The sequence below is a fragment of the Pseudonaja textilis genome, chromosome 4 (assembly GCF_049901715.1).
Source record: "Pseudonaja textilis isolate UNSWEBS1 chromosome 4, rPseTex1.2, whole genome shotgun sequence".
NCBI lineage: Eukaryota > Metazoa > Chordata > Lepidosauria > Squamata > Elapidae > Pseudonaja > Pseudonaja textilis.
Window position 1 is genome coordinate 21,023,136 of NC_141993.1, and position 72,089 is coordinate 21,095,224.

A 72,089-nucleotide genomic window follows, 5' to 3' on the forward strand; every position below is an offset into this window, starting at 1 on the left:
TCTCTTTTCCTATAAATATGAAGATATATCTAGATAGTCTGTCAGATTTGTATGTATGGGAAGTGCTATTTAAAAAAATGGTCCCATGTTTTATACCGCTCTCGTCTTCCATGACATATAGTATTGAGCTGTGTGATACTTAATTGACATAGGTATTTCTGGACTCCTTGTTGGTTCATTGGAACCAACAATGTGAATTTAGAATGAACAAATACATATTATAATAACTGCTGTGGTGCTTAGAATGTATTTTTTGATGCATATTTTTTTTAAAAAAAGCTATTTTTGGAGAATGAGGTCATCTCCAACTTGCAACCACAACTGAGCCCATTTATTTTTGTTTCTAAGTGAGACATTTGTTAACTAAGCTTAGTCCCATTTTATGACCTTTATTGCCACAGTGGTTAAATGACTCACTGCAGTTCTTAAGCTAGTAACATGGTTGTTAAGTGAACCTGTCTTCCTCATTGACTCTGCTTGTCAGAAGGTTGCAAAAGTGAAGACATGACTGCAGGAACATCATAAATATGAACAAGCAACCAAGTATCCGAATATTGGTTACATGCAGGGGTGGGATTCAAATTTCGTAACAACTGGTTCTGTGGGTGTGGCCTAATTTGTGGGTATGGCTTGGTGGTCATGTGACTGGGTGGGTGTGGCTTGTTGACTGGGCATGGGTTGGTGGTCATGTGACTGGGTGGGCATGGCTTGTATGTAAATATTATAAATATTTATGTAAATATTGATTTTTTTTATAAAAAAAGAGCAACTTTTACCCAAATGCAGGCAAAGCAGGCAGGCAGATTGAGTTGCTCACAGAATCACAGATTCACTATCACTATCTGTCTCCAATTGGCTACCTGAGTCTGCACTGGAAAGTAGAAGCTTCTGTCCTAAGAAAGGTTCGGCTCTGCTTTTAGATTGGCTAGAAAGCAAGATATCCAAGGATTTCTTGCTTTCTAGCTAATCTAAATCTCCCGGCAGAGCAGAACAGCTGATGGTCAGAAAAAAAGGAAAAAATAGCAACTTACCAAACCAATTTACCAAACTTGGTACACAGATGATTTACCCTCTGGAAATAAATACTGTGGGGGTAAGACACCCCCTAACACTTCTCGAGGTGTTTGTGTGCCTTAAAATGACTTCTACTATACAGTACAGTGGACCTGCCATGGTAATGGCTTCACGGTACTCCAGGACTCCCCAAGGGGGCTCCCTCTCAGCCCTCTAAGGAAACATCAGGCAATTGGCTAAGTGCAATAAAAAAAACACCAATGTAGGAACGAACTCCCAAGGAGAGGAACAGAAGACTTGCAATACTACGTGAGAGACAGTACAACAGCGTGAGTCCTCACTACACAATTTTCCTGTCTGATACAGGATTGGGATAAATAAATACCTGGACAACTCTGGGTTATCGGCTAGTTTCTGGTTAAAAAAGAGTGAAATTATAAAGTGACTTAAAATGAGAGAGGGAGGGGGGACGGGGGGAGGGAGAGAGAGAGATTCCTTTGCTTCATGATGGTTTATTTACAAAATGGACATGAACCTAAGGATCCTTAGTATTATAGTCAATCCAAATAGAAGTAGAAAAATACTTCTGTTAATTGCAAAAGAATTCTACCATATGGAGTCAATTAAATAAAGGAATGCAGTAAAAAGAAACTCTAAATCCAAAGTGCCAACTAACCATACTATATCTATTAGAGCCACACTCCACCTTGACATGAAACTCAAATGAAGAGTTAAGGATTATGGCAATCTGTTATCACTTTTAAAGCACTTGACATGGAAGGAACAAGTCTAATTTGCTGCTTCCCTGACTTAAAATATGTATCTTAGGTCTACTTCTGATATGTAATTCAGAGTCTTTGCTGCATACCCAAGGGAATGTCCTTTAACACCTTAGTAAAAAGAAAAGAATTAAGAATATTGGATTTAGTGATTGATATGACCAACCTCAAACCTTTGTTTTTGAGAATATCTTGAAGAGGGCAATGGGAGAAAGTCTCAAAGTATTTGCCTTCCTATTAGTATATTCTAAATCTGGAAACTATCTGGAAGGAAAGAAATATATTAAACATTTATTTTTTATTTTGTTCAATCATGTCCAATTCTCAGAAACTCCCAGGACAAGTCTGCTCAATTTGTCTGTACAATGAAGTGGTGTCAACGTCCTGATTGAGGAACCCAAGCAAAGCAAGCACAACTGAGATGATCCAATCTCTTAACACAAAACTTTATTGAGTACATCACATCGGCAAAGATGAGGGCAAAACCAGATCTAACTATTTCCCACGCAAACTCACATTGTTACAGTTCAGGTCTTCCATTCCCCCCTATTAGACCAGGTCACATTGTCCAATGGAGACTTCTGGTACTGCTGTGAGAAAGGTTTTTGACTCTGGTAAACACCCGCTGAAATCTCCTTGATTCTCATGGCTGGCATCTTAATTTTTGGAGTTCTGTCTCCCCCTTCCCTTCCCCCCATAGTTTGTTGGCAAGCTGAAAAGCGATAATAGTTGCAACAGCAAAAGCGCCCTTTGAAGCTCCACAAGTTATTTGCCAATAGCCTCCTTCCTAGGGCCATCCATTCTAGTTCCACTTTAGGCACAAAGTCAGCTGGGTAATAGAGCCCCAAGTTTAGAGCCCCAAGTTTACCCAGCTGACTTTGTGCCTAAAGTGGAACTAGAATGGATGGTCTTCCAGTTTTTACCTTGATGCCTTAACCCAAGGGTCTTCAAACTTGGCAAGTTTAAGACTTGTGGACTTCAAGTCTTCAATTCTGGACTCCCAGAATTCCTGAGCTAACATGACTGGAGGAGGAACTCTGGGAGTTGAAGTCCACAAGTCTTAAAGCTGTCAAGTTTGAAGACCTCTGCCTTAACCACTATACCAAACTGGCACTCTTTAAAAAATATACTACTACTACTACTACTACTACTACTACTACTACTACTACTACTACTAATAATAATAATAATAATAATAATAATAATAATAATAATAATAAGACAACTTATTACAATAATAATAAGAAGACAACTGAAATGTAAATCAACTTCAGCTTTTTCAACCTTTTACTGTTGACTATCCTATTATAAATAAAGTACTACAATCTAATTGATTAAGGGAGTAACATCTTTTGTGGTGAACCCTGAATTGTTAGTACCCCACCACTCCACTAACCTCAAGAGGGATCACTATATTGAGCTTTGGGTCCACAGCAATTTAATCTACTGGAAGTGCATGTTCAATCTCTTGCAGCGGTCTGTTCCCTTGACATTTTAAACCTTCTGCCTACTTTATTTGTAATCCCTGAGACTGCAAAGCAGAGGTTTTTTTGATAATGTGGCCTTACATTCTTCAGTTAGCAACACTCACACAGGAACAAAGAAGGCAGTAGTTGAATTTTAAATTGTTTGCACCTGGTCTCCAACTGCCTTCAGTTTATTGGTCATGCAAATTGAGAAAAACAGTCTAAATCTCTTGTGTACTGCAGACATTTGAACCTGAATGGTGGTTTAAGGGAGTAAAATGTCCAACAAGCTCAGGAATAATTTGAGGGGCAAAAAATCTTTAGGAGTGTTTTGTGGGGAAAAAAAGAAAAGAAATAGGGAATATTTTTTTCAGAGAAGGATATTTACAGCAACTTAAGGCAAAACAACATTTTTGAAGGCCCCACCTGTGAAAGTGGCCTGGAGCAGAACCTAAAGTGAATAATGATATTTTTTAATCTACATTTGTGTATGTATACGCACATGCACACACACATACATTTTTATACATGAATATTTGCACTGGACCATCGATATATCTATATAGAAAGACTATTATATATAAAAATATATGTTTCCTCTATGTGCACAGTTAGACTCCCTTCTGTGTATATATCTCTACATCAAGATGACAACCAATCTAAAGCTGCATTTTATTTGCTCAGCAGTTAAAGAAAAATCTTTTTTATTTTTCAACTGCTTTTACTTCTGCTCCAATGAGGAAGTGGGAGGAGGGAGAAGTGCACAGTTGGATGAGGTGGGGGGGTTTTTTAAGCTTTTTTTTTTTAGAAATTATTCAGCAGTCTAACTATCTGTGTCTTAGCTCCTGTTGTCACTGGAAAGAAATTTCAGTAAGTTCTTTTATTCCTCTTTCAAATGAAGAAAATCCAGAGAAGGAACAAGGAATGTTAAAGAAAATATTCAAGATAAAATTGGAAGAAGGCCAGAGGGGGTTTTCAGCAGGTTCTGAACAGTTCTGGAGAACCGGTAGGGGAAATTTTGAGTAATTCAGAAAACCAGCAAATACCACCTCTGACTGGCCCCACCCCCATCTATTCTCTGCCTCCCAAGTCCCAGCTGATCAGCTGGGTCTTCTTTTGTTGCCCAGCATAGGAGAACAGAGCTGGAAAGCAGGTTAGTGGGGGGGGGGGGAATGGTATTTTATAGTAACCTTCCCCCAGGAGTAGGAAGGGAATGGAGATTTTACAGTATCCTTCCACTGCCACACCCACCAAGTCATGCCATGCCCACCAAGCCTTGCCCACAGAACGGTAGTAAAAAAAATTGAATCCTACCACTAAAGAAGGCAGAAATGGGAATGCTAGAGAGAGAAACATCAGAAAAGCAGAGAAATAGAGAAAGGACACATGGTAGTGTGGTTATGCAAATGACAAAAGAAGGCTCCAAGGAGTGAAGAGTATATTTAATCCTTGCAATGGTTGTTTGGTAGATTGTTGCCATTGCTATGGGCAGGATCTTTGATAAGAGAATGTAGAAGAAATTGATCTGGATTATGAGAAATCCATTTTTCTTTTTGGCCTTTAGGCTATCTTAACCTTGGTTACTCAAGTTTTTCAAAATGGCATTCAGATATTCTTAAATCTACTAGATTTCTTTACAAAGCTCTTTTCATTGATTCACAGACTTTCATTTAGAGATCTAGACTTGCCCATGTGCTCAGAAATTTTGGAGAAATATTAAAAATTGGATTTTAAATACAACAAAACAAAATTTAAAACTTGAACCCTAAACCTTTCTGCTAAGTATGATAGATTCAAACATAGAGAAAAAATATCAATATTTAATTTTGCATATCATAACTGCGGCTAGAATAACCTACGCACAAAACTGGAAACAGTCTTCCATTCCTTCAGAGTATATGGTAATTAAAAAAATACATGAATGCGCTGAGATGGATAGCTTAACCAACCTGTTAAAAAATAAACAAGATAGTGACTATTATGAAATATGGAACATTTGGCATGAGTGGTTAAAGAAAAGGTAATATTTGATATTTGGATAAGTTATGGAAATGACAGAAGACATGCATTTAATCACAAACTATATAGAGAAATTAAAACATTAAAAGAATGAAGGAGTTATAGTAACAAGGCAGATCACGTGAATGATAAAGAAAAAAAAATTGCTCAATATATGCTGTAAAATATATATATATATATATATATATATATATATATATATATATATATATATTTGTTTTCTGAGGTTCTCATGGGTATTATATATATATATATATAATATATATATTATATATATATATATCGCCTAGACACTTTGAATCTTACGCGGGAGAAACCCGAACAACCAAAGATCCATATATATATATATATATATATATATATATATATATATATATATATTTGTCTGTTTTAAATGTATGTCAAATAAATGTTTTTCCTAGAAAAAAAAGATCTAGAACATGGATGTCAAACTTTTGGCGTCGCGTTTCCATCACATGACATATCATAACTTTTTTCCCTTCATGGAGCTGGGATGGGCGTGGCCTGCACATGTCACATCCAACCCACAGGCTGCCAGCTTGACACCCTGAACTAGAAGAATCAATAGTCAATTTAATTTAGAATAATTCAAATCAAATCATATAGAGTAGTGGTTCCCAAAGTGGGCGGTACCGCCTCCTGGGGGGGAATGCCTTGGGGGGGTGCTAAGAGGCAAGGGGGCCGGCAGGGGGGTGCTAAGAGGCAAGAGGGGGCGTCGAACATGGCCGCAGTGGCACATAACATGCCACCGCTTCCGCATTGGAGGAAGCGCATCAGAGCCGGCGCTTCCAATGCAGCAGCACATTGGGAAAAGCCACCACCACTGCTTTCCCAAAGCTGTTGCATTCTGTCTGACTGTCCGTCCGTCTGTCCATCCATCAATCCATCCATCCATCCAAAAGATCTGTCTATTTGCCTGCCTGCCTGCCTCTCTCTCTCTCTCTCTCATTCTCTCTCTCTCTTTCTCTCTCTCTCTCTCTCCATCCATTCATCCATGTTTGAAGTGCCAGCCCTGCAGGCACATTGGGAAAGTAGAGAAAAGCCAGTCTGAGAAGGAGGGAGGGAGGGAGGGAGAGAGAGAGAGAGAGAAAGAGAGAGAGAGAGATGATGCATCAGATTGAATGAGGCCTAATTTAGACTGAGGCCCTTTTCTACATTGAAAACTTTTTGGCTTCTTTTTGGCTTCTATTAAAGGTTTTGTCATGGTCAAGACTTCTCACATTTTGTTGAGGATTTAAACAGGATCCATTGGACCAGATCTCCACCCTAAAAATTACTTTTCCCCAATGTATTACAGTGCCTTCTAAAGAAGGCAAAACCTTTCTAACCCTGCTGGAGCAGGTGATTGGACTAGAACAGATATCTCATTATCTTTCTCCTCCCTCCCTCTCTCCCTCCTTCTTTATTTCTTTTTCTTTCTGTCCCTTCCTTCCACCACCACCCCTTCTTTGTCTGTCCCTTTCTCTTTCATTCCCTTTTCTCTTTCTTTTCTTCTTCTCTTTCTCTCTCTCTTTTTCTCTCTCTCTCTTTCCCTCTCTCAGGCTCACCCCTTTAGAACTCCCTCTCCCTTGTTCTACCTCTTCCCTTCTCTGCCCAGCTGGACTTTGCCCTTCCCCAGTTTCCTCCGCAGCCAAGGGAGCCACACCCCCACTCCCTGTCAGCTATTCGTCTTCCTCCTTGGATTCAGACTCTGACAGGGGCATGACATCCAGAAAAGTAGATAAAAATCTGATTTTCATGACCTCCTAGAAACTATTTTCTCTTCTTTTGAAAATGGAAATATGTTCTACTGCTCTAAAATTCAAATCAAGGATAAGCAATCTATGATATTTTAATCTGCAAGTAACACAATGGTTTGCCATTGATTCCTTCTACTAGGGTTGATATGAGTTGGTCTTCTACTCACATCTCTAAAGTATACTTTTCCATTATATTACATATGATCAAAATATAAAACCAATCTTAGAGACAAAAATAAAATTTAATTAAATTTCTCTGGTTGGGTTGTTCACTGAATATTATTTCTCACTAAAGGCTTTACATTCTAAAATATAATACAATGAATTAGTATCTTTCATTGTGTTTCATTAAGGAACTGAATTGTACTAAGCCATAACTATTATACAAAACCAGATTCTTAAAGTTGATTTGGTTTTTGATTATTTTTCTTATGAGCTATCTTTATAGTAGCCATAAATTTAAAGAACTGGCACTTTCTGCAATACTACAAGGAAATATGTCTTTCTGGAGAAATCTTTTAAAGAGGATACTGATCAATGGGGAGAGCAATGATAACAAGGGAAATAAATGATGAGATTTCTGATGTTGGCACCAAAATAAACTAAGGATGCTATTTTCAGTTTATAAAAAAATGTGTATTGTCTATTTAGCTAGATAGAACATGCATAGGTTAATAACCTGCTCAAAATTTGCTCAGATGAAAATCTGCAAAAGTACAGTATATGCATATAATTCTAATGTAATAGTTTTAACACAATAAATATAGTGTTAAGGCAATACCTTGTGTTCTTCCTGCAGAATTGGGAATAATGTTGAACCACTTTGAAGCATCTGTGTCATAGGTGTCTAATAAAGACCACGGCTGACTGGGAAAATAGAGAAACAGGTGATTAGGGTTTAATTTTAAACCTTTTTATTTCTAAAACCATGAATCTGATTTCCAAGCTAAAGGCTGTAATCCTACAGCCACATATCTGGAAGGGCTTACTTCTGAGAACATGAGTATAGGATTGCATAATAAATATACTTGTCTATATTTGTCAATGACTTTACTGGGTTTGCTTTTCATAAGAATTAACATGTTGAATATTAGGTCTCAGCCTGTTTTTCTTCATGCAATTCTCTATAGCTATTAACAAATTCCATTCATTTTTAGCTATGTTTGAGTGGCAAGATCAGACAGCGATTTATTATGGGAAACCACGGTTATGATTATTTAGCTTTTACAAACTACATGCACATCATAATGTTAAGTCTACATTGAGCAATATAAATAAGAGAATCAATTCAGCTTCTTCTATGTTGTTTTGAATACATTCACCATTGTTCATTTACCAAGTATTTTAAACTGACTTTTCACATTCTGGATTTGCTGTATTATCTGTTTGTGTTTTATTTGTTTGTTTGAAATCCTGGATCAAAATAAGAAGCTTACTTATAAAATCTAAGTTGCTCACTTATTAAACATAGTCAGCCTGAGACCTGCACTCTTTGAAATTGTTTATCCTACAATGACTATGGATAAATAGATTGGGGTAAGTCTTCTCTGTTTTCCTTTTCATTTTGTAGATATTGATTTCCAGTCTATCGCATTTGGGGGCCAATTTTGAAATCCCACATAGAAACAAACAAATCTATTTGGAGAAAGTGGGATTATCATGAATGTAACTTCTTTTTTTAACAACTCAATAGCAACATCCACCTTTGCTCTTTCTACAATCTTGGCCAATGCATGCACATACATGAGGTCAAAAGAGCTGCTGCCAAATTTTTTTGTATAGGTAGTCTTCAATGTACAACCAGAGTTGACCCCCAAATTTTTGTTGTTAAGCGAGGCAGTTGGTAAGTGAATGTTGCCCCATTTTATGACCTTTCTTGCTACAGTTATCACTGTAATCACTGCAATAGTTAAGTTAATAACACGGTTGTTAAGTGAATCTGGCTTCCTCATTGACTTTGCTCATCAGAAGATGGCTGTCAACTCATAAAACATTTTGTATACATGTTGTATAGTTGACAAGAGAAAGAAGGGGGGGGTGTTTAAAGAGCAGGCAGCAGTATGGAATCAAAAGTACATTCCATTCATATTTTCTTCAAACACTGATTAGATGACTGAAGCTTCTGCCACACAAGAATCTAATTGGAGAGTATGATTGATGACTCTTGGCTATGGACATTTTTCATTGGATGATACACCCAGAGGGATGGGGGGAAAAGTAGGATCAAGGGTGACAGTGAATTACATATCTCAGAGTTGGCTACGCCCAGATAAATGTTGGACATAGAATGTTACCTTCAAACAAATCTTTTTTAGTTTTGGGAGTGTGGCTCAAGGCTCATTATTTAATTGGAGTAATTGACAGAATCCTGACAATGGCAATAGATGATCACTTGACTCCAGGACACAGCAACCACCAGAAATATGAGTCAGTTGTCAAATGTCTGAATTTTTATCATGTGACCATGGTGATGCTGCAACAGATGTGTGAAAAATGGTCATAACTCACTTTTTTCAGTGCTGTTGCAATTTCAAATAGTCACTAAGTGAGCTGTTGTAAGTCAAGGATTGTAGCTCAATACTTCTACAATTTTACAAAGCAGGTCTATTTACACCACCCGCTAGCCAATCTGTCTACCAACAGCCCCTCCAACATTAAATCCATATCCTTGAAACTGACTGCCAGTGCAAAAGTACAGTGCTAACAGATGGATCACAAATCAAACAGTTATCTGTTATTCTGTGTGTCTTATTAGTATGACATCAAGCTCAAAATAGACTTGCAGGTTCACACTTAAAATTGATTCACCAAATTGTTAGGTTACAGTCAATTTAATAATTACAAATGCTCATCAGGGTTCTGAACCCCATAAATATCAATAAGAAAACAATCACATATTTCATTTGCCAGGTAAGGGGAAAGTGAAATTTCACTGTATGAATTAGTGCAGAATATTTTTCACAGGGTGCTGATCTAAAGTAAATAACTGCTAAATGATTCCCTGCCAAAGTCCTACCCATGTGGTCTGTGAATGGAGAAAAAGAATAGGCTGCACAAAAGAGATGCCAGCTCTGCCTAATCTGTGGCATTTGCTGTCTTCTGAATGGTCACCTCAGTATCTAGCATGTTCCCTTCAGGAAGATTTATAAATGAAATAGACTTCCTACCTGATTAGCATCGTTATACCCATGGAGTATAATTAACTTCACCTGACTGTGCTGTTCAGTGCACGCTTGCTAAAAATACATGGGACACCATAAAAAGCACAGAGAAGTAATTCTGAGATGAGCAAAAATGGCTGCAATTTTGATGATCGATTTATCTCAAATGAGCTGTATAGGCTTTCCAATCCTCAAACATAACCTGGATTAGAGAAGTCCTAGAAGTTAAAAAAAAAATTAAGGGTTTAGTCCAGTGGTGGGATTCAAATAATTTAACAACTGGTTCTCCCAGGTCAGGTTGGCTGTTATGGGACGCATGGCCCATCCGATTCGCCAGCTCAATTGCACATGCAGGATGACCCTCCCGTGATGGCCAACCTGACCCTGGGCAAATTGGTTGTTAAATTACCCCACACTATCAAAGTGGACCCTGGGTGTTACACTGCCCTGCAATAGAGAAATAGGCAACAAAGCAGCCTGCACAAGGGAAGGAGGAGCAGGAAGAAGAAAGAGGGAAAGTGACTTTCTCCTTCTCTCGTGCCAGCCACTCCGTTGTCCGTTTCTCCATTTTGATAATGGGAGGTAGCTAATTTAACAACTGGTTTGCCCAAACCGGTGAAAGCCAGCTGAAGGTTTAGTCCTTAGTAATATGCGGGATTGAAGGAGTGTATAGGTTTCAATCACACATGATTGCTAAATTAAGCGTTTTCTGACTTTAGCACAATAAATGAAACCCTAACCTAAATAAACCATCTGCTATAGTTTGCTATGATAAAAATGTCACAAAGTTTCATGCTAGCTGTCTGAAGTCACTGACTGCAACTACCAGGTTTTTATTTTAGTTGGTTTTAATATATTGTGCAAGTACAGTTGTAGAATATGACATTTGCTAGGCCATCCCTGCATCCAGATTCTTATTTTTGAAAATTCCGCAAGCTTCCAATTTTTACCATTTGTGCTGCAGTGACATTTCCCTTTCTTGTTGTGTTTCTTTTATACTACCTACTGCACTTGTGAGACCAATATATCTGAAAAAGCTGCATTAAGATGATGAAGCAGACTTCAGGAAGGATAGAGCCAATATAGATATTATTCCTCCTAAGATTTAATTATAACATAATTCTTTAAAGACCTGGAAATGTATATCCATGACAACAATAATGCTGCATAAGAGTGGGGGCAGAATAAGCTGCCTCCCTATAATTTAGAACCTAAAGCGGAGAATAGAGTACCATTTAAAAAGATACTTCACTTCTTTTACATAGTCCAGTGAGGAGTTCTGTATTATTTTTACTAACTCATATAAAAGTTGGCAAAAGAACCATTGGATGGGGAATTTCTTGGCAACTTTTATGTACAGCCATAAGCTTTATTTGGCAATGTGGTGATTGTCGTGTAACTATGCTCTTAAAACACAAAAGGGTATTTGGGAGTGGAAAGGGAAGTCACAGTTAGGATTAGGAACTGTGCCTCTATATTTTTCTATAGATCAAGGAACGATGTTTACAGGACCCCACATGTTTCAGGTGGACAACTTCAGCATCCTTCAAAACCGGCTCTACTAGGACTGGTTTCGCAAAATCTGAAGGGCCACAGACTCTCTTAAAACCATTTTCCCCCACATTCTTGGTTCCCTTTTGGCAATTTTAGTTAGACAAATCCTCCCCTGCCTCATAGGCTATTTAAAGCTTGGGGTGCAATTGGCAATAGAGCCAGTCAGCAGTCATCACAGAGCCATATAGCTGAATCTGCTGGGTTTTCCCCAATTTCCCTTCTCAGAAAACAGGTTGATCCCTGCTACTTACAAATACCATTCCTGCTACAGCATGTAATGTTGCCAGATTCTGCACAAAATCTATCAGGTGCTGGTCTATGCTAAAAAGTAGTCCTAATCTGTCATACTAGAGTTCTCTGCAATTTAATAGATATTATTTCTTCTTCTTCTTCTTCTTCTTCTTCTTCTTCTTCTTCTTCTTCTTCTTCTTCTTCTTCTTCTTCTTCTTCTTCTTCTTCTTCTTCTTCTTCTTCTTCTTCTTCTTCTTCTTCTTCTTCTTCTTCTTCTTCTTCTTCTCCTTCTCCTTCTCCTTCTCCTTCTCCTTCTCCTTCTCCTTCTCCTTCTCCTTCTCCTTCTCTTCCTCCTCCTCCTCCTCTTCTTCCTCTTCCTCTTCCTCTTCCTCTCCTCTTCCTTTTCTTTCTCCCCCTCCCCCCCCCCCATTGGTCTTCACAACTTATTAGGACATTTAATGATCATCACATTAGTGCATTGGTTTTTCTTTCTTTGACAGAAATATGTGAATGTCCTTGGCAGTGAAAATATGAAAAATATTGGCAACCTGCCTTAGTCTCTATCTATAGCACAGAGTTGACTCGTACATGTACTTAATGTTGAATCTGTGCCCACATATTGAGCATAAATAAATGGCTATGTTGACTCTATAACATCAGCTTGTAATATGCTGGAGTAATGCCCTCCAGTCTCTGCAGTTCATTTAACATCATTTATCAAAGTTGTTACACGTTGTTGTTGTTTAGTATTTTTATTCATAAAGGACAATGACACGTTCTAAGTTTTTTTTCTTAACAAGAATATTCTTGCTGTTCACTATGTGAGATCACCTTAACTTTAGTCTTGAAATGTGTACTGTAGTATGAGAGTCCATTTCATTTTACTACTACTTCCATTAACATCTACTTTAGGACAGCATAAATCTTTGTACACCTTTCACCTATGTCATCTTGAATATAATCTGATCAAAAGCCAGATCTAATGTCATAATAAAAATTAAGGTCATAGCATTCCTTCTGAAAGCAAATTATCATTGATTGTACTGAACTGTTTTTTTACAGTTTTAAGGCAATAACTGACCTTTCTTCTTTTTGCCTTAACTTCAGAGTTTGTTGTCTTTTGTTCCCCCACTTGTTAGAAAACAGGTGGGTTGTTTAAGAAAGTTTTTGTTTGTTTCTTTCTCGGTTTATTATGAACATGGTTTCAGTGATAGCCTTACTTTTAAGATTTTAATCTAGTTTTCCCCTCAAAATTTCATATAACAGAACTTCTTCTTCTTCTTCTTTTTCTTCAGCGTTTGTCTCGCGCTCGGGCGAGGTCCGCTAATGTCCGCTGTTCATATAACAGAACTCTTGTTATAAAAGTTAGAAGGCTTGTGAGTTTGCATTTTTAATCACAAACTATTGGAGTTCTCCATTTGCAATGTATGCAATTCCTCCTTTTAAAGAAGCTGGGTTCATGGAAACTACATGTCTGTCATCATAGTGCTGTGAAGAATTCTATAACAATTTCAATCAGAAGTCCTAAAAAAATAGCAATAGCGATAGTACTCAGACTTCTATACTGCTTCGCAGTGCTTTACAGCCCTTTCTAAGCAGTTTACAGAGTCAGCATATTGCCCCCAACAATTTGGGTGCTCATCTTACTGACAGAAGAATGGATGGATGAGTCAACCTTGAGCCTGGTGAGAATTGAACTGCTGAACTGCAGGCAGCCGATAGTCAGCAGAAGTAGCCTGGAGTACATTCTAACCATTGCACCACCACAAAAAAGATCAAAAGAGGGAAACCAACAGGGCCCAAGCTGATACTATAAGTGTTTTGAGGACCAATTTCTACAACCACTTAACAGCATCATAAATTCTATTTTGTAGAAGTATGCTTTGTCAGAACCTTGGAAAGTGGCTAATATTGCTTTGTTACCAAAGGAAGGACAGGTTTTAACTTCAACTAAGAATTATAAACTGATTTTATTGTTGAATAATGACTTTAAAACATTTACATCAATCCTGACTTATGGGTTAAAGAAAATTTTACAGAACTTTATTAAGTATTATCAAAGGATAATATGAGAATTCTATTGGATATAATAGAGTATATATCATAACATAAAGCACTGATTTTTCTGGGTTCAGACAAAACTTTTGACAACTTGAATGGGTCCGTTAACATTTGAAGTCCTTGAAGATATACACTATGGGGAGAATTTTATGCAGAATATCAAATTGATCTATACATTTGCTTTTCATTTTAATTTTGCAAGTATTGAAATATTAGGATGAAAAATAATGGGTCTGAACTTTTTTTAAAGAAGAAGCTTAGAAATTGATATTTTTTTTGCCAATGACTGAGTTTAGATCTCATACTGAAACAGTCTCAGAATGATATTGAACACTTAATGAAGAAATTGGAGGACTTTGGTGCATTAGCTGATTTTAAAATAAATAAACAAAAAACAAACATGTTGGTTAAAAACATGAGCAAATAAGACCAAGAAAATTTGATGAAAAGGATTTAAAATGAAGAATAAAATTAACATTGGCTAACATGACTAAAAGAACAATTATATTACAGTATGCAGTGATATTTAAAAGACTTATTGAAGTGAGACAAATTACAATGTTGGATAGAATTTCAATAATTAAGATGAATGTTTTACTGATGATGCTATTTTTATTTCAAAGAAATAAATTGTAGCAAGGAACTAAAGAAAGAGATGGGCTAAGACAAAACAAAAACTAACTCCACCACCCCACCCTGATGACAGCAGGTCACACTACCCATTTGATGGGTTCCATCCCTCTCTGGGTTCCCCAGGCCTGCTGGCAAAACTCTTCAGTATTCCAGTGGAATTGTATTAATGAGGGGGCCATTCTAATCTCTGGGGGAATGATGTTCCAGAGAGATGGAGCCACCATAAAGAAGGCCCTTCTTCTAGGTCCCACCAGGTGTATCTCCCTCAGGGGTGGGACCCACATCATTCCCTGCCTCCTCTCTCTAATGAGTCAGGTAGATGTCACTGGCAAGAGATGTTTCCTCAGATAACTCAGACCCAAGCCATGAAGGGCTTTAAAGGTGACAACCAGCACCTTGAATTGCACCCAGAAGCAAATTAGCAGCCAGTGCAGCTCCTGCAGGAGAGGTGATACATGTGCACACTGGGGTCTGCATAAAACCATGCAGGCAGCTGCATTTTGCACCAACTGGAGCTTCCGGATGTTCTTCAAGGGTAGTCCCATGTAGAGCGCGTTGCAATAATCAAAACGGGAAGTGACCAGGACATGAGTGACTGTGAGTAGGGACCGCTGATCCAGGAAAGGGCATAACTGGTGCACAACCCGCAGTTGTGCAAAGGCCCTCCTGGCCACAACCGCCACCTGCTCTTCGAACAGGAGTCGTGAGTCCAGGAGAACCCCCAGATTACACACAGTCTGTTTGGGGTAGTACCACCCCATCCAAGACTAAAGGTGACAATTCTCCCTGAACCAACGAACCCCAGACCCAGAGCCACTCAGTCTTGCATGGGTTTAGTTTCAAACCGTTGCTCCCCATCCAGCCCCTAATAGCCTCCAGGCATTGCGAGAGGGAGGACACAGCAACACTTAACTCACCACGGCCTGAGACATACAGCTGAGTATCGTCAGCATATTGGTGATTCCTCAGTCCATGGTGATCGATGTTCTTACCCAGTGGTTTCATATAAATGTTGAACAGGAGCAGAGAGAGTACTGAACCCTGCGAAACCTCGTAAAGCAGTGGGTGAGGGTTGGATCTCTCCCCTCCTATCAGCACTGACTGAGAGCAGCCACAGATGAAGGAAGTGAAGCAAGACAGCACAAGGCCTCCCACTCCCATCCCCTGAAGCCGTCCCATGGTCAATGGTATCAAAAGCTGCTGAGAGGTCAAGTAGAGCAAGGATGGATGCACTACCCCCATCCCGCTCCCACCAGAGATCATCCAAAAGTGCAACCAATGCTGTTTCTGCCACAAATCCAGGCCTGAATCCTGACTAGTAGGGGTTGAGATAATCTGTTTCATCCAGAAACCTCTGGACCTGCTGCACAACCACCTTCTCAACAACCTTCCCCAAAAAGGGAAGATTGGAGACAGGTTGGAAATTATCCAACAGGTTAGACTCCAGTGATGGCTTCTTAAGAAGAGGGAGGACCACAGCCTCCTTAAAATGCTAGGGCACTGTCCCCTCATGTAGAGAAGCATTAATCACTGCCAGAGTCCACCCGCCTGTCACCTCCTGGGAATCTTTCACAAGTCAGGAGGGACATGGGTCTAAAATACAGGTGCTCACGCACATACTCCCTAGGATCCTGTCCACTTCCTCAGGAGCAACAGGGTCAAACTGTACCCAGATAACAGGGCAAGAACCTGCCTCAGAAGCTTCCACTGGATCAGCAACCATGCCAGCATCTAACTGGGAATGAAGTCGGGTGATTTTGTCTTCCAGAAAATCCACAAATTCCTCAGTGCGCTCCTTCAGGTGGACCTCAAGCTCCTCCTCGTCTGCTCCTCTCCTAAGAGGAGATGGCCCACCTTAAAGAGGGTCGCTGGGTGATTATTTGCAGATGCAATTACTGTAGAGAAGTATTTACACTTCACCTCATGAATCACCACAAGGTAGGTCTTAGTAGCAGCTCTTCCCCGTGTTCAATCGAGTTCATCTCCTGTTTTCCCCGAGCAGTGCTCTAGATGTCTCCTCATGCATTTCATCCCTCTCAGTTCCTCTGTATACCATGGGGCACAGAGAGGTCTATGGGTGAGGAGAGGTCACAAGGGTACAATCCTATCCAGAGCCTCAATCACCTTTCTATTCCAAACAGTGACTTAAAGCTTGGCTGGACTGCATAATAGATCTGTAGTTATAACCCGCAGTTCCCTCTGGAACCTATCTGGGTCCATTAGTTGATGGGGACAGATCAATCTAATAAGTCCTGCCTCCCTGCGGGGAGATGCAGATTTTGAGAAACTCATTGCCACCAGACTGATCTGACCATGACAAGGGGACCAAGGAGAAGTCTACCAATTCCGGGTAACATAGACACTGCTCTGACAAGAACACAAAATCGGAAGTGTGACCACTATTATTAGTCGGGCTCTGGATAATCTGGGACAGGCCTATGGAATTCATGGTTTCTATAAAATCTCGGGCTACCTCCGACCCCAGAGAAGACAGGTTGAAATCCCCCAGAACTATAAGCCTGGGGAATTCCACTGCCAGTCCTGCGGTGAGGTTCAGGAGCCCAGGAAGGGAAGCTGCCATGCAGCAGGGTGGCTGGTATAGCAGCAGCAATCCCACCTGATTCCTTGAGCCCAATCTAAGAAAAAAGGTCTCACAGCCAGGGACTTGTTGAACAGTGCCTCTGGAGGCTACTAGAGATTCTCTGATGACAATAGCCACACCTCCTCCCCAGGCCTGAGGTCTAGACTGGTGCTATGCTGGATAACCCATTGGCACATTTCTGCAAGAGGAATGCCTCCCTCTGGGTTCAGCCAAGTTTCAGTTATCCAAGCCAGATCAGCCTTCCCTTTGAGGATCAAATCGGCAATAAGGCTAGCCTTATTGCAAGCTGATCTCACATTTAAAAGCAGTAGTCTAAAACCAAGGCCACCACAGATCTGCTGACCAGGAAAATGAGGTGAGTGCAATGGGGCAGAACATGAGATAGGTACAAAACACTGAGGTCATGTTCCCCATGCCTGCCCTCTCTCGTCTCCCATATCTCCTTTTACTCAACACCACTGAAATAGGACGCCTTCCTCTGCCTTCCCTGAGAACCATTCTATCCCCCACCCCCAACCTTCTTCAACAATTACTGCTATTGAGCTAGGTTTCACCTAATCTGTACCTGTGCATTTGGCTTTTCTTGCCTAAGTGTAAAACCTTAGTTTTATCTACATTAAATTTAATTTGTTAGGGATCAAGTTTGTCAAGATCCATCTGGATCTTGAGCTTGTCTTCTGGGGTGTTGCCTATTCCTGCCAGTATTGTGTCATCTGCAAATGTGATGAGTTCCCCTTCTATTCCCTCATCTAAATTGTATATGAAAATGTTGAAGACTGTTGGGCCTAAGTCGGAAGCTTGTGGTACTCCATTGCTTACTTCCCTCCATCTAAATGTAATTCCATTAAAGAGTACATGTTGAGTGTGGCTTGTTAGCCAATAACAAATCCATCTGGTGGTGATGCTGTCTATCCCACATTGTTCTAGCTTATCAAGAAGTAGGTTGTGGTCTATTTTGTCAAATGCCCTACTAAAATCCAAGTATACCATGTCCACAGCATTTCATAATTTAGTCACTTTGTCAAATGATTTGGAGCACAGTTTGGGTTTAGGATGCAATAGATACACAACAATTTCCCTCATTCTGTTTGTTCCTGCCATTCAACATCATTTTCCATTTTAAATTTCCTAATTATGGCAGTTGGTAATATAATACAGGTTTTATAAGTACAAGTTCACCTCCAGATAAAAATATCCCAGACTTTAGAGAAAGAAAAAAAAACTTTAAAAATCTTGAACTTTTGAAGGCCAAATATAAACCTATTTTCAGAACATTTATGCTCCAGTTAATATCTTTCTCTTTCCTTCAAAGTTCAAACATTCAAATATAACTACCTCAGAGAAGAGTTGAATTGATAAATATATTTCCTAGAATTAATTAGTATTTAGCTACATTTAAAACATGTAAAATTGAATAACCCTTTGTTCATAAAAATATCTCCTACAACAGTGCCTATCTTCCATCTTCTCAATGTGTGTCATTATGCATTTTGTCTTCCCCAGAGGGCATAAAGCATTCTTGAAAGTCTATTGTTTATATGGGGATATAAAATTTCATAACACATCTTTAATCACATACAGTGTCAGCGGAAAGAAAATATCACACAAAGCCTTTTTTTAAAAAAAAATCTATAGTATCATTATCTATTTTAATAGGACTTTTGTTGCAATTCTTGGAATTTATGTATACTTCAGAGCTCATTTTGTCTACAGGGAGATGCCATTTTCTCAGACAGCAAATGCAACATACTATGGATGAGAACTTATAAGATGCAGTACATATATAGTTCAGTTATAGTTATAGTTATATATAGTTATACAGTTTTTTATATATAGATATATAGTTATATGCATATATATACATACACATATAGTTATAGTTAGTTATAGAGAATATATATATATATATATATATATATATATATATTCTTAAATTTTCGCGGGTACTTACATGTATGGCATTCGGCTTTGCTCGGGTTATTTTCCCACGTCATAGTAGCTGTGCTTTTAAAGTTGTAGCGATGTTTCAGCAGAATCTCATCTGCCATGTGTGTCTATGTGTGTTTATGTGTCATAAACACATACACTGTATGTGTGTTTATGTGTAACCATGGAAATGGAAACAAACAAACAACTACCATTCCTAGATGTACTAATCTACAAAAAAACAGATGGCACACCATATACCAGAAGAAAACACACCAACCACTTCCCCAACACCCAATTCCACGACCAGCACAGATAAACTCCATGGCCAAAACATTAATTCCCGGAACCAAACGCCTGGCAGACAAGACACATAAAGACTGAACTATGCACCCTGACTAAAGTACTGAAAGCCAACAGCTTCCACAAAAGCAAAATCACAGGCCTGATCCACAAAAACACACTGAGACATAATGGAGACCTAAAAGATGAACAAACCTATGGAACAGCTGTCCTGCCCTACCTAAGAGGTACCACAGACAAAATCAGTAAGATACTACACAGGCATCACATCAAGACTGCTTTCAAAACAGACAGAAATATATATATATATATATTGAAGTTCTCGCGGGTATTTGTGTGTGTGTGTGTGTGTGTGTGTGTGTATAAAAGGAGGAAGCAGCTGCAATCTCACATTACTCTGAGAAGCACAGAGCCGGAGACAGAAGCCTGAAGATGATGAATGAGACTTCATCGAAACGTTGCCTAGATACTTTGAATCTTACGCGGAGAAAACCCGAACAACCAAAGATCCACATACAAATACCCATGAGAACCTCAGAAAACAAATATATATATATATATATATATATATATATATATATATATATATATATATATATATATATATATATATATATATATATATATAATTTCTGTCTGTTTTGAAAGCAGTCTTGATATATATATATGGCATTTGGCTTTGCTTGGGTATTTTCCCACTTCATAGTAGTGCTTTTAAAGTTGTAGCGCTACAACTTTAAAAGCACAACTACTATGACGTGGGAAAATACCCGAGCAAAGCCGAATGCCATAAATGTAAGTACCCGCGAAAACTTAAGAAAACATATGTACATATATGTGTGTGTGTGTGTGTGTGATTCAGCTTTGTTCGGGTATTTTCCCAAGTCATTGTAGTTGTGCTTTTGTTCGGGTATTTTCCCAAGTCATTGTAGTTGTGCTTTTAAAGTTGTAGCAACGTTTCAGCAAAATCTCATCTGCCATCATGAGATTCTGCCGAAACGTTGCTACAACTTTAAAAGCACAAGTACAATGACGTGGGAAAATACCCGAACAAAGCTGAATGCCATACCTGTAAGTACCCGTGAAAACTTAAGAAAATATATATTCTTAAGTTTAAGAAAACCCGAATAACCAAAGATACACACACACACGTGTGTGTGTGTATCTTTGGTTATTCAGGTTTTCTCCCACATAAAATTGGAAGTATCTAGGCGATATTTCGATGGAAGTCTCATTCATCATCTTCAGGCTTGTGTCTTTGTGCTTCTCAGAGTAATGTGAGCTTGCAGCTGCTTCTTCCTTTTAACTGCTAGTGGGGGTGTGACTTGATCGGGTGGGGGCTGAAGCTGAAGACACAAGCCTGAAGATGATGAATGAGACTTCATCGAAATGTCGCCTAGATACTTCCAATTTTACGTGGGAGAAAACCTGAATAACCAAAGACAGACAGACAGACAGACAGGCACACAGACACACACACATATATATATAAACTATTTTCCTTGTTATGTGCTCCAAAATTCATCTGAGAGATTACAGTTTTGGCTGTTTCCCTGCTCATGTTATGAAAAAAGCAATATATCAAGAAAATTATACCTGAACTTTGACCCAGACTCTACAAGTATTCTTGCAGGGAGAAGGTGTTTGTTTGGTTTTTTTTACTGGAGAATGTCTGAGACTTGTGGTATAGCCCAGGAAAATGAAAACCATGAAATCTTGGCCTTTCCTTTTGTACCTTGTAGCAGATCATCCTGCATTTGGCTGGCAGAGAACATACCTGAAATATGATTACTAGGAGAAGCAATTCTTTTCAAGATCACTGTATCTTTCTTGCTGATAACAGAAAAGTAGTAATCTATAACATGTTTTTTTTCCCCAGAGCTGTGTTAGTAATGCTGGTTCCTGATAGTGATATTAATATCATGAGGCAGCATATGAAGTAATGCAGGAGTGGGCTTCAAAAATTTCAGCAACCAGTTCTCTGCCTGATTGCTGGGTGGGCATGGCCATGGTGGGTGTGGCCTAGTGGCCTCCTGCACCACTGTGTGGGGGGGACATTTTTGCCCTCCCTGTGTTTTGGAAGCTTTTCCTTGAGCCTCCAGGAGGGCAAAAATGGCCTCTCCCGGGCTCCAGAGGCCTTGTGGAGGCTGGAAATGGGGCCATTTCTGGTCTTTTGGAGCTTCCGGGAGGACCATTTTTTCCCCCTCCCCAAGCCTCCACACAGGCCCTGTACTTATCTGGCATCCAAAATGGGCTGTGTTAAGTTTGAGCAATGAGAGGCTGAACCAGAGCATGAGTGCAACAGTACTTTATTTTACAAATAAAGGGCTGACCGTGCTTGCCAAGCCTGGAACTGGCTCGCAGCAATCAGCAACCAGTTGGACCCCGCAGCCTGCTTTTATAGCTGGCTGCTGGGGAGAACCAACCAATGGGAATGGGGGAATATCGCCCACACAAAGTGAGTGGACCTGAGTGAGAACTCCTTGAGTCCTCAGGACATAACACCCCTTCCCCCCAGATGCGAACACGCATAGTCCTTGAGGTAGACGGGGGTTTGTGTTGGCGCCCGGAGCGGCGCAACTCGGGAACATTGTCTGTCTGTTCGGTATCAGTCTGTGACGGTTGAGCTGGCATAGTGTCGCCAACACTCTCTCTGGACTGGGCATCCTCGGAAACCACCGGGTTGGTTACTGGGGTCGAGCTCTCGTGGGTTGGATCAGGTTGGTCAACTCTCTGGGCGCTGTTGTCCAAGTTTGGGCTGACCGGAACGACCGCTGGCGCAGACTGGTCGCTGGGTGCGGTGTGGCTGGGCGGCGGATGAGACGGTTCCCCTTCGACTGGAGACTCTGGATTCTTGTTTGCGAGGTTGCTGAGGCGCCTTCTGAGTTGGTCTATGTGTCTCCTCCAGACGCGACCATCCTCCAGCCTGACTCTATACGATCTCGGCCCGGTGATGGCGATGACCTCGCCCGGAATCCAAAGTGGGTCCCCAGCGAAATTCCTTGCGAATATCGGCTCCTGTAACATAAAATGTCTAACCCCGAAGTGGAAGCGAGGGAGAGTCAGGGCAGTATTGTGGGTGCAGTCTATCTAATACAGTCCTCAGGCGCCGGCCCATCAGAAGTTCCGCTGGGGACTTATTGGTGACTGCACAGTGGGTTGAGTGCTGGCTCATCAGGAACCGTGAGAGTTTGTGGTGCCAGTCATCTCTGCCAAACCTAGCGAGGGCCTCTTTGGTGGTCCTGACGGCTCTTTCAGCCAACCCATTACTCGCAGGGTGAAATGGGGCTGTGAAAATGTGGCGAATGCCTAGGTTGGCTGCAAAACGGCTGAATTCTACTGATGCGAACTGTGGGCCATTATCGGAGACCAAGGAGTCGGGTAGTCCATGTGTAACGAACAGGCGCGTTAACACGTTGGTGATTGCTAGTGTGGTGGTCGTGGATAGCTGTGCCACGTCTATCCATTTGGAGTAAGCGTCCACGACCACTAGGAACATCTTTCCATGCACGGGCCGGCCAGATCGATATGGATTCTAGACCAGGGGCGCTGGCGCTCTCCCATCTGGTAGGGGTGGCGATGGGGGGAGCAGGACGGGATTCCTGGCAAATGCTGCAGGAACTTACCCAATTGACAATGTCCTCGTTTAGACCCGCCACCACACGTAGCTGCGTGCTAATGCCTTCATTCTCACAATGCCGGGTGTCCCTCGTGCAACGCTCCAGGACTCGGGTACGCAGCGAGGTCGGAATGACCACTCGAGTGCCCCACAGTAGACAACCCTGCAAACTGGACAGCTCCTGCATGCGAGTCTTAAAGGGTGCGAATTTGTTATCAATGTTGCCTCCCGGCCACCCCCTCCTCACCCAGTCGAGCACCTGGGCGAGCGTTTGGTCTGCCTTGGTTTTGGCGGCGATGTCAAGGGCGGTGATGGGCAGGTCCAACTGGGTGATTTCGAAAATGGCATTGACAGGAGCTGGGTCTTCAGCCGGAGCGGGTAAGGGCAGCGACTGAGCGCGTCAGCGTGGGATAGAGTTTTGCCCGGGCGGTGGATAAGTTTGTATGAGTAGGCCGCTAGGAAAAGTGTCCACCTTGTCATCCTAGGGGAGAGGACTTGAGGTGTCTGTTTGTCGCCGGCCAGTAGGCCCAGGAGGGGCTTATGGTCGGTGACCAGTTCAAGAAGTGGCCAAAAGGAATTCGTGAAACTTTTTCACGGCTGCAACAGCTGCTAGGGCTTCCTTGTCTATTTGGCTGTAATTTCGCTCCATGGCCGAGAGCGTCCTGGAGAAAAAGGCGATGGGGGCCTCGGCGCCATTGGCGAGTCGGTGACTAAGGACCGCCCCAATTCCAAAAGGGGATGCGTCTGCTGCCAGTACTAAAGGAAGGTTGGGGTCGAATGGATGAGCACTGCCTCTGACGTAAGTAGTGATTTGACGGCGTTAAACGCCTGGTCTTCTTTGTGCCCCCAGTGCCACGGTGACTTTTTGTCTAGTAATCTGTGTAGGGGTTCGGCTACTGAGGCTTTATGGGGCAAGAAGGATGCATAAAAGTTTAGGAGCCCCAAGAAAGCTTGTAGCTCCGTTTTGGAGGTCGGTGTGGGAGCTTCGTGGATCGCCCTAACCTTGGACTCCAGGGGGTGAATGCCAGAGGCGTCAATTTTATAACCCAGAAAGTCCACCTGTCTAGTGGCAATGGCGCATTTTTCTTTTTTTTTAACTTGAGGCCATGCTGTCTGAACCTCTCTAATACTACTCGCACTCTCTGGAAGAGTTGGGGTCTGTCCCTGGCCGAGACCAAGATGTCGTCAAGTAGGGTACTACACCAGGGAGGCCCTGTAAAATCCGGCTCCATGAGGGACTGAAAAATACCCGGGCAACACTTACGCCAAATTGGAGACGCTTGCATCGGAAGGCACCCTGTGAGTGACGATGGTCTGAAGTTCCGCTGTTTGGTTATCAACAGGGAACTGTTGATATGCTTGAGACATGTCCAATTTAGCAAAAATACTGCCCGGTTCGAATGTGTGCAATAAGTGCTGAATGACGGGCACAGGGTAGGCGCTAACTTGTAAATATTTATTGATTGTTGTCTTGTAGTCCGAGCAAATTCTCAGGCTACCATCTTTTTGAGGGTGTGACAATGGGCGTCTCCCACTTGGCGAAATCTGTTGGCTCAATGACCCCTTGTTTTAGTAGTTTATCCAATTCAGCGTCTAGTTTTGGTCGAATAGCAAATGGAACTCTACGTGGTTTTAATCTGATTGGGACTGCCTGGGGGTCAACGGTGAACAAGATGGGGGTTCCATTATAACACCCCAGCTCCTCGCTGAACACATCTGCGTAGTCAGCGAATAAGGAGTCAGTGTCTGAGGTTGAGACAGCATGGACTCCTGTTAACCCTAGGCCGAGGTGGGGAAACCAATCGAGCCCCAATAAGGTGGGTAGATTGCCGTTAACTACCACTAGAGGTAGGTGGCCTTTAAAAACTCTAAAACTGACAAAGAACTTGCCTCTGCCGATCACGGGAATGGCCTTCCCCTGGTAGTCCTTCAGACCGAACTGGCATCTCTGAAGCCGGGTAGTAGATAGGCTGGGGTGGAGTCTCTTGAGGGTGTTCCACGAGATTATTGAGAGCGCTGACCCTGTGTCAACCTCCATGTGGCACGGTTTACCTTCTAGGGAAACGGAGAGAGAAATTTTACTAACAGTGTGACAAGTACGCCTGGCAAGGCGGTGCGTGCGACAGTTTAATACTTGCCTCTGTGGTCCCGAGTGCGAGGACGGAGGTCTGTGTGCAGCGCTTTGGGGGCTTGGCAGACTCTCGCAATGTGCCCCCTCTTATGGCAGTTGTTGCAAACGGCTCCTTTAAACTTGCAGGTGGCCCTTTGATGTGATCCCCACAGGCTAGGCACAGTGTGATGTGCTTGGGTGGACCGGTGTATTCTTGTTTGGCCCCTACCTGCGACCGTCTGTCATTGGTGAGGCGATGGACATCGTTCTCATCGTTGTGGGCTTCCTCCGCTTCCACCTCTTCGGAATGGACTGGGAACAATGCTAGCTTGGCACTTGGGCCCTGAATTTCGGTGGCTGAGTTCGTTGCTAGCTCGGCTGCTAGGGCCTCCTCTACCGCTTGCGCAAGGTTGAGGTCTTTTTTAGCTAGCAGTCGCCTCTGTAGGTTGAGATCCTTGACCCCACAAACTAATTGATCGAGGAGCATGTCCTCCAGGTATGTTCCAAACCCGCAGTGCAGGGCTGCTGTTCTGAGGGCGGCCATATATTGATTGATGGTCTCCTTACTTGATTGCTTCCTCATACGGAACGTGAACCTCCTGGCGATTTGTGAAGGCCTGGGAGCGTAGTGGTTAGTGAGGATCTCAAGCAACTCGGACCACGGAACGTTTTTCAATTCTCTCGGCGCTACGAGTGCTGCGGCGGTATCGTAAACGGTGGTTCCGCAGTAGATTAGGAAATAGGATTTTTTCCGATGCTCTCCCGCATCCGCCAGGCCGACCGCATCGATGTAATGATTGAAACAGTTCTTATACGATTCCCACTTCTCTTCGTCTGGTTTAAACGCTGGGAATACTGGGTTGGAACTCATGGTGCTGGAACGGCTGGGCTACCTGCGGAAAAATCTCTCTGGGACTACGAGCGCCGTGAGTTACTAGTGATATCAGCTCTGGAGAGGTTTTTGCTACCCTCTCTTTCTCTCTCTGGGTTACCACGTTGGCTGCTAGCCGTTGGAGGTGTCTTGATTCGCGCCAAAAAGTGGGCGTTAGTGACTCTCTACAGCGCTGTGCTGTGGTTCCTACTGGCTCGAAATTCAAATGACACCCGTTTGAATTTCGCGCCAAATGCAGAGCGGCTGCGGCTCGCAGCGCTTCACTTTCCCCGTAGCGGGGCTAACAAGCGGCTACAGACGCTTCTAACTTTTTGACTCAGACCGCTTTCTCTGGCTGCGGATCTGCGTTTGCTCTTTTTGATCGCTCGTTTTGTTAGCTGACCGCTCTCTCTGGCTGCGGATCAGCGTTTCCCTTATCGCCAGCCGATCGCTCTCTCTGGGCTGCGGATCGGTGGCTAGTGACTCAGCGGTTGCAAGGTGCATCTGGTAGCCATCCCATCCTCGTCGCCAGTGTTAAGTTTGAGCAATGAGAGGCTGAACCAGAGCATGAGTGCAACAGTACTTTATTTTACAAATAAAGGGCTGACCGTGCTTGCCAAGCCTGGAACTGGCTCGCAGCAATCAGCAACCAGTTGGACCCCGCAGCCTGCTTTTATAGCTGGCTGCTGGGGAGAACCAACCAATGGGAATGGGGGAATATCGCCCACACAAAGTGAGTGGACCTGAGTGAGAACTCCTTGAGTCCTCAGGACATAACAGGCTGCATGGAGACTCCTGGGTGGGGAGGGATAGGGTGGGAGTGGTGGGACAGGGCGGGATTGGTGGGGTGGATGGGGACAGCCAGGGGTGGGATTTATGGGTTCGCTGAACTCTGTAGACTCTTAGCTAAAGGATCGCCCAAACCCGTGCGAACCCTGAAGCCCACCCCTGAAGTAATGTATGGACTTTTATCAAATATCTTGGAACAGTTACATCCTGATATTTATTTATTTTTATCTTATTTATTTATTTTTGTCAATTGCTTACAAGATAATAGGTATAAGTAAAATCATAGTTATGAATACATGGATACAAATAAGAAAAATAAAAAAATAAAAGAAACAATAGGACAGGCACGATAGGTACATTGATGCACTTATGCACACCCCCTACAGACCTCTTAGGAAAGGGGTGAGGTCAATAGTAGACAGTCTTAGGTTAAAGTTTTTGGGGTTTGGGGAAGAAACCACAATCAGGTAGAGTATTCCAGACATTGACCACTCTGTTGCTGAAGTCGTATTTCCTGCAATCAAGTTTGGTGTGGTTAACTTTGAGTTTGTATCTATTGTGTGCTCTTGTATTGTTATGGTTGAAGCTGAAGTACTCATTGACAGGTAGGACATTGCAATGTATTATTTTATATAATATATTTAGATCGGACCTGAGGCGACGTAGTTGTAGGTTTTCTCGGTCTAGAATTTCGAGTCTGGTGACATAAGGTATTCTGCAACGAGTAGACAAGTGGAGAACTCTTCATGTGATATATATGGTGCATCATGACATCATGAAACACATCTCATTAGTTTGACATCACTCTAACTTGCTTGTGTAATAAGACCATGGCTGGTTGGTTCCCCATAGCCATTAAGAGTGGTGAAACTGTAATCTGCATCTGGAAAAATCAGAAGAAGACAGCTACTATGTCTTTCAAGATTTTTTTGATAAATGGGGGTGGGAGATCTTGACTTTATTCTTGCCACCTCATGATTATACAAGATTCTTATCTTAGCTGTTGCATGATGATATTTTGCAAACTGTATTATCCAACTGAAGTTATTTATTGTATGGAAAATATACCAAATTAATCTCTTATACCTACAACTGTTTGTCCAATTTCCCTGCATAATTATCCCTGACAAATCTCTTTTCTTTGCATAAATCTTCAGTGACTTATCTGTTTGAGACTTGATATACATACACCTAATATTATTGTGATTATCTTGTGATTAAAATCAGTAAGAAAACTGTTCTAATCAGTTGAAGTTGGTTCAGATTCCTTGTGGATGAGAGTTAGATATGCTCTTTTCTGTATCTTTAGGATTACTTTTGTTACTTGGGTTTCATTCATGCAGTGTGCAGCAGCAGCCAGAAAAAACTAATACCATCCCTGATTGTATAAACACAGACATAGAATCAAAATCATGTGATGTATTAGTAAAACCTTTATAAAACCTTAGTAAGACCACACCTGGAATACTGCATCCAGTTTTGGTCACCACATAACAAAAAAGATGTTGAGATTTTGGAAAAAGTACAGAGAAGAGCAAACAATATGATTAAGAGCCTGGAGACAAAAGTATATGAAGAACAGTTGCAGGAATTGGGTATGGCCAGTCTAGAGAAAAAAATGACGAGGATCAAAATAACTGGAATAGCAATATTCCAGTATTTGAGAGGCTTCCACAAAGCACCAGAAGGCAAGACTAGAAAAAAATGATGGACATTAATTAAAGAGAGAAGCAACCTGGAATTAAGGAGAAACTTCCTAATAGTGACAACAATTAACCAGCTTGCCTTCAGAAGTTTTAGGTGCTTCATCAATGGATATTTTTAATAAAAAATATGGTAGGTGGACAGCCACCTACTGTTTCTGAAATGGCATAGGGTTTCCTGCTTGAGCAGAGGGTTTGACTAGAAGATCTCCAAGATCCCTTCCATCTCTATTCTGATTCCTCATAATGCTCAAGAATTGCTCCACCAATTCTTCATTTTGTGGAATTGTGCCATCAGCACATCTGGATCTAGTCCATGCCTTTGAATGCATGAATGTTTTAATGTTTTCCTGCTAAGCATTTTGTGTTATTTTTTTTTTCATTTGTTACAATTCCTTGTGATTATCTTTACATGTTTTTGTAAGCTGCTCAGAATGGTTAAGAAAGTGGGTGGCATGTAAATTTTCTTGGAATGCGCTCCTTCCTTATTGCATTCCATCATATGATTTCCCCCTTTGGAGACATGTTGCAACACAATTTCTTAGCTTCATAGTGGTTGGCCATGGAGTCTTCAGGGCTCCATTTTATCTCCTAGACTTTTTAACATCTACATAACATTTTTGAGAAAAGGCATCTGGGGATGTGGTTATTGAGCACTTATTGAGGTGCGTTAGTAAGCAGATGACACCCACCTTTACCTGTTCTTTTCATCTAATACGGGTGAGGTGGTTGGCATTACGAAGCAGTGCTAAGGCAGATTAATGGACAGTAAACAGGCTTTAGTATAGTTGGTGGGCATCACTCCAGTATGAGTGATGCTGGAGGAATCCACACCTGCTCTAAAGGAGCAGTGTCAACTTGTGAAGCTTTCCTGATCTGCTCTCAAGTTGCCATAGGCAGGGAGATGGGAAATCACGCCTCACAGCTACACCAAGGAATTCATATCTCAGTCAAAACAAAACACAGCCTAGTGAGCAGAAGCCAAGACCATTTCCACGGAGACCCACAACAGCTGGAGGGAATGACTTCTATGACCTGCAAAATTTCATCATTGGGAAATGTGACTGGTGATACACACTTTTGAGGGCGGGAGATACAAGGTCAGAGGCAAGTCGTGAAATGGGTGAAGTCAGAGCTGGCTTCACCTAGGTAGTGCCGACATGGTGCTCCTAATAAACAACTGGATTTTTCTTGCTAAATGGCTTGAGACTTAGGGCGTTGGCCAGAACCCTGTCAAGCAGTTTCACAGCTTGGTTGTCAAGCCTGAATTTAGTTTGGTGGTGGAATTTTATGAATTCAGCTTGACACGCTTGAGAACTGGAAGGGAGGGAGAACTGTGGTGGATGGAGCAAAACCATATAGCTGGGTGATGAGTCAGCTGATTCCAATGGCTGCTTGGCCAAAGGAAGGAGGAGTGCAGGAAACTATTCCATATCCTGGTTAGACAATGTGACATATCGTTTTGGAAAAATGAGTAAATTCTAATTATAGTGACATGGAAAGCCAGAAAACTTTCAGTACTGGCTTTCCACCAGTTAATGCCAAGATGGTGTAATTAAATAAAATTGTTCTTTGAGGAATCACAATGCCTCTGAGTTTGTTTTATAATGATTGCATTACTTGGAACCTGATGGTGGTTCTCCTAGAACCATCACTATCACTAGAAACCCAGATAGCTTCAGTGGCCCATAGTCCGTGTTCTCAGCATGATTGAAAACTATGACATTGTGACATGCCCCTGTTCGAATCTGACTCTGAGGGAGAGGAGAAACAGGGACAGGGAGTGGGAGTGTGACTCCGGAAGTTGTGGAGGAAACTGGGGAAGGACATAGGCTGGCCAGGCATTCAGAGGAAGACCCAGGCCCATCCCCTCTTCATCTTAGGGCATGCAGGGAGGAGAGGATAAGAGAGAAACATGAATGGCATGGTCTACAGGGGAGGAAATGGCCTTGATCCCCTTCATAGACTGTAGCTGTGAGGACTGTTTAAAAGGACAAACTGCACATGGGCCCGTGCTGGAAACAAAGCATGGAAATTTCTAGTTTGTCAGTTCTTATCTGAGGTCTGGCTCCTTCCCAGTGTGTGTATTTTGATATCAGTGGATATCTTCAAGCCCTTATCCTGCCTTGTCTCATTAATTGCTTCAGTGTGGTTTGTGTTGTTTTATTCTATTTATAATTTAAATGTATTTTGAGTTTGAATGGAAGTTCTTCCTTTTCGCAATTGTTTGTGGAGGAGTTTTTTCTCCAGTCAATGATAATTGGACTTTTGAAGGCACGTTGAAGGAATTAAAGGGACTTCACCTGTTTTTGTGACTTTGTTGCTTTTGCATCCCACTCTGGGTCATCACACATTGCCTGGATAGAGATAGCCTACAATTATCCACACACTGATACTTTCTCTTTTGGATTATTGCAATGCACTGTACCATGAGCCTGATTGTAAAATATTGAAGAAACTATCAAAAATGGCCTGAAAACTATAGTTGAAAATAAAGCAGCTAGAAGTTGAAAACAGAGCAAGTAGATTGGTCATCATGCCTGTTTATGTATCTACCCAGCCCTTAAGATCTACCCTGACGTTCTCTTTCAGATTCCCACATTGGAGGAGATAACAATAAGCATTTTTCTCCCTATGGTAGCATGTTTCAATCCTCTTTCTCTTTGGTAAGAGAGAGAGAAAAAATTTCACCCAACTCTGATTAAAACCAACCAAACAAAAAGTTTTCCATTTCTGGTTTTCTCCTGTCAACCTAGAGAAGGATATTTTTTCTATTTTTCAAGGTTTGCTCAGGAACTGGGCAGAGTCCGATTAAATTACTTTCAGAGTAATCTGGATTTAATTTGGTCGGTTCTGAAACTGGTAGTTTCTTAATGGCCACAATTGATATGTGTAGTTCTAAGACTAAACAAGCTATAATTTGAAGATGGGGTCAGTTTGAACAGGGCAAGGACTATTTTCTTCTGAGATTTTTTCTCTATTCCCAATTCTGTTTGCTTGTCCAAATATACTACAGTACGTCCTTCCATTAAATTAAGGGTTTTGCTGAACACAACAGAAATAACCTTTCGCTCCTGCAGTGGGACTCACTATATCATTCTGTTTTCCAAATCCACTCTGTTGCCCAAATATGGTACATTCAGAACAGATGTAAGACTACCTGGGATGGAGATTAAGAATCAATTGTTGTGGTGAAATGGCACATATCCATTGAATAACACAACTATATTCAGCTCTTTGCCTTTTTCCAATATTTATTACAGCGAGAACATAACAGAGCCTGAATAAGCATAACAATGCACAAAGTTTGCAATAGTCCTTTCTCTCTGTGTCTCATTTGGACAACTCTAGTAATAATATTACATCTAATAATGCATTGTTCTGAGGACTAAATGCCAAACATCCAAACTACTTTTTAAGTGACCTTCCCAAATTTTCAACAGATAATTTTTATTAAGGAAAAGTCACTGGATTTGGCACTTCCATTTATCTATTCAGTCATTCCATATATTTATTTACAACAGAGAATAAAAATGGAAATGCATTGTGAAACTTTCAGAGAAGAAGACATTTGTATTCAGTGTGCTTAATGTGATTTCATGTAATGACCTTCACAAAGAAAAGGAGGCTGACAGAAGCCAGTAGACACAGAAAGTCAGTGTTACAGAAACACTTTGATCAGTGGGATAAATTACTTCCAATGTTTTACCCTTACACTAACCAGAACAATAATAGGAGTGTATTAAGAATAGCTTCTTCCATTTTCAAATGATCCTGCCTTCTCTGGTGGACCTCCTTGATGGATCTAAAACAAATACCCTGATGACTGTCACATAGCAGGAAAGAAGTTTCAGAATAGGATCAGATCTCCAGATTTCAGTAGAAATTTGGATAAATAGGCTCTGAGTCGATAAAGTTTGCAACTAAATATTTGATCTTCTAAGGACCATGCAGTCATCTAGCGATACCAATGGATGAAGCATGCCCAAAATGTATCATCCTATTTATACTTCACACACACACACACACACACAGAGAGAGAGAGAGAGAGAGAGAAGAAGGCCAGATTTTGGTTTTGGGGAACTTTTAAGGTCAAAAATCTTGTAGGAGACAGATTGCTTCTATTCCTACCCTTATTCCTACTCTCCAATCTGAAGAATTACCCACCTTTCCACCCTATGACAAACAAACAAGCAAATCCTCTTTTGCCAACAGATCATTTTTGGTACTGAAATTTAGCTTTACAGTTTTGGAAGCTGAGACCCACAAGCAAGGTTCTGATGGCCAGATGTAGGAAAAGGTTTGCTCACAAAGGACAGAAACTGTCACTGTTTGACAGTGAGATGATGGGCCACTGTGCATCTCTTCAAGTAGCTTCCTTTCTTCAGGTGTAGAAGAAGATGGTGTGGATACAATCAATGTTGGATTGAGGTTTGTCTATTAGTAGGTTGGCTTAAGTGTAAACAGAAGAGGAACTCCAATTATTATTAAATTGAAGTAGCAATGAATAAATCTATGATGAGGATGGCCCTCACCATAGGATAAACTCCTACCTTACTAAAACTTAATCATTGTTCCCTTTCATGTTGGCAAAGGAACAAATATTTTTCTTTCTGACAATGGCTGTGATGTAGTATAATTCCAAAATATTCCAGAAAATTAAAATGTCAACTTCCTTTTTGCTATGCATAGTGACCCAAAATGGGACCAGAGCATAGGTATAAGAAGGCCAGGTACTACAACTGATAAAATGGTATCTATAGGAGGTAATTATCTGTAAATGTCTGTAGTTACCATCATTTTATAATGCCTCTTGCCTAGAATCTCACGTACTATGGTAGATGCAAAGCCTTGCTTCGGTTCTAGTCTCCATGTGAGATAATTAGGTGGGGAAAAATATGTGCTTTCTAAAAGTCAACTATACAGAAGACTAAGATATAGTTTATGGGATATGTTCAAATTCTTACAAGATTAAGAAACACAGAATATCCTTCTGAATGCCAGCAGAGACAGCATATCAGCTCAAAATAGCAACAGCTTGTTTCACAGTTGATGTTTCTGGAGTTATTTCTCTTCAGATGCTTACAGGTCTTTTAGGAATTCTTCTCCACTTGTCTTCAATAAAGCATGTCAACCTGTGTGCCATTCTGCTAACTAGTAAGCTGTCATCCCATCAGGAAAAGGGATTCATAACCCATAACTTTTGGTGCCGGTTACAAAACACTATTAGCATATTTAAGTGTTACCAAGTCACAGTGTTCAAATTTGAGTTTAGTATTATGAATTATCACATTTGATCTTTTAAGTTCAACTTTTTGTTTCTTTAGTAGCCAGTCAAAAATTATAAACAGAAACATATCTTCGGAGTAAAAAAAAAAAAAAGTTCTTGTTTGCATAATAGTATTAAATGTTTTTTTTAAAAAAACTAAAAACTGATATAATGTGAGAAAAAGGAAATCAAAGGGATATATAAAAGTGCAAGAAAAGAGAAAAGGAAAGAAAGAGAAAAAATACAAAGAAGTAGCTTTTGAACTTTACCACAATTTTAAGTATAATTATAAATTTATCTCTTACTATGCAGTTATAACAAAACTCTTTTCTTTCTATTCTATTCTGTTTAATCATTAAAACCATAAATTGTAAATTCATTTTTTCTCTTTTAAGCAAAAAGTCTATAAATCCTTTCCAATCACCAACAAGTCAATTTAGCCATCTCATCTAGTTGTAACATCTTCACCAAGCATTCCTCCATTATGAGTAACGTTGCTTCAATTATCATGTATAAAAACAAAATTCCATGACTATTTTTCCATCAGTCCCAAAATAAAAAACTTGGCTTTCATTTGTATATTAATCTTTAAAAATCATTCCAATCAGTGTGTGTATTTAAATCCAAAATTTTCTAGTTTTTTCATACATCCACTATATACAATAAATGCCTTGTCTTGTACTAATGTCCAACATAAATCTGATGTGCCTTTATACATTCTAGACAATTTCTGTAATGACATATACTGAAAATATATCATCTTATAAAAATTTTTATTTAAAATTACAATATAAATTTAAGTCCTTTGAGCCAAATATTTTGCCATTCTTCCATCTGGATATTATAACCAAAAAAAATTAGCCTACTTTATCAATTGTTCTTTCACTTACTTTTCTTCTGTTTCAAATTTCAATGAAGTTTCCAATTTTATCAATTATATGTTCATTTGTACACAACTGTATTTCAAACTCAGTCTTACAATATTCAAAACCTCTTTTCCCTAGTTTAAATATTTTTAATAGCTGTAAGTACAAAAACAATGTATTCATCTACCAAATCAAGTTCCTTTCTTGATTTTATTTTACATTCCCCCTGACAAAAGTTTAGTATTTTACAATAAGTTAATATTTGCCTATTATTTCTTATCTGTAAAATGCTTTTCATGCCAACAACTACAAAAATGTTCTCAGGCCCAAGCTGGGTTTGAATCTATTCCAAATCCTTAGTATAGCACAACTAACAATGATTTTTAAAATCCACATTAACCTTAACTTTATTGTACCACAGATATCCATGCCACCCAAACCTCAGGTTATATTGTTCTACCTCCAAGAGTCTTCTATATCTTAGCAGCAATGACTCTAAAACAGAAAACTACAACATACAATTTCAAATCAGGTAAACCCAATACTTCTCTTTTAGTACGTTATAGCAATTAGATTTATATACCGCTTTACAGTGCTTTATAGCCCTCTCTAAGCAGTTTACAGAGTCAACATATTGCCCCCAATAGTTTGGGTCCTCATTTTACTGACCTTGGAAGAGTGGAAGGCTGAGTCAACCCTGAGCCTGGTGGGATTTGAACTGCCAAATTGCAGTCAACTGGCAGTCAGCAGAAGTAGCCTGCGGTACTGCACTTTAACCACTTTGCCACCGAAGCTCTTATATTTAACTTATGTTTTTTTTTCCCCACCACACAAATTTAGATATAACCTTCTGTCATTCTTTAAGTGGTTCATCAGTTGTCAAAACAGGTATTGTCTAAAACAAAAACAATTCTAAGCAAAATATTCCTTCTCCTCACAGAAATTCTCCCCAGCAATGACAGTTGTAATTTCTCTCATATTAGCATATCTTTTTAAATTTCATTCTGTCTTAACATAATTCTTTTGAAATAACATACAATTCATATTTATCATAGTGATACCAGATACATTCTTATCAATCATAAAACTCATTTTATTCATCAGGTCTCTTTGAGCTTCTATTTTCATATTTTTGTTAACATTTTCATCTTCTGTTTATTAATCTTGAAACCTCCTACTGTACCAAATTCTTTTAAATTCCCCATGAATGTTTCATTTCTCTTTAAGAGATCTTCTAAAACCAACACCAAATCATCTGTAAAAAGCCCTTATCTTGTAAGCCTCTTTTTAAATCTTTATCCCCACAATTCTTGGATCTTCTTTCTCTGTTTAATATTTTAAAAACAAATATAAAAAAGAGAGGACACAGTGGGCAATCCTATCTTGTTCCTTTTTGCATCTCACAGAGTTTTGTTAGATTCTTCATTGACAATTATTGGTGCTTTCATGAAGTATAAATTGATCTTTCCCATTTTTTAAAGTTCTCTCCAAAATTCCTATCTTCCAAAACCCTAAAGATGAAAACCTATTTCAAATTGTCCAAGATCTTCTTTGAATCTAAATGAATGTTTGGTCTAAGTACACATAACCCATTTAATGTATATACCCATGAAAATACAACAGCATGCTTGAATGGACCGGCAGACCAAACATCAAGAGAAGTCAAAATATGACCGTTGGATAAAAAAGCCAACCAAGACATAAACTTCCATGACTTTCAAAGAACAGCCTAATTCATCTTCTAAACCAAGAGTGTCAAACTCGATTTCATTGAGTATCATGGTTGTGTTTGACCTCGGGGTGGGGTGGGGATTGGAGTGGGCATGGCCAGGATGGGCATGGCCAGTTCAATATCACTCATGTTGGGGTGCCAATGGTGGCCTGAGAAAATGGGCTCCCAAGCTCTGTTTTTGGCTGCAGTGTCCTCCTGCAACCCTCTACCAGTGAAAACGGAGCTCAGGAGGGCTGCCTGCAACCGTCCCGAGCTCCGTTTTCACTGGCAGAGGCACCACAGACCAGTCCTTCACTGTTTCCAGGGTGGCCCATAGATCTAAACACCCTGTGCACCAGATTTGGCCCCTAGGCCATGAGTTTGAAACTGTAAAGATATTCCATGACAAGATGGATTAAATCAAATGATCAAAACCCAACGTTTGTAAATTATAAAATAAGAGATGAAAAGAAATCAATGCATTGTAACCTGCCCAGAGACACCTGATAGTGAGATCCCAAAGGTGCACCATATTTGCCTAAGAAATATAAATCCTTCCATTATCTACCATTCAGTCAGAACTGAAGAAGCTTCTTGGATGAGAAGTGAAAGATCTTCAAGAGAAAAAACACAGAAAGTCCAGTTGCCTTTTGAAAAAAAATCACCTTTGAGACAGCCATGACCTGGATGACTGCGAATCTCCAAAGACATTGATGGTGAGATGGGTGACATACACATTTAATAAATTTTTTAAAAATCTCTCTTTGTACATATGTATGTAGAATTTAAAAACTTCTCTACGGTTCATTGTTTTATTTGTTCCTATCTGCCTGCTACTTCTCATGTTTTCTACATTGTAAATTATTGCTGGAATCATGAAGCTGCCAAACAACTTTGGTTAACTATCTGAACACTAATTTAAATAACTTCCTTGCTTACATTAGTTGGGAAAATATTGATCAGCATCATGTATCGATAATTGATAAATTATTTATAAATTATAATTGTCCATTTAGTGCACTGATAAATTATATTCAGTTTGGGATTCAATAAACTTTTTCCATCATATTGTGTAATGCTAGTGTCCACCAAAGGCAATGATTTTCACAAACTAGAAGGAAAGTTTCTCTTTCAAGAACCCCCTTCCACATTCGTTCCCTAAAGTCAGAATTCACACTCGTTCTACAGTCTCTAACACAGCCAATCTTTATGGTGCTCACATTACACAAGAAAGGAGAAGAGTGATGGGGAATCAGGAAGAGACAAGGTAGACGATGCAGATATGGTGATTTGTCTCTCTGCATACCCATAGCTGAAGTCAGTGATCTTCAATACAATCCTATTTTGGAAACAACATTAATTTAATGAAGTTACAAAGATCCATACACAGACAGAATAAACACACTCACTAAATAGAAACAAAGGAGGTAAAACTTCAACACAATCATTCATAACAAGCAAACTTCCTTTCAAGACGAGCATGGATTTTGGACACGGGAATCAGAGACATTCTAGAAAACAAAGGTAATACTGAAAATTGTGTTTTGCTTAGAAAAATGTCAATTTTCCATTTAAAAATAAATCATAAAACTTATATACAGTTTAAAAAATACATAAGGATGTTAACAGACAAATGGGAAGAAAGCTTGAAAGGAGCCAAGAAAGATATCAACAGATATATTAATACCCCCATGGACTGTGTTGGAGACCAGAGTTTTGGAGAGTTCGTTCATTAAATTGGTCTCAATAAAAGTCATATCTATCCATCTCTGCAAACAATGATCTGACAGACAGACAGACAGACAGACAGACAGACACAGACAAAAATGAACACCTGCATAAAGTGAATCATTTTTGGCAATTATCCACCTGAGTTTTTCAGAATAGCTTGGGAGATGTTGACAGGTGGCATCAAAAAGAATTATGAAAAAAAAATGTTTTATTCTGCTCAAAAGGTCAAAATGCTTTGAATTCGTAAAGGGATACCAACTAGCCAAAAAATAAAGATTCACAAAATGTCTGTACGCATGTCAGTCCAATATACCTAGTCTTTTTTCTCTATCAGGTAAATAAATATAATTTATTTTACATTACAATAACTTTAATATTTCACTTTCTCTGTTTCTGATTCTCTGGTTGATTGTCTATTTTGTCTGTAGATGTTATTAATGTCTATGTATTTATTGATGTTCAGGACATGGTGGGTCAGTGGCTAAGATGCTGAGCTTGTTGATCAGAAAGGTCGGCAGTTTGGCAGTTCAAATCCCTAGCGCCGCGTAATGGAGTGAGCTCCCATTATTTGTCCCAGCTTCCGCCAACCTAGCAGTTTGAAAGCAAGTAAACTTTGATGGGAAGGTAACAAGATGTACCTTCGGCATTTAGTCATGCCAGCCATATGACCACAAAGATGTTTTTGGACAGCACTGGCTCTTCAGATTTGTTTCCAGCCCCGTAGAGCTGGAAACAACTAGCATGTATGTGCAAGGGAAACTTTACCTTATTTATTGATGGCTAATTTGTCAATGTGCCAGGCTTCTAGAAATTCCCTGGTGTTTTTGGATTTGGCCTGGCCAAATAAACACATAAAAATTAACATCTAGAGACTATGCAAACAAGACAACCAACCAGCTCAAAAGGAAGCAAAAAGACCCAAGCACTTCTCCACCATCAATAAGTACCCAGATCAGCATAGATTAACTCCAATGTTAACATTAGACCAACAATCAAGTACACAATACCTCAATCAAGAGCCTGCCAAAGTAGCCAGCAGCCAGCAGCCCAACCAAAGAATCTCTAAGAGCTCCTTCACCAACACTGACAGGGCAAGCCACCAGAATATATAAACTGACAGCAAATAGCTCCCCTTACTAGCACAGATGAGGTTACCTAGTTTGGGTAATGAAACTTCTGCAAGTACACAAGCAAGCTCAGGGAGTACCAAGGACCCTTCAGATTAAAAATTGTCATTATTTGGAAACTAGAAAAATCAGATTTGTTCTGCATTGCTATCTAGTCTTCTCAGAAGGAGCTATATTTATGTAAAGTTAGACTGGATTTCATTGGTCATAGCACATATTCAGATTTCTTGATCTTATATAGGTTTCTTATAGCTCAGAAGCAGGGTCTGTGAAATATCCTGTTCAGATATACAAACACAAATCTATATACCCATATATGTTGATATAATTCTTCTCAAGAATCCCCTTGCAATGATTCCTAGATAGAAACTTATTGAGGACTCTGGAAATTTTCCAAGGCTTCAGTGGGGACAGATGGCTTAAAAGCTGCCTTTTCCCACTATCACTCTAAACTCAGACCAAATTACACTGTCTCTTTGTCACTACTATAGTTTCTTTCCTTTCTTTTTTTTTCCTTTAGGGTTTCTGTCAAAACATATGTGCTTTAAAAAGATAATGTTTGGGCTCTTTTTCCCGTGACAGATCTGCATTCTGTTTAATTATCTTTCAACAAATGGCCAAGTAGTGCCCCATTACTCTTCTGAAAAATGGATTAAAGGATGTTCAGTATTGCAATTTCAGTAGGCTTGCCTATTATAGTTGTCATACAGCCTTCAAAGTCAGCCATATGCAGGGAAGTGCAAAGAAAATGGCCAGAAATCCACATCGCTTAATATCAACTCAAGTCCAAAACAAGACACAACAGACAAGATCTGCTCTCACAAGGATAAAACTTCAAGGGGATACTTGTGCAGAACCAGACTTGGAATAATTCAGAGGAGGAACCTATGTCTTGCATGCAGTACTTATCTCAATTTTAATCCATAGCCATTCTACATGGATTAAATGTGACACGCACATGACACCAAGTGATATCAGACTAGTGTCTGACAATGAATGGACTATAAAGGGGTCCCAAACCATATGGGGCTCTCAAACCTCCTTTCCATGGTTTTCTGTAGCTCCTTGATGAAAATCAGTATCTTCACAAAATTGAGGAGGAAATCATACAGATTCTGATATGATCCAATCAATATTCATCATTTCCAACTTCACTGGTTTCCAAAAAAAGTACAAAGTTAAAAGATAAATACAGAGAAAAAAGAAAAACAAACTCAGGGGAAAAAAATAAGAGTGGAGAAAAAATAAAAAAATAAAGTAAGAAAGATAGAAAAAGAATGACTTCTGGCTTTCTTTAGTACAGATATAGATTTAAAAAACACAACAAACTATTGCTCTAAGGATAACATTTGTCTACATTACTTCAATAATCTTATATGTTACTGATCAGCAAATCCCAAAGTCAATTTTTCATTCAATTTCACCATTTAATCAATTCTATCATCTTCACCATCCATTCTTCCATTGTAGGTTTTTGTAAGTTCTTCCACCTTTGAATATAGAAGTCTCACTGCCATTATCATATAATAAAAGTTTTCCCATTAACTCCAAAAAAAATTGTATCTGGTTACATTACAATTATACTTCCACTTTTAAAATATCCTGCATCAAAATAATCCCAGTATATTCTAACTTTCTTACACGTCCACCAAAGATGAAAAAAGATATACCCTCAATTTGGCAACATCTCTGGTCTGATCAACAGTGGTAACGCTTTGGCGCTATCATCAAGATCATAGGAAATGATAAAAGTGCTGTATATTCTACTAGTGAGGCCACACTTGGGACACCGTATCCAGTTCTGGCCACCACAATACACACACACAAAAATGCTGAGGCCTAGAAGGAGTGCAGAGAAGCACAACAAATATTATAAAGGGTCTGGAGGCTAAATTGTATGGTAAATTGCTAAGGGAATTCTTTAACTTAATGAAGAGAAGGCTTAGGAATTGCATGATAGTCACCTTTCAATACTTAAAGGGCTACCACAGTGAAGAGGGGGTCCATTTATTGTTCATAGCACCTGAGGGCAAGACAAGAAGCACATGGGTGAAGGCTCATCGGAGAGAGATTCAATCTGGAACCAAGGAAGAATTTCCTGATAGTAAGAACAATTAATCAATGTAACAGCTTCCCTCCTGGAATTGTGGGTGCTCCATTAGTGGAGGTTTTTAGGAAAATATTGGAAAACCAGTTGTCCAGGATGGTATAAGTTCTCTTGCTTTGGGCATACTAGAAGACCTCCAAGATCCTGTTCAGCCTTATGATTCAACATCCCTCGTCATCTTGCTCATTTATTTCCTGACTTCTTCTTTCCACCGAAAAAACCCCATTAGGTGCTATTTTCACTCCAATGGAGACAATAAAATATTTGAAAAACTAATATCCAGGCCAGCAGTGGGATCCTAACTGTTCCACTGCCGGTTCGGTGATTGTGCATGCACCTAACACACACACCTAATGCACATGAACAGCTTTCCAACACACCAGCCTGAGTGAGGCCTGCAGCACCAATCAGCTGAGAGGATAAAGAAAAAGGCATAGGAGTGGATGGGATGGTCGATCCTGCTCTTTTCTTTCTCCTCTCAGCTGATCGTTGGAGGCTTTTTTTACTACCAGTTCTGCCAACTGGTCTGAACCAGTAGCATACCACCACTGATCTAGGTTGAGTATAAGGAAAATGGATCTTTTCTGTTCTGATGTGTCAAGGCTTTCTTGTCTTTTCTCCCCGTCCTCTCCATAATAGAGATGATCTGATCAGAAAAAAAGAGAGTTGCTAATTAACAAACTTTGCCTTGCATTTGTATCCTTAAAACACACCGAGAGAATTTTCTTGTTGAACTCCAATGTCTATCAAGTTTAGCTAGCATAGTCAATGGTAAGATGTGAGGAATAAAATTAGCTGCATTTTAGCTAATGCAGCATGTGCCAACCACCTCACTGTTTCTCTAAATCCTTGTGACATCCACAGACCTTCAAGAAGGCCGAAAACTGATTGTTTCATCCTATTCTAGGGGTTATATTTTCAACAATTATTTTGATCAAGCAGAAGCCCTCAATCCCTTCCAATGAGAGGTAGAAGAATGGATTTGGAGTCAGGGTTTCACACTATGCTATTGCAATGATCTCTCTGCCACTCTCATCCATTAATTATTGATTACTCCCCTTATCCCACAAACAGTCGCTGTACCTAATTACTGAAAATATTGCAAAAGATGAATAGAGTATGTTTACAATATCTGGCTTATAGATAGTAAGCCTGTGGGAAGTAAGTGCACTCTTGTTCAATGCTATGTTCTATATGACAGCTGAAATTAATTTAGTCTGCTTTGGTGTAGAGAAAAGTGCACTCTGCCTTGTAAAGAGGTGAAGCCATTGCATCGCAATTGGTGGCTGGACCTTGAAGTCAGGGGAATTGGTGCATGCTCTATATATGCCCAGAAACCACTTTCCTTAAATAAGAGCATGCTACCCTGCTTTGCTGCTGTTTATCAATGCAAGAACATTCACCTTGAAATTTTGCTTGGAGAGAGTACATCACTCAAACCTTTAACTCCTTCAGACCTCTGCATGTGACTAATGGATATGCTTCCTATCCCTTTCCCTGACTTCTATTCAAAATAGCTGGCATTTTGTTTGTCTTCTGTAATTGGAAAGAAAAACCCTTCTGATTTGCAGTCTAAAGTCAGTGGCTGAATATAAGTAGAAAGATGTCTCGTGTACTTGCAGCTGCATGGAAGAAATTGCATAGAGAAAATGGGGGAGAGCAGGCATTGGATAGTGTTAGTGGAGTTGTGATTGAAAAGGTACATAAATAACAAAATTTCTAAACCTGGCTATGAGAAAGAAGTCCAGACATTATGAGGCTGCTGAATGAAATACAGGTAATCCTTGACTGACACCAGTTCATTTAGTTATGGTTCAAAGTTACAAAGAGCACTGAAAAGAGGGACTTATGACCATTTTTCACACTTATAACTATTGCAACGTCTCCATGGTCACATCATCAAAATTTAGACACTTGGCAATTGACTCATATTGTTCTTTCCCTGGTATTGGTGCCCGTCAAGTTTGGAGGCCCTGTACTATATGTCTGAAATGCTAGAGCAGGGGATTGGACTAGAAGACCTCCAAGGTCCCTTCCAACTTGTTCTGACCCAACCGGGTTCCCAAAGAGCAAACACAGACAAAGGCAGCAGCCCCCACCTTTTAAGGTTTAATAACAAATTCTGTTCTGAAGGCTGCTTTCCACTAATTAGCTCTGACAAGAAAGAGCCTTGCCAAGTTGTTTGTCAAGGCTGCCAAAAACCCAGAGATAAGAACTAATTTACAAGATTCTCCAAACATGAACTAAGATGTCCACAAGTTGAACTTCAGAGCTTCTTTGCTGTCTGCAAAGAATGCTTTTCCAAACCCGGCTTTTATCCTCTTGAGGGAGGGGGTCATTACCTTGCAACCTTACTCCCGAGTTTCCTGTGCTGCTGTAATTGTTCTTTCCTCTGAGTAATCCTTTGTGCACATGCACTTGGCACAGGCTGCTCAGGAACCTGCTCATCACTGCTGCCAGCCCCCACAATCTCTGAAGGCATCAGTCCACTCTCTGATGGTCCTGGCCCTTCATCAGAGTCATCACTCTCCTTAGCCATCTGCACCTGCTACCAGCTAACCACAACATTCTGGTATTGGTGCCCTTCAAGATTGGAGACCCTGTACTATTTGTCAGAAATGGTACAGGGTCTCCAGCTAGAGCAGGGGCTTGGACTAGAAGACCTCCAAGGTCCCATCCAGCTCTGTTGATGTTCTATGTTATGGCACAATCTTTGACGATTGCAGTGTCCCGTGATCATTTAGATCCCCTTTCGTGACCTTCTAACAAGTAAAGTCAATGGGGAAGCCAGATTCATTTAGCAACTGTGTTACTAACTTAACAACTGCAGTAATTTATATAATAGCTGTGGCAAGAGAGGTCATAAAATGGACCAAGATTTACTTAACCGTCTCGCTTAGCAACAGAATTTTTGGGCTCAGTTGTGGTCATTAGTTGAGGATTACCTGTAAGGATCTTTTTTAAGTCCTGAATATAAGTGCATTAAGATCACATATGCTATTCTAAAATGGCATCAACACCAGTGAGGGAGGACAAGGATTTGAAAAATCACACTTAGCATGAAAGTTGATTGTAATGTTTGAAACCTCTGGTATTACAATTGAGCATCCATATGAAGTGGCAAGTAAGATCAAACTGATGCCAGCTACGTCATTTGAATTACGCCATTATGCCATCACTGTTGCATTTCAGGAAGATATGACAAACATCAATCTTAAATGAAAGGATATGGACAAGAACTGTGGTACGTGCTTGTAGCTCAATGTGCTGAGCACAGAATGTGATGATGTTGTCACTGTGGTTTTCACCAGCCAGACTGATGGTAATGTCACCACGAAATCATTTTGCAAATGGCATGATTATACAACTTTTGTCACAGTCTGACACAACATAAATCATGTCATTTGCACAATAAAGCTCTCATACTAGTGTCATGATTTGCTACTTCTATGGATGATGTGTTTATCACATTGGGAAAGCTCTTCCCAAGTCTTCAACAGAGAAGGGAGAGAGGAGAGGAGAGAGGAGGAGAGAGGAGAGGAGAGAGGAGGAGAGAGGAGAGGAGAGAGGAAGAGAGAGGAGAGGAGAGAGAGGAGAGACAGCATAAGGAAGCATAAGGAGTTATTAACAATATCTACTGGGAGAGAAGTCTTAAAATGAAATATTTATCGCATTAATCTGAAATATGCAAGTTTGCAGTTCTCCATCAATCAGATCATCTGCTTCACCTGATACAAATCCTATTGCAAGAAAGATATGAACTAAATCTTGAAAAAAGAAATTCATTACAATTGAGACACATCAGTAGCCTTTGTCAACATATCACAGAAATATACGCAGTGGTCTAGTTAAAGGATGAGCACTAAAAATAAATAGGCATGTAAAAAAACATCTGAGTTTGCATTTATCATTTCTGTGGATTTGATTTATCACCATTTTAGATATGCCTCCATATTTGGATTTCTTTTTAATGACAAATACATATAGCTATTGGGCAGCAACTTGTCCATGACTGGTTGAAATAATGTAGAAATTATGTTCATGGAAGTAGAACATTAAGTTGGCAGAAGGTAGATTGATTATTGATAGCCCTTCAAAAATGAAAACACAGTTTTGCATCTTAGGGTTATTTTTCTCGCCAAATACTATTTATAGTGCTATTTGCATACTGGAGTAAGGAATAACATGCATATTACAGGGGATATATTAAATTAACTGCAACACTAAAGTAATGGTGCCAAGGGTCAGGTCAAATGAGGAGTATGATTCCTGTAAGATGGGTGTTTGGGCATGAAAAGCTTTCCTACAAGAATATTCAAAGCATGAAAGGATGTGTTGGTCTACATATGCAATGAATTAAATAAGTATTCTTTTGGAATTGCATTAATAGTAACTTTCAGAGAAACAAGGGTGCATCTCTTCTAAGCATCATTTACTCTCCATGACTCCAGGTAGCTTTTAAAACCAGGGGTGGCATTCAATTTTTTTAACAACCAGTTCTGTGGGAGTGGCTTAGGTGGTGGGCATGGCTTAGGTGGTCATGTGACTGGGTGGTCATGGCTTGGTGGTCATGTTATTGGCTGGACGTAGCCAACTCAATATCACTCACATCGAGGCTTGCATCTCCTCGCCGGGCCTCTCATGTCTGTGGGGATGCTGCAACAGTCATAAGTGTGAAAAATGATCATAAGTCATTTTTTTCACTGCCATTGTAACTTTGAATGGTCACTCCACACAAGCAAAGTACCAGCAAAGGAAGGAGAAAAAACTCCAGAGAAGTTCCTGAGACAGGAAGTCTAGTCCTGCCAAAAATGTAATAAGGGTTAATGGAAAGGCAGTTTCTGTAAGCAACACCAGAATGTTTCCTTCCTGCCTTCCTTACAGGATTAGGCCAGTAATTTCTTCTAGCAACCAGTTCTCTGAACTGTTTAGAATGTTAACAACCAGTTCTAGCAAATAGGTGTGAACTGGTAGAATCCCACACCTGGATAAAACATGCAAAATAAAATGATGATGGTAATGATGACGATGATTTAATGCATCTGATTTAATGCATAATAAAGTCAAGGAATCAATTTCAGACAAGTACTTTCGAAGAATTCACAAGATTTTAAAGTCCAAATTGAGTAGTGGAAACATCATAAAAGCAATAACTACCTGGGTTATACTGTGATTTGATACTCTGCAGGAATAATTGACTGGACCCAGATGGTGATGGACAATTTGGACAGAAAAACAACGAAGCTTATCACTATGAATCATGCCTTGCACCCTAAAAGTAATGTTGATCAATTATATTTACCAAGAGCAGAGGGTGGTTGAGACCTCCCACAAGTAAAGCAGGCTGTAGAAGAAGAAAGACACAGCGTGAATTACTACATCTAGAAAAGTAAAGAGCCAATGATTAAGGAAGTACCATAAAGGAGGCCTTTTGAAGGCAACCAAGTCAAAAGCTGAATACAAAAAAGAAGCAATTGAGAAGTGAACTGAAAATTGGAAAAGCAAAGCTATGCATGGCCAATACCTGAAAAGTATTGAAGGCAAAGCTGACCAAAAGCTTACTTGGAACTGGCTAAAATCAGGAATACTGAAAAAAGAAACTGAAGGCTTTATTTTGGCTGCTCAAGAACAAACCTTAGCCACAAATTGCATGAAGGCAAAGATTCAGTATGTCACCACCAACAGCAAATGCCACCTCTGTAATGAGAAAGATGAAACAGTTGACTATTTAATCAGTGGGTGCAGCAAAATTTTACAAACTGACCTTCTAGAATGCCATAACCAAGTTGCTAAAATTATTCACTGGAAACTGTGCCAAAAGTTTGGATTTGAGTCTAGTAACAATTACTGGGAACATCTGATTGAGAAGGTTCTGGAGAATGACAAAGTCAGGATCTTGTGGGACTGCAGAATTCAGACTGACAGGCACTTGGCTTACAACACACCTGACATAGCAATAGTTGAAAAGAAAATGGTTTGGTTCATTGACATTGCAATACCCGGTGACGCATGAATTGAAGACAAGCAGCAAGAAAAAAATTACAAAGTACCGGGACCTAGAAATTGAAGTTGAGTGACTTTGGAAAAAGAAATCATGTGTTATCCCAATTGTAATTGGAGCCCTTGGAGCAATATCTAAAGGGTTAACTCACTATTTGGAAATTCTGAATTTATCAGACTTGAATACCCTGATTCTACAAAAAACCACCCTACTTGGAACAGCTTATATCCCCCAATGCTACCTGAACAGTTCCTAGGTCCTTGGTTAGGACTTGAGCTGTTGAGCTACCAACCAGCCCCAAAGGCTGTGAATCTTACCAAAGATTAACAACAATAACAACAACAACAACATAAAAATAAACAAATAACAATAATGCACCACTTGAACACCACTGGCATTGACAAATTTGCTATCTGTCAATTGCAAAAGGTGGCTTTACTCAGAACAGCTTCCATCCTGCAATGATATCTATAAAACCATCAATATCCAGATCTCCTTATCCCAAATCCTTACAAAGACAAAAATGTCAAATCCAGTCTGAACATCTGTCTGACTGTGTGATGATCAATAACAACAACAACAACAATAACAATGGTGACAATGATCAGATGAAATGAATGTCTATGGAGATTCTCAGGTCATGGTTTTCCCAGAGATGATTTTTCAAAACACTAGACTTTCTTCGTTGTTCCTTGAAGACATTTAACTTCTCATCCAAGAAGCTTCTTCGATTCTGACTGAATGGTGGAGAATGGAAAGCTTTATACTCCTTGCAGTCATCTGGTAATTAGCACTCTCTCTGAGAGCCATGGAGGCCATTGGGAGGTTTATCTGTGTTCTCAGGATCACCTGAATAGTACAAATGGGTGATTAATAGCTCTAACTGTCAGGAAATTTCTCCTTAATTTTAGGTTGGTTCTCTCCTTGATTCGTTTTCATCCATTGCTTCTTGTCAGGTGCTTCAGAGAACAGATTGACTTTCTCTCCCTCAATCAGAAAGGTCAGAGGTTCAGAGGTTCGAATCCCTAGCACCGTGTAACAGAATGAGCCCCTTGTCCCAGCTTCTGCCAACCTAGCAGTTTGAAAGCATGTAAAAATGCAAGTAGAAAAATAGGAACCACTTTGGTGGGAAGGTAACAGCGTTCTGTGTGCCTTTGGCATTTACTCATGCCAGCCAAATGCCCATGGAAACGTCTTCGGACAGCCCTGGCTCTTCAGCTTTGTAATGGGGATGAGCACCAGCCCCTAGAGTCGGAAACAACTAGCATGTATGTGCAAGGGGAACTTTTACCTTTAATTAAAATAAAGTGAATATTCTTTAACTTTTTTTATCATTCTGAGAATTTCAACAAGCTACATCAGATTGAGCTTTGACTCTTCCTTTGTCCGTATTTAATTGGCCAGTGAGAATTATTTTACTTTTAGTTTTGAGGAAAGCAGAATTTCACATCTTTGGGTAATAATCCTTTTAACATCCCACAGTTTCAAAAGAAAAGGATTTGGCACTGTTTGCTGTCAACATTTGCTTTTCACTCAGCCCATAATGCATTCTACCAACCTGACTCTTGGCACAGGGCCCTTGAAACTGTTATTTTAGGAATCTCTCTCCGTGGACTTGATATTAAATAATTGAGACATGAGGGACTTGAGACTGACTTTGTCAATTGTCTCAATGCTCAAAGAGAATAAAATCCAAGCTTGCAAAAGTCATCTTCTTTAACCCAAGTGGAGGTTGCAAAATGAGCTGGTTTGACTGAGCATTTCTGCTTAGGCTTCACATTGCAAAGACCAAAAAAAATGTAACAATTAACTGCCTGGGGGAGAGGGAGAAAGGGTGAGGGAATGGGAGGGAGAGAGGCAGAGGGATGGGAAAGAAAGCGGGGCAGGAGAGGGAGAGGGGAAGGGAGAGTATAGAGAGAGAGAGGGCAGAGGGGGAGGGCAAGGGAGGGAGAGGATGGGATGGGAAGGGACAGAGGGAGGGGGAGCAGAGGGATGGGAAAGACAAGAAGAGGAAGAGGGGAAGGGAGGGGAGGGGAGGTAGGGAGAGTAGAGGGAGAGGGCAAGGAGAGGGAGATAAGGGAGAATGAGAAAGGGAGGGAGAGGGAGAAGGGTGGGAGAGGGAGAGATGATTTTTTTAAAATATAATCCACCTTACCAAGGGACATGACTGTATTTTAATTTTGGTTTTGCCTTGATTTCTGATCCGCCTTGACTATCTTGAAACTACAATCCAATTAAAGCAGAGCAAGATAACTTAAGGTCAAGCTCCATATTACATTATTCAGTCCCTTTAAAAACAGAGACAAGAGAGTTGTTTAAGTCTGAAAGAAAGTTAGCTCTTCAGGCCACTAATATAAAATGCTCTCTGGTTATTTGAGTCTCTCTTCCTCCCTTGCCTGGCTACTATCTTTTCCATTTTAAAAGAGGCTAATCTAGGGCTGCATTTTCTCAACTTGTTTATTTATTCACTTATTTATTAGACAAATATATATATTGCTACCCTACTGATTCACCAGTTAACTCCTGCAAGTAGAATTACCTTTTAAATATAAGCATTTAAAATCCTTCATTTACCATTAGTGTATTTTAAAAGCTGGAGGCAGGAGAGCTGAAAAAAATGGAAGTTAAAAAAAAATCCTTAATATTATATTATGTGAGGTGGGGGGAGGGGCTGGAGCCCTGAAGGGAGCAAGAAGCAGGGAAAGGAGATTGGGGGAGGGGGGAGTTCTGTCAGGTTTTTGGTGGGAAACTTTTGGGAGAAGAGTTGACTGGAATCCTGAAAGGTAAAAGGGTGGGGTGGGGGCGGCATTTATCTCAGACTAGGTTAGAAATTGAAGAATTAGAATTTTTAGTTAGAATAGCCATGGAGCTTCCCTGAGGCAGGGAAAGGCAGGGAAAGGAGAGAAGGCAGTTCTGTCACATTTTGACGAGAAAGTTTTGGAAGTGAGAGTTGGCTTGAGTCCTGAAAGGGGAGAGGAGATGGCGAAAGCGAGCTGACCCAGGCAAGTAGGTGATAAACTGACCAGAGGGGGTGTCGGGTGTGATGTAGGCAAACTGATTAAGGCAAGTGGACAAGCCAGTGACCAGAGGGGGCTCCAGATGTACCAGCAGATGATGGAAGCGATCTGACCCATATGTGTGGACAAGCCAGTGACCAGAAGGGAGCACCAGATGTACCAGCAGAGGAGAGATGACACAGATGAGTGGGCAAGCCAGTGACCAGAAAGGAGGTGCCTGGGCAAGAGATCAGAACAGGCTGACATCAAGAACGATGGACATTGAGCCACCCAGCAAGTGATTGTATAGTGGAGAAGAGTCTGGATACCTGTAAAAAGTAGGGTAGAGAAATCCAACTTTAGCAGCCACTTTAAGGGTAGTGCTAAATATATATTAAATAATTGTATTGCTTTTGCACCCAGACTGCTTGTTATACTAACAAATTGCAGAGACAATATTGTGATCTGTGCCTTTTTTTTCTTTGACTGCAGCAATGAAACCTATCACATTAGATAGATTGAAAGTTACTGCATTCATCTTTGAAAGAAAAAAAAGGACAAGAACAAAAAATGGAAAGAAGGACATACAACTAAGGCAGAATATCAGCAGATAGCCAGAATCTGCAAAGATGAAGTCAGGATAGCAAAGGCTCAGAAAAACAAAGACTTGCAACAAAAGTCAAGGATAATAAAAAAAGTTTCTTCCAACATATAAATAACAAGAAAAAAATCAAGGAAACAGTCGGTCCACTAAAGAGAGAAGATGGCGAGGAAGTAACAGGCAACAGAGAGAAAGCAGAACTGCTTAACTCATTCTTTGCCTCTGTCTTTACGCAAAAAGAAACTATAGCTCAACCTACCAAAAACATAACTGTAAAAGACAGACCAGAAATAAAAGTTAAAATAAGCAAAAAATAGTAAGAGAACATCTGTCTGATCTTGATGAAAACAAATCACTGGGGCCTGATGGATTACATCCCAGAGTTTTAAAGGAGCTGGCAGAGGTCATCTCAGAACCACTGCAAAAATCCTGGAGCACCGGGGAACTACCAGAGGACTGGAAAAGAGCTGATGTGGTTCCCATCTTCAAAAAAGGAAAAAAAAACAGGCCCAGGAAACTATAGACCAATCAGCCTAACATCAGTACCCGGGAAGATACTGGAAAAGATAATAAAAAAACAGATCTGCCAACATCTAGAAACAAGTAAAGTAATAATTAGCAGTCAGCACGGGTTTGTTAAGAACAGATCATGCCAAACCAATCTTATTTCATTCTTCAACACAGTGACTAAATTAGTAGACCAGCAAAATACTGTGGACATAATATATTTAGATTTCAGCAAGGCATTCGATAACGTAGACCACAACCTACTTCTTAGTATGCTAGAAAAAAATGGAACAGATAGCACCACCACTAGATGGATTTGCAACTGGCTGGCAAACTGTACTCAACGAGTGGTCCTTAATGGGTCAAAGTCTACATGGAGGGAAGTAAGCAGTGGGGTGCCACAAGGTTCCATCTTAGGCCCAGTACTCTTCAATATCTTCATTAACGACTTAGATGAGGGAATAGAAGGGGAACTTACCAAATTTGCAGATGATACTAAGCTGGCAGGAATAGCTAACACCCAAGAAGATAGGCTCAAGATCCAGATGGATCTTGACAGACTAGAACACTAATAAAATGAAATTCAGCATAGAAAAAAGTAAAGTCCGACACTTAGGCAAGAAAAACCAAAAGTACACATATAGACTGGATGAAACCAGGCTCAATAGCAGTAACTGTGAGAGGGATCTTGGAGTCTTAGTGGACAACCAGCTAAATATGAGCCAGCAGTATGCAGCAGCCACCAAAACAGCGAATGCAATCCTAAGTTGTATTAACAGAGGGATACAGTCAAGATCAAGGGAAGTACTAATACAACTCTATAAAGCCTTAGTAAGACCACATCTAGAGTACTGCATCCAGTTTTGGTCACCACATTATAAAAAATATGTTGAGACTCTAGAAAGAGTACAGAGAAGAGCAACCAGGATGATTAGGGGATTGGAGGCTAAAACATACAACGAACGGTTGCAGGAACTGGGCTTGGCTAGTCTAGTAAAGAGAAGGAGACATGATGAAGATCTTCCAATATTTGAGGGGCTGCCACAGAGAAGAAGGGGTCAAGCTATTTTCTAAAGCACTTGTAGGCCAGACAAGGAATAATGGATGGAAACTGAACAAGGAGAGATTTAACCTGGAAATAAGGAGAAACTTTCTGACAGTGAGAACAATCAACCAGTGGAACAGCTTGCCCTCAGCAGTTGTGGAAGCTTCATCACTTGAGACTTTCAAGAAGAGATTGGACTTCCATTTGTCAGAAATGGTGTAGGGTCTCCCGCTTGGGCGGGGGGTTGAACTAGATGACCAACAAGGTCCCTTCCAACTCTGATTATCTGTATTAGATTTGAAGAATAATTTGCAGGTCTTTGGACCAGAACTTGGGAAACTATATTTCTCTTCCCACTAAGTAACTGACTGCAACACAGAGAAAGAACACCCAATGTTTGTTTATTACTCCCCTTTCCATACTGGGAAACTGAACTGAACCAAATGCAGCTTACAAAATAAAATGAAGTGTAATTAATAAAATCACAAAAACTGAGTTTTTAAGAGGGAGGATACCTTGAGTCCTGGGTGTCAAAATCTCATTTCTCTCAACATTTATTTATCACATTTATATTTCTGCCCATCTCATACAAAGCAACTCTGGATAGTGTTTCATCATCATGATGTATGAGAAGCCAGAGATTGCACTGCAACATCTTTATTCATTTTGGCTTCATTAAAGTTAGGAACAGACACTGATGCGTAATTCTTCAATTCTTCTGTTTCAGAAACCAGCCAATTGCTGGCAGTTAGAGAAGATGCTTCTATTCTCTCTTAAAATTTAACAAGGTCCTTGCAACTAACTCTTTCACTAGTATACAGGAACAACACTGATTTATTCTTCCTAATAGGTTTTTTATGTTGCTTCTCTCAGATTATCTAAAAGGTTGTTCATTTGTTCCTTAAATACCAGGTTTATCTTCTTTGTACTCCAAAGATGTAAAATGCAAATAACACAATGTCCGTAAAAGTTCTTTAAATGCATATTTAGTATGAGAATGGTCATTTATCTGAAGTCAAATTAGATTATTCTGCTGAGCGTTCTCAATAAAGACAACATGTAAAGCAATTTTACTGGTTAAACTGAGAGTGCTGTTTTAAGAGATTGGATGCATTCAGGCAAAATGAAAACATACTAACTGAGTCAAAAAATTCACTTTCTCCAGGGATTGTCTAATATTCTATGAGAAGAGACTCTTAGCAAGATTTTGTGTCTTCTCCATTCCCTGGAAAAAGACCAGGCTTTGTGGTAAGTTCTGTAAGAGAGAAATTGTTTCCTTAAGTGTTTTTTTAACTAACTTTTTTTCTTGGAGGAGTACATATGCATAGCTTAACTCTGTAGGAAGTTAGCACCCAGCCCTCTCTTAGAAGAATTTCTATGTTTTCTAGAATTGCCAGAAATATTCTATGAAATATTAAAACACCGAATATTATATTTCCCTGGATGAGAAATGGAGAAATATGTTTTTTTAGGCAGGAAGCAGACTCACTCTTAATAGCCCCCATCCTCCTCAATAGCCCACAGCAAATGTCAGCACTTAAGAGATAAAGAGGTGGCTAGTTCTATTCATAAGCAAATACCCTCACTCAAGATCCTTCAGGGCAAAGCCATTAAGCCATAATAGGAATTGCCCCAAACCCCTTCATTACATCACCCAGCATCACCCAAGATTCAACCAAGCTTGGGACTCAAGACAACCTACAAAATTACCACTGCATGGTCCATGGGAATCTGACAATCAATCAGGATTACATTTCTTGCCACAGGAACAGAAAGCAAGTTCAAAGCCCAACAGAGTGTATAAATATACCTCATTCTCCACTCATGTGGTCAGCTACCTAGAATCACACCTGCTTGGTGGTTCTGCTTCACCATTAAGCCATCTTTCCAATCAGCCTCCATGTTTCCAGTGTCTTTCTTCTCACTTGGAACTGAACCCAAGTGGACATTTCTTCGAATAATTTGATGCATGATTGTTCTGGGATTCAGTAAACTGGATTGTTTGTACACATTCTAATTTAGTGCAACACATTATTATGCTCATTGACTCTTAGTCAAACAAATTGTGAGGATATGACTTCAATTTGTCTGCTGAGAAATCAGACTTGGGGAAAAAGCAAAAGGATAAATTTATCATGCTGCCCAGAGCTGTTGCTTACAATTCATAAATGTGACCATGGGAACAAAACTGGATGATAAAAATGATCAAAATGTCTTGGTGAACTCTGAAAAAAAAGACACTTCTAGCAGTCTCAGCCTTATTTCAACTTCTGAAGAGCAATGATTTTTCAAAAAAAAAAAAAAACACAGTGACTTTTATGGGATTAGTAAAGATAATATCAAACAACAGTGGTCAGTCCAATTTATTTGACTAAGAAAAGAAATGGAATCAGATAACCCCTATGATCTTTTCAAAAGAAGATAAAAATTGCAGGAGAGAAGGGTCATGTTGCACAGTATTGTATGCTTATCCCAGTCAGTGCAGACCAACTCCATAATGCTATCAGACCTGGGCTGCAAAAACCATAGATAATCACAAGGTGGCAGCAAAGAGACAGAGAAAAATCTAACTTGCTGTTACCATCTAGGGCAGGGGTCCCCAAACTTGGCAACTTTAAGACTTAAGGACTTCAACTCCCAGAGTTGAACTGGGAGGAGAATTCTAGGAGTTGAAGTCCACAAAGTCTCAAAGTAGCCAAGTTTGGAGACCTCTGATCTAGGGGTTGTATGGATTTTTAAGTCTACATCTCCAACTCAATGTATACCCACTTGTGATTCTGTTGATCATGCTAATTGAATCAAAAGAAATCATTTAATAAATTTAGAGTTCTGTCCACTGTTTCCAGGTATCCCATGAGCATATGCACAAGAAGCATACTGGCAAAGGCAGTGGTGGTATTCAGCAGGTTCTGACCAGTTCTGGAGAACTGGTAGTGGAAATTTTGAGTAGAATTTTTCAGAGAACCAGCAAATACCACCTCTGACTGGAGATTTTACAGTATCCTTCCCCTGCCACACCCACCAAGCCATGCCCACAGAACCGGTAGTAAAATTTTTTGAATCCCACCACTCTGGCAAGGTATATTATATTCCTAATTTTCATCACATTGATTTGGTAGAATTTGTTTAAACTTGTACAAGGTTAATTCTTTGAGTCTAAATCTTCCTTCCTATGGATCAGTTAATGAAAGCCAGTGTTTTCTTTTTGAGTTTTCAGCCACAAACTTATTTACCTCCTTACTCCCACTGAACCAATGAGGAATTCTGAACAAAGTCAAAGAATGATAGTCATTGGAATAAAAACAATCAAAAGAAAGTGCACTTTTACAAAAGGACGTGGTGCTATTTGTTAGCTCCTAGGCTATCCATGCAAACATTTCTAGTGAATAGCTAAAGCAGTTTTCCTCTTGTTTGAGTTCAGGAAATCCTAATTTGCAAAACTATATTTTGTAATTTGATATTTTTGAGCTTCTTGGGGCTTTCTTGGGGTTTGGGGGGCAGATACTCATGATAGTTCTGATTTAGTACTGCTTTATAAGACTTTGTAAGATCACCGTTGGAATACTGCATCCAGTTCTGATCCACAATATAAAAAAAGTTGTTGAGACTCTGGAAAGAATCCAGAAAAAAACAAAAAGTTGATTAGGAAGCCTGGAGGCTAAAACATATGATGAAAACAGCTGCAGAAACTGGGTATGCCTAGTCTAGTGAAAATAAAGACGAGGGATGACATGATAGTAGTGTTCCAATATGTGAGGGGCTGCCACAAAGAAGAAGGGGTCAACCTAGTTTTCAAAGCACCAGAAGGCAAGACAAGAAGCAATAGATGAAAACTAATCAAGGAGATATCCAATCTAGAACTAAGTAGAAATTTCCTGTCAGTGAGAAAAATTAACCAGTGAAACAGCCTGCCTTTGGAAGTTGTGAGTGCTCTATCACTAGAAGCTTATAAGAAAAGTTTGGACAGTCATTTGTCTGAAATTGTATAGTCTTCTGCTTGAGCAGGGGTTGTAGGTCCGTCCCAACTCTGTTATTCTGTTAAGAGTGGGTCTAAAGATTCAAGATGGGCTGGAAAGTTGTAATGATAGTAATGCAGCACAGAAGTGCAGGCAGGCAGGCAGGCAGGCAGGCAGGCAGGCAGGAAGGAAGGAAGGAAGGAAGGAGGGAAAGAAGGAAGGAAGGATGGACGGACTTTGGGTTCCATGTGCATGTGGTTATTGAAATGTTTTGCTGGTAATAGAAAAACTCTTGACGTTTTGAGGTGTCCAATGAAAGAAGCTTCCTTCATCCCTGGTAATAAGACAAATCTATCCTTGGAGCATCCTGTCTTAGCAAAATCTTTCATTCAGACTTTTCATAGATAGGTTTATGATGGCAGGGATTTTATGAAATTGTAGGAAACTATCATTTCTCCACCTTATATGAAAGATCCCACAGAATATGATTCAGATGGTGCCCAATGGGGAGGCCAAGATGTGATTTTAAGACCAAGAAAATTGCACAAATGCGTTTAGCTATCAATCTATTGCATTATTTGTAATGTTTTCTGCTGGGACTATCAAAATACTGGTAGGAAGTCTCACTTGGTCTGAACGGGATATGCTGATACTGACTTTTTTTTGTAGCAATGTGAAAGTAGCACAGAGGGGGGGAATGACAAGTCATTTTTTCATGCATGATTACTCTCAGAAGAGAAACAACTGTTAAGAATTGCTGAGTGGTAGAAGCACTGATTTGCATTTACTCATGATATGTACCTGGCTGAACTTGATAGACACTATTTCCAGGACAATATACAGAGGGATTATGCCCAACAAATGCAAGTAGACATACAATCCATCCAGTGAATGGACATATGTTAATATCATCTAGTGCACATGTGTGAAACATATTTTATATAATGCAGAAGCTAGGTCAGATTTTTCCTAGAATACTTTCACTATCAGAGTTTTTTTTTTTCTTAAGATAAGCAGGGCTATTTTACAGAATTTTTCCAGAATTATCTTCTGTCGATGTTATTATTTCTCCCAAAGACCTCAAAAGAGGATATTAAAATGTAAAGAGGTAGCTAGGTTGTTGCAGATGCTGTAATTTGCAATGGTAAGTCAACATAAAAATAACAATAAACTTAAGCAGGGAAGTATCTATGCCACTCATAGTGTCCCTTTCCTTAGAAAGAAATGTGTATTTGCATTATAATAGCCATAGTCTCTACTATTTTGATTTACTATAATACTGAGGATCGTAAGGTTCATGTTCTGTTTTTTAAATAAACCATCATTAAGCAAAGGAATCTCTCTCCCCCCCCCCAAGTGTGTGTGTGTATGTGTGTGTGTGGAGAGAGAGAGAGAGAGAGAGAGAGAAAGAGAGAGTTACATGATAGTATATCACAAACACGCATATAAAGTAGCACAAAACAATGTTGTATGAAAAAGGACCAACAAAGAGAGTTCTTCAATGAGCCCTGAAAATATTCCCTATAGAAAAATTGTCCACCCATAATTAAGATAATGGATTTTGAGAAGATATTTGCCAATAACTAAAAAAAATATACAGTGAGGAACTTTGTCTAAAGGACATCTTTTAGGCCAGCATAATTTGGAGAGAGGATACATCAGACAAAATAACAATCCACCATTATCTCACAGGGTGTATTTTCAGATGTATTCATTTTAAGATGGAGATGGAGAGAAATATTCTGGTTGCCTGGAACAATTCTATGCATTAATATTAACCAGCCATGCAATGTGTTCTATCATGGGAAAAGTTATTTCACCTCTGCGACACATGTGAGCTACATTTGCTACTAAACCTATGAGATGGCCCCACCATCACACCCACACATGCAGAACTGCTTAAAGTGACCTCATAAGAAAACATCAATCTGAAGAACCAGTCAGGAACCTGTTGCCCAGCAAATCAAATTGTTTCTATTCACTGATCATATCTCAAAGGCGGTACAGCTGTCGTGCGAACCTGGTAGAAAGGGGCAAATAATAATGTGAGCCAGATGGGTATATCAAAAACATTCCAATGTTATGCTGTAATTAACAACAGGCTTTGGCCACAACAAGTGGTAGCTAAGTAATCTAATAAACTAATCAGCATAGAGTGTAATGAGTCTGGACTTTCCCCAAGAGTGTCTAGGCATAGCATGAAGACGCCCTGAAAACATCTTTTTCTGTCATATCCTCACATCTGTCATATCTGTCATGAGCCTTCATCTCATCTCCGGCTCATGAGTGAGACAGGGTTAAGTCATCCTCAGCAATAACATATTACATTTTGTTTCCTGATTTTTCCTACACACTGTTCAAGTACTATCATGGCACATCAAATCTGTTAGGCTTTGACAATCACTCTTTTGGAAAGAAGTCAGAGGACTCCAATGGTTAGGAATAGAAGCACTGAGATGGGTAGCAATTGGCAATGAGAGAGCAAATTTCAGGCTAGTGTAGTTTTCTGTTGAGTCAGGGTTGGGTGGAGAATGCTACAATGCAATCATCCTCTGTGATTTACGTGCATCTATACAGCTGAAAAAAATGTACATACCAGAGTGGTGTTCTGTTTGCAGGAATCCTAGCGTTTCATGAATAAGCAAACACATTTTCTGGTTCAACAATCGGTTGAGTTATGATTTCTGCCAAAGTGTCATTATGTAAATTACAGAACTGCCTTCACTATTTACAGTATTTGTTTTAATTTTGTCAATAGCCATGAAATCTGTTGAAGGAGAAGTGGCCTCTTTTTTCCCCTCAGGGTTTACTTACAATTCAATTCTAATTGTAAAGTAAACCCTGATTTAACAGATTTAACAGATAATCAGAGTTGGAAGGGACCTTGTAGGTCATCTAGTCCACCCCCCTGCCCAAGCGGGAGACCCTACACCATTTCTGACAAATGGCAGTCCAATCTCTTCTTGAAAGCCTCAAGTAATGAAGCTCCCACAACTTCTGAAGGCAAGCTGTTCCATTGTTTGATTGTTCTCGCTGTCAGAAAATTTGTCCTTATTTCTAGATTGAATCTCTCCTTGATCAGTTTCCATTCATTATTCCTTGTCTGGTCTTAGGGTGCTTTGGAAAATAGCTTGACCCCTTCATCTCTGTGACAGCCCCTCAAATATTGGAAGACCTCTATCATGTCTCCCCTGGTCCTTTTCTTAACTAGACTAGCTGTTATGTCCTGAGGACTCAAGGAGTTCTCACTCAGGTCCACTCACTTTGTGTGGGCGTTATTCCCCCATTCCCATTGGTCGGTTCTCCCCAGCAGCCAGCTATAAAAGCAGGCTGCGGGGTCCAACTGGCTGCTGATTGCTGCGAGCCAGTTCCAGGCTTGGCAAGCACGGTCAGCCCTTTATTTGTAAAATAAAGTACTGTTGCACTCATGCTCTGGTTCAGCCTCTCATTGCTCAAACTTAACACTGGCGACGAGGATGGGATGGCTACCAGAAGCACCTTGCAACCGCTGAGTCACTAGCCACCGATCTACAGCCCAGAGAGCGATCGGCTGGCGACAAAGAAACGCTGATCCGCAGCCAGAGAGAGCGGTCAGCTAGCGAAACGAGCGATCAAAAAGAGCAAATGCAGATCCGCAGCCAGAGAAAGCGGTCTGAGTCAAATAGTTAGAAGCGTCTGTAGCCGCTTGTTAGCCTCGCTACGGGGAAAGTGAAGCGCTGCGAGCCGCAGCCGCTCTGCATTTGGCGCGAAATTCAAACGGGTGTCATTTGAATTTCGAGCCAGTAGGAATCACAGCACAGCGCTGTAGAGAGTCACTAACGCCCACTTTGTTGGCGCGAATCAAGACACCTCCAACGGCTAGCAGCCAACGTGGTAACCCAGAGAGAGAGAAGAGAGGGTAGCAAAAACCTCTCCAGAGCTGATATCACTAGTAACTCACGAGCGTTCGTAGTCCCAGAGAGATTTTTCCGCAGGTAGCCCAGCCGTTCCAGCACCATGAGTTCCAATCCAGTATTCCCGGCGTTTAAACCAGACGAAGAGAAGTGGGAATCGTATAAGAACCGTTTCAATCATTACATCGATGCGGTCGGCCTGTCGGATGCGGGAGAGCATCGGAAAAAATCCTATTTCCTAATCTACTGCGGAGCCACCGTTTACGATACCGCTGCAGCACTCGTGGCGCCGAGAGAATTAAAAACGTTCCGTGGTCCGAGTTGCTTGAGATCCTCACAAACCACTACGCTCCCAGGCCTTCACAAATCACCAGGAGGTTCACGTTCCGAATGAGGAAGCAATCAAGTAAGGAGACCATCAACCAATATATGGCCGCCCTCAGAACAGCAGCCCTGCACTGCGGGTTTGGAACATACCTGGAGGACATGCTCCTCGATCAATTGGTTTGTGGGGTCAAGGATCTCAACCTACAGAGGCGACTGCTAGCTAAAAAGACCTCAACCTCGCGCAAGCGGTAGTGGAGGCCCTAGCAGCCGAGCTAGCAACGAACTCAGCCACCGAAATTCAGGGCCCAAGCGCCAAGCTAGCAGCGTTCCCAGTCCATTCCGAAGAGGTGGAAGCGGAGGAAGGCCACAACGATGAGAACGATGTCCATCGCCTCACCAATGACAGACGGTCGCAGGTAGGGGCCAAACAAGAATACACCGGTCCACCCAAGCACATCACCCTGTGCCTAGCCTGTGGGGAATCACATCAAAGGGCCACCTGCAAGTTTAAAAGAGCCGTTTGCAACAACTGCCATAAGAGGGGCACATTGCGAGAGTCTGCCAAGCCCCCAAAGCGCTGCACAAAGACCCCCGTCCTCGCACTCGGGACCACAGAGGCAAGTATTAAACTGTCGCACGTACCGCCTTGCCAGGCGTACTTGCCACTCTGTTAGTAAAATTTCTCTCTCCGTTTCCCTAGAAGGTAAACCGTGCCACATGGAGGTTGACACAGGGTCAGCGCTCTCAATAATCTCGTGGAACACCCTCAAGAGACTCCACCCCAGCCTATCTACTACCCGGCTTCAGAGATGCCAGTTCGGTCTGAAGGACTACCAGGGGAAGGCCATTCCCGTGATCGGCAGAGGCAAGTTCTTTGTCAGTTTTAGAGCTTTTAAAGGCCACCTACCTCTAGTGGTAGTTAACGGCAATCTACCCACCTTATTGGGGCTCGATTGGTTTCCCCACCTCGGCCTAGGGTTAACAGGAGTCCATGCTGTCTCAACCTCAGACACTGACTCCTTATTCGCTGACTACGCAGATGTGTTCAGCGAGGAGCTGGGGTGTTATAATGGACCCCCATCTCGTTCACCGTTGACCCCCAGGCAGTCCCAATCAGATTAAAACCACGTAGAGTTCCATTTGCTATTCGACCAAAACTAGACGCTGAATTGGATAAACTACTAAAACAAGGGGTCATTGAGCCAACAGATTTCGCCAAGTGGGAGACGCCAATTGTCACACCCTCAAAAAGATGGTAGCCTGAGAATTTGCTCGGACTACAAGACAACAATCAATAAATATTTACAAGTTAGCGCCTACCCGTGCCCGTCATTCAGCACTTATTGCACACATTCGAACCGGGCAGTATTTTTGCTAAATTGGACATGTCTCAAGCATATCAACAGTTCCCTGTTGATAACCAAACAGCGGAACTTCAGACCATCGTCACTCACAGGGGTGCCTTCCGATGCAAGCGTCTCCAATTTGGCATAAGTGTTGCCCGGGTATTTTTCAATCCCTCATGGAGCGGATTTTACAGGGCCTCCTGGTGTAGTACCCTACTTCGATGACATCTTGGTCTCGGCCAGGGACAGACCCCAACTCTTCCAGAGAGTGCGAGCAGTGTTAGAGAGGTTCAGACAGCATGGCCTCAAGTTAAAAAAGAAAATGCGCCTTTGCCACTAGACAGGTGGACTTTCTGGGTTATAAAATTGACGCCTCTGGCATTCACCCCTGGAGTCCAAGGTCAGGGCGATCCACTGAAGCTCCCACACCGACCTCCAAAACAGAGCTACAAGCTTTCTTGGGACTCCTAAACTTTTATGCATCCTTTTTGCCCCATAAAGCCTCAGTAGCCGAACCCTACACAGATTACTAGACAAAAAGTCACCGTGGCACTGGGGGCACAAAGAAGACCAGGCGTTTAACGCCGTCAAATCACTACTTACGTCAGAGGCAGTGCTCATCCAATTCGACCCCAACCTTCCTTTAGTACTGGCAGCAGACGCATCCCCTTTTGGAATTGGGGCGGTCCTTAGTCACCGACTCGCCAATGGCGCCGAGGCCCCCATCGCCTTTTCTCCAGGACGCTCTCGGCCACGGAGCGAAATTACAGCCAAATAGACAAGGAAGCCCTAGCAGCTGTTGCAGCCGTGAAAAAGTTTCACGAATTCCTTTTGGCCACTTCTTGAACTGGTCACCGACCATAAGCCCCTCCTGGGCCTACTGGCCGGCGACAAACAGACACCTCAAGTCCTCTCCCCTCGGATGACAAGGTGGACACTTTTCCTAGCGGCCTACTCATACAAACTTATCCACCGCCGGGCAAAACTCTATCCCACGCTGACCCGCTCAGTCGCTGCCCCTTACCCGCTCCGGCTGAAGACCCAGCTCCTGTCAATGCCATTTTTGAAATCACCCAGTTGGACCTGCCCATCACCGCCCTTGACATCGCCGCCAAAACCAAGGCAGACCAAACGCTCGCCCAGGTGCTCGACTGGGTGAGGAGGGGTGGCCGGGAGGCAATGTTGATAACAAATTCGCACCCTTTAAGACTCGCATGCAGGAGCTGTCCAGTTTGCAGGGTTGTCTACTGTGGGGCACTCGGTGGTCATCCCGACCTCGCTGCGTGCCCGAGTCCTGGAAGCGTTGCACGAGGGACACCCGGCATTGTGAGAATGAAGGCGTTGGCACGCAGCTACGTGTGGTTGCCGGGTCTAGACGAGGACATTGTCAATTGGGTAAGTTCCTGCAGCATTTGCCAGGAATCCTGTCCTGCTCCCCCCATCGCCACCCCTACCAGATGGGAGAGCGCCAGCGCCCCTTGGTCTAGAATCCATATCGATCTGGCCGGCCCCGTGCATGGAAAGATGTTCCTAGTGGTCGTGGGCGCTTATTGCAAGTGGATAGACGTGGCGCAGCTATCCACGACCACCACACTAGCAATCACCAACGTGTTAACGCGCCTGTTCGTTACACATGGACTACCCGACTCCTTGGTCTCCGATAATGGCCCACAGTTCGCACCAGTAGAATTCAGCCGTTTTGCAGCCAACCTAGGCATTCGCCACATTTTCACAGCCCCATTTCACCCTGCGAGTAATGGGTTGGCTGAAAGGGCCGTCAGGACCACCAAAGAGGCCCTCGCTAGGTTTGGCAGAGATGACTGGCACCACAAACTCTCACGGTTCCTGATGAGCCAGCACTCAACCCCTGTGCAGTCACCAATAAGTCCCCAGCGGAACTTCTGATGGGCCGGCGCCTGAGGACTGTATTAGATAGACTGCACCCACAATACTGCCCTGACTCTCCCCTCGCTTCCACTTCGGGGTTAGACATTTTATGTTACAGGAGCCGATATTCGCAAGGAATTTCACTGGGGACCCACTTTGGATTCCGGGCGAGGTCATCGCCGTCACCGGGCCGAGATCGTATAGAGTCAGGCTGGAGGATGGTCGCGTCTGGAGGAGACACATAGACCAACTCAGAAGGCGCCTCAGCAACCTCGCAAACAAGAATCCAGAGTCTCCAGTCAAAGGGGAACCGTCCCATCCGCCACCCAGCCACACCGCACCCAGTGACCAGTCTGCGCCAGCGGTCGTTCCGGTCAGCCCAAACTCGGACAACAGCGCCCAGAGAGTTGACCAACCTGATCCAACCCACGAGAGTTTGACTCCAGAAACCAACCCGGTGGTTTCCGAGGATGCCCAGTCCAGAGAGAGTGTTGGCGACACTATGCCAGCTCAACCGTCACAGACTGATACCGAACAGTCAGACAATGTTCCCGAGTTGCGCCGCTCCGGCGCCAACACAAACCCCCATCTACCTCAAGGACTATGCGTGTTCGCATCTGGGGGAAGGGGTGTTATGTCCTGAGGACTCAAGGAGTTCTCACTCAGGTCCACTCACTTTGTGTGGGCGTTATTCCCCCATTCCCATTGGTCGGTTCTCCCCAGCAGCCAGCTATAAAAGCAGGCTGCGGGGTCCAACTGGCTGCTGATTGCTGCGAGCCAGTTCCAGGCTTGGCAAGCACGGTCAGCCCTTTATTTGTAAAATAAAGTACTGTTGCACTCATGCTCTGGTTCAGCCTCTCATTGCTCAAACTTAACACTAGCCAAGCCCAGTTCCTGCAACTATTTGTTGTATGTTTTAGCCTCCAGTCCCCTAATCATCCTGGTTGCTCTTCTCTGCACTTTTTCTAGAGTCTCAACATCTTTTTTTTTCATGTGGTGAACAAAACTGGATGCAGTACTCTAGGTGTGGTCTTACTAAGGCTTTATAGAGTGGCATTATTACTTCCCTTGATCTTGATTGTTGATCCTGAGAAAAGTAGATTCAAATTCTAAATGATCACAATTGTGATCTTTCTCCTAATATTTCTAGCTCTTTTAAAAATATGACTGAATGAACAGAAGGGAGTGGGGGGTTGCTTTAGAATGATAATGAAAATTTGAAAAAGCTCCATAGAAGAGAAGAAATGAGGATGAGTTATATTAAACTTTGAATGGAAATTGTCACACAATGGTTTTGGTTTTTTTTTTAATATTGTTTGGAACAAATAATCATGGTAAGGAAGGAATATTGATATTTATTCTAAGGTCACATGTGATTTCTGAAACTTGCCACTCAGCTTTGGAGAATCTGTTATATCTATATCCAAGTTACTTTACTTCCTATAGCAAGAATAGACTGGAAGTTTAATCTTCTATTTCAGTAATGGAAATAGGGCAACGGTTTCCAACACATTTGAAGGTACCAAGCTATCTCAGGTAGGGCAGGCCAAATTGACAATACATACAGTATGACAATACATACAGTATCTGTAAGGAATGTTAGTCACCTAACAGTTAGTTGGGTTGGAAAATATATAAACTAGGGTAGACATTTTAATACTTCTCTTTAAGAAAATGCTAAAACTGTAATTGGGTATGGTTCCTCAAAAGGCCATAAGATGGAGCCAAAAACCTGAGTTATTTGGTCCTGTTCTGGTGTTTTCTGGAGAGTGTTGCCATTCCTGTATTGACTGTTATTGATCATCGTTATTCGTGGATTTGATGTAAGTCTGTTACTGAACTGTTTTTGGTACTGAACTTTGTTATTTGGATTATCCCTCGACTGAAAACTGACTGCTTTAACTGTGAATGACTTGGACTGCTTGTTTGGACTTTGCTTAAACATTTACTGCAAGTAAAAACCTACATTTTACTATACAGTGTACCTGTGTGCTGTTTGTATGTTATTCTTCACCACTCTCACTATGTCTCCCTGTGTGCGCTCATTCTCCTAACGGGGAATTACCTCAACACTGGTTATGGGCCCAGATCATACCAGGCTCAGATAACTGAGAGTTGGTGTGAATGCACAGTACTGTATACAGACAGCTGTTTACTGTTTAACTGTGGGTTTACTATCCCGGTAAAGATGGCACAAGACCCTTCAACAACCCGGTTGGATGGAACAAACTATGTTTCCTGGTATATGAAGTGCAGTCTACTTCTGTGTAGAGAAGGGTTATGGAATGTAGTTCAAGATCCACTGGATGTAAATGCTTGGGATCCAGAAAATGAGGACAATGCCAAGAAGCTTGCTGACTTTAAACAGAACAATGAATGAGCTCTTTGTATAATTGGACTAATACTGAGTGACCAGCAGCTAGTCCATATTCGTGGAGAAGAGTCTGCTGCTAAGTGTTGGGAGAATTTGAAGAGGATTTATGTTTGTGACAGTGTAGGTGCACACATACATCTTTCACGTAAACTGTTTAGAGCACGTCTTCTGAAAGGTGGAGATATGTTAGCTCATTTGAACTTCATGAAAAGAACTTTTCAAGAGCTACATGAAAAGGAACTGATATTTTCAGAGCTGCATCAAGTTTACATCATTCTTTCCTCATTGGATGAAAATTATGATGATTATGTATCTTCACTGGAAGTCCCGACCAAAGATGAACTGACATTAACTGACATAACTGGAAGGTTGTTAGAAGAAGCAAGAAGATGACTGGATAGGGACCAACTGAGGAAGGAACAACCACAAGAAGAGGATTTATCTTCAACTGCCTATACTGTTAGGAAATGTTTTTCTTGTGTTACCATTGACTGCAGTTTATATTAGCTTTAATAACATTTGCAATGTCTCTCCTTATTAGGAAGCAACTCACATATAGTTAACTTAAGGTTAAGTTGACCTGGTTAGATGAATTGGCAATAGTGTGATTCCTACTTCTTTAGGTACATGAATATGAATAAGAATCAATTCTATCACCAGATCAGAGCCATCCCTACCATTAGGCAGAGTGGGGGTGTCATGCCCCAGCATATAATTCTTATATAATGTTGTTGCTCTCTAGCCCCATCTAGTGGCTGCAGAGACAAATACCAAGTATATTATTTGAAGCTGACCCAACCCATTTTACCCACTCTCAAACACGTGCACGCTGGGAAGCAAGAGTCCATTTTCTTTAACATTTAGAGAAGGCAGAAGCACAAAGAAGAATCCACATGGCACATGGTCATCCAAGGACATACCCATATGCCACACACAAAGCATTTGGTGAGATTTAAGTTACTTGTATTTATTAATTGTTATGTTCAGCAGTAATTCAATACTGCCTATCTTGTATGTGGTTCTCATTGCATGTATTCCTATTTTCCCCAGTTTCACCGTATCCTGTTCTTTCAATAAAACATTCAGATCTACACACACAGTCTGTTTTATTGGAGGATAGGTGGGTTTAGCTGCATGTCGAGCTGCACACAGACTAACGTGTAGTGAGGACAGAACAGGGGAAGCATCCTCAGATGGCAGTGTGAGGGGGAAAAAAAAATGAGAAAATGATGGATACTGTTAAGGTAATTCCCCATTAGGAGAATGAGCACACAGAGGAAGACGTAGTGAGAGTGGTGAAGAATAACACACAAAAAGCACACAGATCTCTCTGTTATATAATTGGGCTTAGGAGCTATCTCTAGAGGAAGGTTTTGGACACACAGAGATGGTAGGTAAATAGGCAGGCAGGCAGGCAGATATAGATCAGAGGTGGTATTTAGCAGGTTCTGACTAGTTCTAGAGAACCAATAAAAGAAATTTTGAGTAGTTCAGAGAACTGGCAAATGCCACCTCTGACTGGCCCCACCCAGTGGTGGGATTCAAACAATTTAACAACCAGTTCTCCTGAACTGGTGCGAACTAGCTGAATCCCACCACTGGCCCGCCCCCATCTATTCTTTGCCTCCTGAGTCCCAGCTAATTGGCCGGGTCTTTTTTTGTTGCCCTACACAGGAGAATGAAGCTGGAAAGCAGGTTAGTGAGATGGGGAGGGAATGGGATTTTGTGGTAACCTTCCCCTGCCATGCCCACCAAGCCAAGCCATGCCACCAAGCCATGCCCATAGAACCAGTAGTAAAAAAAAAAAAGAATCCCACCACTGATATAGATCCTCTAGATAATCTCCCCGCCACATGCTCCCCTCTCTCATAAGAGCTCTAGAATTACAGAACTTGGAACAATTCATTGATCCCAATAGATTACTCGAGGATCCTTTGACTATGCCTCAGAACAATGCAACGTTCCAGGTCAAAGTGGAGGAATCAAAGAGAAGAACAATTCCCTTTTCTTATTTTTTATTATTCAAATCAAATAAAATCAAACCTTTATTATCAATGCACAACATGTAGACAATGAAATTGAAATGAGCCTCCCTTGATGCAAACATAAAATACATCTCAATAACAATACATGAAAGAAATAGAATCCCTAAACCCAAATAAGTAATAACTAATACACATTTCCATGTACCTATATGTATGTAACATTATATTATAATACACTGGTATGAACATGTTGCACATTACACTGGTCCCGCAAGTCTATCATATGAAATCTAACTGGTGTTATGTTGTGTTCAGAAGTCTGACAGCCCATAGATAAAAGCTATTTTTCAGCCTATTTGTTCAGCTGGCTATGTTTCTATATCTCCTGGCCATTTATTATTATTATTATTATTATTATTATTATTATTATTATTATTATTATTATTATTATTATTATTATTATTATATCATCTTGGGGATGATATCACATCTGGCATCATAAATCTAACTTGGTGAAACGGAACAATTATTGTATCTATACTGATTATAAATTAACTGATGTTTTTCCTTCCAACATTGTTGATCAAGGCAAGGTAGAAAAGATTTTCTATTCAGAAGTCAAACATCACCTACAAAAGTACGTAAAATAGGTATAACCATCTCTGCTCCTTTAAGAACTAGAATTAAAGGAGAAAGAGTAAGTGTAGCAAGTTTGGGGTACATATTTTCAAGCTAGTAGAAGAGAGGAATACTGAAGATTTGGAAATTAGCAAAGATCAGAAGGAATGGACAAGTTGATATGAGAGTAAAACAGTCAAGTTTAATGAAGAAGTTGACAGAAAATCTGGAAAGGAGTAAGATCACTAGCAAAGATCAGAATATAATCAATTCTGCTAGAGCAATATCTCGAATAAAATTGACTTCACCAGGTAACACAAATAAGGATTTGCATTAAAAATCAAGGTGAGTTACCATCTGAATTAAGCAGAAACTAGAAAAATAAAATATAAATTATTTGGACAATCATTACACTAGAAGAAAAGTGAGCATCAAAATCTGCTTAAAATCAACTTATACAGCTACATGGTTGAATAAAACTGGGATTTTGTGTTGAGAGCATAATATTTTATAGTGCCCCAAATTGTCTACTCAAATCTTTGCTGGATTTACACTGTTCTGGATCTTTATTCAAGGTATATTCAGAACACTGGCAATGGTGAGGTGGGTGGATGAGAGGTTGAAAAAAAGATGGGATTGAAGCCCGCACCCCATTTTTTAAATTATAGTGCATAGATATAACACACAAGGAAATGGGTGGGGTTTCAATCATGTTGCAACTGCCATCTTGTCTTTTTTTACTGCAGGGTTCCCAGTGATGCCAAATATTGTAATAATTAAAGTATACCATAGCTCATCAAGTGAAATAATAATTTAATTTAATATTTATTACAGTTCTTCCTTCCCACATCTCAGAAATCCTCCATCAAGATTTCAATACACACATATATACAGTCAAGCTGTTCTCCAAAGCACCTGAGGGCAGGACAAGAAGCAATGGGTGGAAACTAATCAAGGAGAGAAGCAGCTTAGAACTATGGAGAAATTTCCTGAGAGTTAGAACAATTAATCAGTGGAACAACTTGCCTCCAGAAGTTGTAAATGCTCCAACACTGGAAGTTTTTAAAAAGATGTTGGATAACCATTTGTCTGAAGTGGTGTAGGATTTCCTGCCTAGGCAGTGGGCTGGACTAGAAGACCTCCAAGGTCCCTTCCAACTCTTCTCTTCTCTTCTCTTCTCTTCTCTTCTCTTCTCTTCTCTTCTCTTCTCTTCTCTTCCATTCCATTCCATAGATAGATAGATAGATAGATAGATAGATAGATAGATAGATAGATAGATAGATAGATAGATAGATAGATAGACAGATGATAGATAGATGATATCTGCACATTGATTATAGAACAAACAAAAGTATATGATATCATCAAGAGAGTAAAAGAATTGAAATGGAAATGGACTGGTCACATAGAACTGCAAAGAACTGACAGCAGATGGATCAAAGTAGTCATAAAATGGATTCCACCTGATAAAAAGTGCCCACAAAAGAGATCTAAAACAAGATGGATCTATGACATCAGCATGTCATTGCGGGCCCAATTGGCAAAAGAAAGCTCAGGACCGTATTGGTTGGAAACATGCAGAAGAGGCCTTCATCCTGCAGTGGATAAATAATGGCTAAAATGATGGTGACATACATTACATATTTTATATACAGTATTTTTATACATATATTTATTTTATATATTTATAATAAATACAATAGCATGTTTATAACCACAATGAGTCCATCTATATGACTCATCTCCCTGTTTGGATTAGAAAATTGCTTTAGCTTCTCTTGGCTTCACATCAAAGCACAGAAGCCAAGTTTTTCTATTATCAGCTTGGCACTGCTGGAATCAGTAAGGCATTCTGAAGTGTTTATACTCAAGTATACCACACCATATTGTGAACTGGTCAGAGAACACTGAAAGGACATCTGCTTGACCAGGATTTCCTTCATTGCCCCAGTTATGAAGAAATGAAAGAGAGGACAAAGGACCATGACAGCTGGGCCACAGTCCTGTTGATTTTGTAGTAATATGAAGGCAGTTTATATTCTGGTAGTCGTTTGTTGGAGGGATGCAATGGCTCAGTGGTTAAAGATGCTGAGATTGTCAGAAAACTGACAGCCTGAGTTTGAGCCTCGAGTGCTGCCCAATTGGATGAAATTTTGTCCTTCCCCCACCTCCTGCCCTTCAATTCAAAAGCATGCAAGTAGATAAATAGGTACAATTTCAATGGGAAAGTAATAGTGTTCTGTGTGCTTTGGTGTATAACCATGCTGGCCACATGACCATGGAAATGACTTCAGACAATGCTGGCTAAAAAAATGGAGATGGACAAATGGAGGTAACTGGACAGGAGAAAACTCCCTTTTTTCAAAACTTCTATGCAATCAGAAGATTAACAATATTCAGTAGATATGTTGTCTAGTCTCAAGATATACTTGATGAGATTCATCAATGCAGAATCAATATCATCTACTTATACAACTGAATGTATTGCTATGAATCACTTTCATAACCAATGCATTTGAGAAAGAGGCCTAAAATGTTGTAAACAAATGCATAGATTTTAAAATGCATCTTAAAACCATACTGCAAACACAAGAGAAAATCTTCGGATGTGAAAAAAAATGTTTCTTATAACCTGAAAATGACAGGGGAAAAGATCTGTGGAAGCCCATGAGATGCCAAATATTTGTTGAATTAATTTACCACCATGATAAATCCTGCTCAGTAATAGTGGGCAGTTTATAGTACAAAATAGTACAGGGTCACATAATAGTAATTGCAGCAGAAAATATATATTAGCAGAGGAAAATTTTAAAAAATTGGATTTCTAAAGGAATGGAAAACCTTTTATTATTATTATTTTAAAAAATTAAAAATCCCTTTATGTTGTACTGAAAAGACAATAAGGATCCTTTCTTTGTAGGAAGATTGTGGAAACAAAGCTGGATATCTTCTTGATAGTTTATGGTATTACATTGTCCCTCCGCTTATTTATTTTAAAGGTGCTAAAGACTATTCCTTTTCAGCAAGTTTTTGCCAGTTATCGTTTTAATGTAATATTGTTTTTTTCCCCTTATGTGTGCATTACTCTTACTTATATGTTTCCATGATTAAGACAGCCTATGATTATTCAATAGATAGGTT

General features: G+C 40.7%; 2 pseudogenes; both read right to left on the minus strand.

The window, feature by feature from the left end:
* Nucleotides 1-14,755: 14,755 nt before the first annotated feature.
* LOC148125767 (uncharacterized) lies at nt 14,756-15,683 on the minus strand (annotated as a pseudogene).
* A 1,237-nt stretch (nt 15,684-16,920) lies between these two features.
* On the minus strand, nt 16,921-43,951 carry LOC148125768 (uncharacterized; annotated as a pseudogene).
* Nucleotides 43,952-72,089: the final 28,138 nt, after the last annotated feature.